The sequence below is a fragment of the Nannospalax galili genome, unplaced genomic scaffold (assembly GCF_000622305.1).
Source record: "Nannospalax galili isolate Female #2095 unplaced genomic scaffold, S.galili_v1.0 scaffold779, whole genome shotgun sequence".
NCBI classification, from domain to species: domain Eukaryota; kingdom Metazoa; phylum Chordata; class Mammalia; order Rodentia; family Spalacidae; genus Nannospalax; species Nannospalax galili.
In genome coordinates this window covers 966174-1038262 of record NW_008345224.1, presented here as the reverse complement: position 1 = coordinate 1038262, position 72089 = coordinate 966174, and positions in this window count along the sequence as shown.

Below are 72089 nucleotides of genomic sequence, written 5' to 3'. Positions count from 1 at the left end.
CAAGTTCATCCACCAGGTTTAGTCAGCCTATGTAGAGTCTCTCCCTTCAAGATCAGCTCTTCCTTTCCCAGCAGTAATCAGCTGCCAATAATCCTTTGACTAAGATTGGGGCTTGCTGTTCATTTCCACAGTTCTATATTGGGTTTTTGTCTGCCTAAGTTTGTAACGGTCTTGTGCATGCTGACACCATTGCTGCAGGTTTGTATGAGAAGGGTCCCAGGCACCTGTAAGACTATTTCTGTATGGTCACACACCTCCTCCCTGGCTCTTAAAATCTCTCAGACCCCTCTTCGGCAATGGTTCCTGAGCCTTGGGTGGGTGGACCTCAATATAGAAGCCCTGTCCAAGGACCCACACTCTGCCAACTCTTATTCTCTGCTTTTTGGCCATTTGTGGCCTTTTGTGTTCCTGACCCTATGTTGTATGAGGGAACGTCATTGATGATAATTGAAAGATGCATTAGTGATCTCTTCATCCCTTGTTCTATGTTCTGTGAGTTTTAGGTGTGGAGGTTGCATCCTAAATGTGCCACTTAGGCTTGGGCAGTTCATAGAGAATCTCTGTGTGTGACCAGTGGTGTAACTCTGAATAATCTCTGTTCAAAAAGAAGCTACTTTGATGGGTGGAGACTGGGATATGTGTCTGTAAATTTAAGGATCCATATTTTGCACATAGTAAGAAATAACATTAGTCTAGTGGTATGAGAGCCTTGGGGTTTTCTCTACGATCTGTGATCTCTTCAGCTATATGTATTTGGCTAGGTTTACAGTACCAGACATGAGTTTCCCCCCATTGAGTGGGCTTGAAGTCCAATTAAGTAGCTGTTGATTACTCCCAAGATAAAAGTGCCACTGCTGCACCAATGTCGTTTGCTGTGCTAGCAACTGATATGGATTTTAGGTCATGAAGCTGGGGTTGGACCACTGATTGATGTTTTCCCTTAGCAACTTGCAAAGTGCTCTCCAAAGCTATGAGAGCTAGCCTTCAGGTGAGGTGGCTTCCAGGTCAGTTCCAGTTCCATTTCTCCAAATCCTGAGTCCAAAATATGTCCTGTCTTCAACAATAGGGTCTTATCTTCAGGGTCTGGGAGGCAATCAAGAACTGTAGCCTGTGTAATTTTTGAAGTCTTGTGGACTGCCCTGGCCAACAACTCAAAGGAAGGTTTCTCCTGTCTGGCACTGTTTCTTATTATGTAGTCTTCAGCTATCCTCACGGACTCAGGTAGGGATAATGTATGTGTAATTTTTCAGTAGGTTTTTGGACTAATACGATTCCCTCTGGTTTTTTATACTAGCTAGACACTATTTATCTCTCCTCTCTCTCTCCCTGTCTTATCCTCCCTCCCTATCCTTCCCATTTAAAGTGTCCCCATTGTCCCCATTTCTCTCTTGATAATTTTTGTGTACTATGGTCCAACTTCTTTTGCGATCCTTCTTCCCCTTTATTACCATGGTTCTTTGTATAGCCCTCCTCTCCCTCTCCCTTTTACACACTTTTTGCACATTTCTCTCTTAGTAACACCTTTCTCCTAGTCTTCCCTCCAGGGTTCCTTCTTTCCCTTTACCTCCCTGGTTTCCTTCCATTTCCCATGCTTGCTACAAGCATTCCTCATTTATTTTTCCAAGATTTGATTTTTAAGTATGTTTTGTGTGTTTCTGTAGGTGGACATGTACACATGAGTCCAGACTTCTGAGGAAGTTAGAAAATGGTATTGGGTCCCCTGGAGCAGAGTTATAGGCAGTTGTGAGCCACCTGAAGAAAGTGGGTGCTGGGAACCAAACTAGGATCCTCCGCAAGCGCAGCAAGGCTCTTCTCTAGGCCCGAAACACCTCATTTGTATCCCTTCTCTTTTCAGTGCCACTAACAGAGCTATATGCAGCATTTTAGGTCTAGATTCAGCCCTGGCTCAGGGCACAGAAAAGGAAATATATTTTCCTTGTTGTATCTGTGTCTTCGTGGAAATGCAACACAACTGGAAAATGACATTCTTTTTGTTGATTTGTGGCCTTTACTTGCTGAAAGAGGTAGAGACCTACTGACGTCAGGAAGGGAAAGGGAAAAGAAAGTATCATGGACTATTGTCAGCATTTCATTTAGAGCCAGGAACAGCATGAGGATGCCCCACCATCATCCTGTCTTACATGGGTATGTCAATGGGAAAAAAAAACATAAGAAAAAGAAAAATTGGTATAAGATTTCTCCTTCTGGCTTGTGCATGTGTATTCACAGTGAATTGCCCAGATCAGTGGGTAAAGTGCTTGCTGCAGAAGCATCAGGACCTCATTGTGATCTTCAGAACCTGCGTTTAAAAAAAAAAAAAACAGTAGGGTGTGGTGGTGCACACTTACACTCGTGGTGCTGAGGAGTAGAGATGGGAGATACCTGGACTTCACTGGCCAGTTTGGCTGAATCAATGATTTCCGGGACAGCAGAGACCCTGCCTCAAGAAAAAATGGACTGTTCCTAAGGACCAACAGCTGATGTTGTCCTCTGTCCTCCAAATGCACACACATGCAGTCTTTCTCTCTGTGTCTGTGTCTGTCTCTGTCTCTTTTTCTTTCTCTCTCACATACACACACACACACACACACACACACACACACACACACACACACACGCAAATGTACCCATATGTGCATGATAGACACAAATCAGAAGAAATCTTATTCTCATTTTTTTCTTGTGTTTTTTTCCCATTGACAATACCCACAGATAGGATGATGGTGGGGCATCCTTATGCTGCTCCTAGCTCTAAATGAACTATTGTCAATGATCTATAATTTTCTTTTGCCCTTCCCTTCCCTTCCTTTTCTTTTTCTTTTTCTCCCTGCCATCCTTGCTAGCACCATCCATGTGATAAAGTCTAAGACTTAAAAGATCTAGACTTAAGTCTAGATTTCTTAACGGTTTCTTTAAAAAATTATATTTTATTCATTGTGTGTGTGTGTGTGTGTGTGTGTGTGTGTGTGTACAGACAATGGCACACATGTGAAGGTCAGAGGACAACTTGTAGGAGCCAGTTCTCTCCTTCCACCATGTAGATCCAAGGGCTTGAACATTGGGTCATTGGTGGCACATATCTTTACCCACTGAGCCATCTTGCTGACGGTCTAACAATTTCTTCTGAAAATCAGGAATGAACATTGAAATTCATATCTACAATTTGGTTTCATTTCAAGAAAGATATATAATTTATTCTTCTGTTGGTTAAATGATATAATATGTATATGTATTTCCCGATGTTTAATATCCTTTCATTTTAAACACAAACATTATTAATCTTTTTAAAAATTATTTATTTTTATTTTACGCATATGAGTGTATTGCCTGCATGTATGTAAGTACATCCATGTCATGCAGTGCCCAAGAAGGCCAGAAGAGGGTGTTGGATCCCCTGGAACTGGAATTATGAACAGTTGTTACCTGCCATGTGGGTGCTCGGATTTGAACCTAGGTCTTCTGCAAGAGCAGCCAGTGCTCCTAACTGCTGAGCCATCTCTTCAGTCTCCTAAATATTATCAATCATAAAACAATTATCTGTATTTATTTATGTGTGTATTTGCCACATAAGTGCTGGTGCTCAAGGAGGCTAGAAGGCATCAGATGCCCTGGAGCTGGAGCTACAAGAGGTTATAAGCTGCTTGAAGTGGGCACTGGGAACAAAATTCGGGTCTTTTTCAAGAGCAGCAGGAACTCTTAGCCACTGAGCCATCTCGCCAACCCCTTGAAACATTTTTTGTTCTTAGAATTATGAATGTTATGCTAGGGTGGAATGTAGGGCCCCTCTGTGTGAGTGTTCATAAACTATAAGAGAGATTGACCAATATTATTTCTCATCCATGTTTGGTGTTACCTCTTTAAGAATGTTGGGACACTTAACCTGCCTTTGAGATCCTCTGGAAGCATTTGTAAATACAGTTTATCTGTTCCTGGAAGATTTTTAAAACCTCACTTGAAAATCATCTATTGTTATATTTTAGGGGTAAAATATATTATTACAGATTCAATTATATTAGTGATGAGTCATTTAGCTTTTCTATTTTCTCTTTAGTACATTTTTATAGTTCATATTTTCCAGACAGTTGACCATTCTAAGTTTTTAAGATTTATTTGAAGAATAGATTTTTTAGTTACATTTGAAAATGAAGTAGCTGGGAAGATGGCTCAGTGGATAAGTTGCTTGCCACGAAAATGTGAGAACCATAGTTTAGATCCTGAGAACCCACAACAGTGCTGGGTGGGTATGGCTGCCAGCGTGCTATCCCGGTGCTCAGGGGGCAGAGATGGAGAATCCCCAAGGGGAAGGTGGCTAGCTTTGGGTTCAGCGAGAGACCCTGTCTCAGCATGTAGGATAGAGAAATATCAAGGAAGACATTTGATATCAACCTGGGACCTTCTTACACCTGCACATGTATATGCATATATTTATACATGTAGACATGAATACATATGTGAACACATATACAAACGCAGAGAAAGAGAATATAAATTCACATGATTTTATATGAATATGTAAATATGAATATGTAAATGTGTAAGTATGAAAATGTAAATAAATATGAATATACATGCAGAGAGAGTATGCATTCATATGTACATATATACGTGTGTGGAGCAATCTTCCTTGTGCCTATAGTTTTGTCTTATTCATAATTCCCAATATTGCTTTCTTGTATTTCCTACTATTCACTTGACTGAGCCTGATAGTCATTTGCATTTAAGAGAAAGAGCTTTGACTTTGCTGATGACTGATTGATTATTGCCTCTTTTAGTCCCTTCAGGTCCACTCATAGCACCATCAATTCCTTCATTCACTTTAGTTATGATTTTGCTTCTTTTCTATGTTTCTGAACTGAACACTGCGCATTTTTTTCTTGTTTTTTAAAGATTTGTTTTTAATTGTATGTATTCATGTATATCTGTGTGTGGGCTTATGAACATGAGTGCAGGGACCCACAGAGGCCAGAAAAAGGTGTCAGATCCCCTAGAACTGGAGTTATAGGCTGTCGTGAGCCTCTCAATGTGGGTGCTGGGAACTGAACTCAGATCCTCTTCGAAAGTAGCAAACAGCTGAATCATTTCTCCAGCCCCACTTTGCATTTTTCAATACATGCATCTGAAGGTATGCATTTTCCTGTAAGGGCAGCTTTGGCTTCCCTTCACAACTTTGGATGTCTTTATCTTCTAGTACTGAATATAGGTTAAGACTTCAAAACTACCCATCATTTCAGTTTGCCCCTTGTATTGAATCTACAGTTTATCCTAAATATTATATATTTTAATGACTACACTTCTGAGATTTCTAATTGATTTTCATTTTTTAATCTTAGCTGTAATAAATATTGTTTGTTTTTTTTGTTCTTTTGTTGTTGTTGTTCTGAGACAGGGTCTCCCTGTAGCCCCAGCTGTCCCGGAACTCACTATGTAGACCAGGCTGGCCTTGAACTCATAGAGATCTGCCTGCCTCTGCCTCCCAAGTGCTGGGATTAAAGAGTTTTTTTAAACAAATATTTTTGGTGGGAAGAAAATTCTAGGATATTTTTCCCTAAGCATTAAAAAATTATTCTTTGGAAATGTCATACACACATGCAAACAAATAATATATTTTGGTCACTTTCATGTCCCTCATTACCCCCCCAATTCCCCCCCTAGTTCCACTGAACTCCTTCTTCCCAACAAGTCTCTCTCTTACTTTCATGTCTTTGTTTTGTGACCCAATGAATTATGTTTAATTAGTGTTGATGGCATGAACATGGATGGGAGGTTATTCAAAGGGGCAGGGCAACTTACCAGTGGCTACACCATTGAAGAAAATTACTCCAACTCCTTCCCTGGCATTTTGAATGTGCTGTTTTTATTGTTTTCTACCTTTTGTGGTTTCTGTTGCAGTCAGCCTTCAGTCTTATTGCTGATTGTTGGGAGCAGCAAGCCCTGCCCCTTATGCATGCCTTGATGTCTTTCCCTCCTTTTTTGCTATTTAGCTCCTTGACTATGACAAGCCTAAGTATGATTTTCTTTGAGTCTATATTACTGAGAGCGTCTGGACTTGTGCATTGGTATCTTCATTAGCTTTACAAAATTTTCTCCACGAATACTCTCTATTCTCTCTCTCCTGTTTGTGGAACTCCAGGTATAGAGACCCCAGGCCTTTACATCATCTCCCCCACTCTTCTGTGGTACTGACGATCCCTTACAACTCCTGTCTCTGCTCCAGTTTGAATATTTTCTTTTCACCTAGTTTCAGATTCCTAAAACTCTTACTTTTCAATTTATGTTTTGTTCATAAATTCAGGGATATCCATTTGATTCATTTTATAGGCTCACACATTTAGTAATTTTTAATCATATACCAGACATTTTACTAAAAGGAATTGTAGAGGCTCCAGATAATATCTTCCACTGGCAAGAGCTCCATCTCTCACGTCAGCTGGATCAGTAAGGGGCTGAAGACCTCGATCTAATCAGAGCTGAGCTGCATTCAGCTTGGGTTGCATATATAGCCAGGCTCATTCTTCTCACCTCTGTTTCCTCTCCATTCTAAGGCTAATCTCTCCTGGACCTTTGATCGACAGGCAGGCAGCATTTTTTTTATCATCTCGATCTTAAAACATTGGTGGGGAATTTGGTCTCAGACTTCACAGGTTTGGAGTTTTGCCCCTTCCAGATTTGGAGAATGTTTTGGGGAGAACAGGCATGTGTTTGAGGCAGCCACATTCTCTAAGTAGAAAAATGTCTTCTAAAGATTGTGAGGTCAACAGAGACATCATTGCATTTCACTGCATTTCCATAGCCTTTTATACAGTCTTAGCATTTTTGCCCATAGGGAAGGCCTGCTGTGTGTTAATGGCTCCTGAGGTTTCCAGATTTTCATGTTAGCCCTACAGTCTCCAAAAGCTTTGCTTATTTCTCTTCCTTCTACTAAACCCTGTGTTGTTAGCTAGACCAAATCCTCAACCAGATTTGAAACCAGCCAACAAATTCAGAGGGAACACAGCCGTAGACTGATGACTCTTACCTGATCACTGTCTTCTCTGGAATTTTACCCCATTTAGTTTTTTTCATTTCTATACTACTCTATTATTTCTAAAACACAATTTTTTGCTATTTATCTGTAGCTTTATGCTGAAGTGAAATTGGTGATCTGCAGCTGACTTCTACTACCTTGCCAGACCCCTAATCATCTTTGAAAGTCACTGTCAGGCTGGAGGGATGTCTCATTTAGTAAAGCACTTGCCTTGCAAATATAAGGTCCCAAGTTTTATGCCTAGAACCCATGTAAAAATGCCAGGTGTGGCAGCACATGCTTGTAATCTGGGTACTTGGGAGGTAGGGACAGGAGGATCCCTGCTGCTCTCTTGCTCAGCAGTTAGCTTAGTCTAATTAGTGAGCTCTGTGCCAGCGATTAACACTGTCAAAAAAAAAAAAAAAAAAAAAAAAACTGAGGTGGATGATCTGACGATAATCTGAGGATCCGCACCCAAGGTCATTCTCTGGCCTCGCCACTTACACATGCACCTGTGTAAGTGCGGGGGGATTCTTTTGGAGACAGGGTCTCCCTGTAGTCCCAGCTGGCCTTGAACTCACTATGTAGACCAGGCTGGCCTTGATCTCACAGAGATCCTTCTGCCTCTGTCTCTCATGTGCTGGGATTAAAGATACACATCACCATACCCTGCTATTCCTGTTTTTTATTTGTTTACCAGGTAGGTGTTATGTATCTTCTATGTTATGCATCTTCTGTGTTACGTTCTGGGCAAGGTGCTAGTGTTCTGAATAAACAAGAAGACCCTGTTCATGTCCTTAAGGAAACCACATTCCTAGGAAGGACAAACTAATAAATGAGGAATAAGACTGGGGACACTTGGAATACCCCCATAGGAGGAGAGTGTAATGGTGATGCCGAGAAGCCCTTATGGTGATCCACTGATTTCTCAGCAGGGACTCAGAGATTGCTATTTCCTCATGACTTCCCTAAAGACAGATGAACACTTTCTATGAGCTTAGTGTTGTCTTTTGGGGATGCTTTCACACAGAACTTTTACATTTAGTATTTATAGAAGTCCTCTATGCCAGGGATTGGCTCAGGGCATGAAGCATAGCTCTTGTCTCTCACAAGATCATGGAGTGGCCAGAGAAGCAGGCATCTGGGCAGTTCTATTTCTTGGTAGCAAGCAGGGCTGAGACCACAGGCTTAGGTTTCCTTTAGAAATCCAGTTCTTCCAGCCTTTTCTCCTGGAGCTCTCACTTCACCAGAAGGAGAGAAGATGAGCAAGTGTGAGGCACAGGTAACCTGTACAAACTTGAACTTGGATGTTGGTAGCATTGCCCCAGATGTGTAACACCTTGGACTGGCTCCTTAGAAACTCAGACAAAGCTGTTCATACCAGCTAGAAGGATCCAGAAAGAAAGCATGAACTAAAACCACCCACCACCATTATCAGGAGTGTAGATTATGAGCAGCACATACTTGGCTCCCCATGAGTTAAGAGCATGGCTAACAGATAAAATATATTTATGCCTGCAATGTCAAGTATGAGTGTTCACACATAGCCTGAGCTGGTGACCTGAAGAGCAGCATCAACTGCCATTTCTGGAGGTGGAAGTCAGCACCAAAGAAGGTGGCAGGTGTTCCATAGGAATAAGCTCACTGGATCCTTTCTTTTCATATCATCTTTGTTACATATATTAGGAAACTGGGATTCAAATGCGTATTCTCAAGTTGTCAAAAGTCACACAATTTGGACATCATATACCCTGTATTCAAATCTGAATTTTTTTCCCCTCAGTGCACTCTCTCCCTTTTAAAAGAGCTAGACATTTTGCTGAATATGTTTTCATAGATGGGTAATACATTCTCTTAAATATTCTTTTTTTAAAAAAAATGGTTTTCCTGGGTTGGGGAGATAGTTCAGTCAGTAAAGTACTTGCCATGAAAGCATGAGGACTTGCATTCAACACCTAGAACCCATGTGAAAACAGAAGCTGAGCATGATGCTGCCTACTTGTAATCCAGGGCTGAGGAGGTGGAGACAAGCAGAGATCCCTGGGGCTTGGTGGCCAGCCAACTTAGTTTGATCACTGAGTTCCAGGCCAGTGAGAGACCCTATCCCCCCAGAAAACCAAAGTGGATAGAATCTGAGGAACAACATCTGGGGTTGGCCTTTGCTCTTCACATGTACCTGTACACCTGAACACACATAAACATGCACACATGGACATGCACACACACACACACAGATGGTTTACCTGAATATCATTGACCTTGGTTGTTTTCCATGTTTAGGAACACTCTACAGGGATAGCAATTCCAATGTACTGCAAGTCATGGTGTATCCCTGTTCTGGCTTTGTGGATCACATGCAGCAAGCACAGGGCTGAGTCTACTCTAGGTGCTCACAGTGGCTGTAGTGCTGTGGAGTAAAATGTTCACCACTGAAGAAAGACCCACTCAGTTTAGTATGGTGCCCCATTCACTCAGAATCCTCCCTCCTCTGTCTTTTGGGGCAGGCTGGAGCCCTTATTCAATTATTTATTTAATTTTTTTTTTTTTTGGTCTTTTTGAGACAGGGTCTCCCTGTAGTCCCAGCTGTCCTGGAACTCACTATGTAGATCAGGCTGGCCTTGAACTCACAGAGATCTGCCTGCCTCTGCCTCCCAAATACTGGGATTGAAGGCATGTGCCACCACGTCTGGCAGGCTTCTACCTTTTTACAAGGGCATGGGGCAGTTGGAGAAGCAGACATCTAAGCAATTCCAACAGAAAGTATATCCCAAAAGCTGGATTGAGGTTGTGCCAGGCTTCTGTGAGATCCTGGAGGCAGATTCATGTCACTGCATATGGTGGGGACAGAAGAGGTGTCTCCAAATAGATGGACATCTTGGAGATAGCAGTGACAGATAGCTTCTTGCAGCAAATCCAGAATCATGCTTTAGCCTTTAGAAAGGAGCTCTACTTTCGTTTATGTTGCTATGACAATATACCCTTTTCCTTAAGAGAGAAAGGATTTATTTTTGCTCATAATTCCAGGACCATCATTGCAGAGAAAGCAAGTCAGGAGCTTGAGATGGCTGGCTCACTGACTTGCTTGTGCTCATCTCCATTTCCCTCTCCTCTACAATTGAGGTGGGTGCTGCCTAGGGAATGGTGCTTACAGTGGGCTGGTTCTTCCCCCATCAATTAACTTAATTAAAACAATTCCCCACAGACATGCCCAGGGGTGAAGCCAATGTAAAGAATCCCTCATTAAGATTCTCTTTGCAGGTGATTCTAGTTTGTGTCAAGTTGACAATTAAGGCTATCAGATGTGGGAGTACGTGGCAGCTCCTGAGTGAAGGAAATTGTGACCCTTGTGTGCTCTAAAAGGTGCTTATACAGAGGTAAGACTAGGGGGTTAGGAGGGCATACCCTATGAAGGGCAAAATTGGTGATTTCTGGGTAGTCAGCAAAGAACTAATGAAACTGAGGACTTCTGGTCTCCAAATGGCCCTAGCCAACAGGAAGTGCGGCACCACCACTGCTTTCCTACCCTCAAAGTTCCCAAATTTTCTTTCTTGGGAACCCTCCCCATGATTTGTCTCCATGTGCCTACCACATAAACACAGCCCCTCCTCACTATGGCCTGGTCTATCACCATGTAGGAGGAAGCCATGGGGAGCTGCAGCCTGGAGCTTCCCCAAGCTGGGCTAGGTAGGAGAGGCAGCCACCAGTCTCGGCCTCCAGCGTGGGTTCCGGCAGGATCACCCCGCAAATGGTTTTCTCCAAGCCTAATTAAGGATGACTTGATGTCTGTAAGCCTACACTTAAGTCTTTGTTGGCCTGCCATTGTTTCCACTGAGCGTGACAAGGTTGGGGAACTTTATTGTAGACGTCTCAGCCAAGTGCCAAAGGCAAAATTAAAAAAAACAAAACAAAACCCTCTACTTTCATTTGCTAAACATGCCCATTTACTTGTTTTTCTATTTTATAGTATTAGTCATTGCTATAAACCCAGCTAGTCTACTCTTTCTTTCTTTTTATGATTGTAATATTCCAAAGTCAGGTAAGGATTCAAACCATGAGACAGATCTGTAGGCATAACACAAGGTCACAAATTAAAACTTCGCGAACAGGACAGAGAGATGGCTCAGAGGGTAGAGGCACTTGCTGCCAAGCCTGACAACTTGAGTTCCATCCGTGGAACCTACATGATGGAAGAAGAGAACCGACTCCCTCAAGTAGTCTTCTGACTTCCACAAGCACACAGTGGCATGCACACCACACACACACACACACACACACACACACACACACACACATACACACACATACACACATACACACACACAAATGCAAAAAAGAAATCCTCCACAAAGCGTTCCCTCCACATCCAGCCTCTGAGGCTTCAGGTCTGAGAAACCCTAATCACTTAACTCTTGAGAGTCCCTCTGAGAGAAAGGCATGCTTGACAGTCAATCATCATTTTATTGTTCGTTCCTGATCATATCAGCTCTTTATTTCAACAACTTGATATGCCAGATTTAGTACATCAAAATACATGACACTCGGTTAAATAAGTATTTATTGCCTATATGATTTCAGGACCAGATAAATATTACTGTACTGACAAATCTACCACAGACTCAGTGTTACAAACAAATGTAGATGCCTCCTCAGTTGTGTGCATGGTGGAGAAGCTAAGTGTGGATCACATAACTTTTGCCCTAAAAGGATCAAAGGCAGTGAAAAGTGGATATTGACAATGAACTACTAAATATACAACTTCATACTGACCACAGCTCAACTGTGCCCACTCACTCTAATACATATACATAGATAAAACTACAGATGAAAAGCGATAATAAGGTATATAGAAAAATGTGACTCAAAAATATTAACATGGTGTTGGGCTGATGAGATGGCTCTGTGGGTAAAAGTGCTTGCCATGCAAGCTTGACCACTTGAGTCAGATCCCCAGAACCCATGGCAAGAGGAGAGAACTGACTTCAGAAAGCTGTTCTCCGACCTTCACATGTGCACCATGACACATGTGTGTGCAAACATATTCATGCACACACATACATTAATAATAAAATTTTAAAATAAAAATATTAACATCAAAAAGGATTGAGACTACCAAAAAATAGAATGAGTTTCAGTCAGTCAGGATTTACTTAGGAAGGCAAGAGAGAATTCAAATTTTGATTATCCATTCAATATCTGCATCATACTGCCACATCAACAAAAACTTGATAACCTCAACGTGTATTGTAAGAAGCCCCGACCAAGTAAATATTCATTCCTGATTTAAAAAAAAAATCAACACTTTGCAAAGTCAGGAACATGTAGACAATTTTGACTGTGGTAAGACATAGATGTAACATTCATTTCTAATTATGAGAGTAGCAAAAAAGTCTTAAACAGAAATAGATAAATACCACTCACACAAAAAATTAGACTCATACTTGGTGGCAAATAATAAAAATATTTTCCTAACAGCCAGGAATGAAATAAGGATGGCTACCACAATTATTATTTAATATTATAATAGAAGTCTTAACCATTAAAATCACATGAAAGAAGACAACACGTTTGCTATTTAAGTGGTATAATTATGTAATTAGAAAATGTAAAACTGTTAGAAAAAAAAGGGAGGGGGATCCAGAAGAATTTTGGTTAATAAATGAATGTGCAAAAAACCAGGAAGATCATTTTCTGAGGCAAAGCAAGAATTAGAAACAGAATAGGAATTCCACTAATAATTTCAATTGGGGACATCTTATGTACATGTAAACTTAACTAATAGATGTATAGGTCCTAAATAAAGATAACCTGTGAGTCACAGAACTAATTACCTCTCAGCACTGTCAGAACTAAGACAGAAAGCCTGGATTTCACAAAGCTATCTCTGCTCAGATTCTCTACATACAACTTAAAGTACCAAGAGAGGCGTTTTATTCTTGTTTTGTTTTTGGAATTTGAGCATATTAGGCAAAATTCATCTGAAAAATAAAAAGCAGCTGAGACTGGGGAGATGGCCGAGTCAGTAGAGGGCTTATAGTGCAAACATGAGGCCTGAGTTCAGATCTCCAGCACAGAGAGAAACCCCACACTGGGAAGGGAGAGACAAGAAGGTTCCTGGCTCTCCCTTGCTGGCCAGCCTAATTTAATCAGTGAGCTTTGGGTTCAGTGAGAGACCCTGTCTCAAAAAATAACATGGAGAATGATTCCATGTTAAACTATGGCCTCCTCACGCACGTACACATGCATGTACACATACATCTGTACACATACTCCATGCACACACAAATTTAAAAATCACCCACAACTTCTGAAACAGAAGAAAAGTGAGTAGAGAATTCTTTTACAAGATATTAAAATGTACTGTGCAATCGCTTCTCAGCCTTTTGGCTAAGATCAAGTGTAAAATGTACTGTGCGGTTACAATAGATAAAATACATTGGACATGCAGAAAATAAATACAGAAAGAAAATCAATGAAATAGAAGAGAGAGAACAGAAATAGACACATATTATGTAGGTACTAGATATAAGATAAAGCAAGATTTAAAATTGTGACAGAATGGGAGATTGTTTTACTTTATTTGTTTATTGATTTATTCCTTTCTTTATGAGACAGGGTTTTATATGGCCCAAGGTGGCCTTAAATTTGCTATGTAGCCAAGGCTGGCCTTGAACTCCTGATCTTCCTGCCTTCACCTCCCAAGTACGGTGACTATAGGCATGATCCAGCACTCCTGTCTTTGGGAGATTATTATTTGAATGGTTTGGAGAGAATCTTGGAAAAAGTAAGGTGTATTATTTCTTTTAGTAAAAGATATTGCAATTAGAGTAATGATTTAAGTATTTAAAAAACAAAGCTAAAGCTGCCCACTGACCAGTGGACAGCCCAGCCCTCTGCACATACTGTCAGCACTAAGTGGATTCAGTGGGTTTAAAAAGAGAACACAGGAAATTGTGAGAGAAAAGTGATGGAAGGGATATGGGAGTAGTTGGAGGGGATGGAGTGGGGATGGATTTGATGCATTTGTGAAATTCTCAACAAAATTTTTAAAGAATTATTATATACATATTTAAATTTTTATTAAGCTTTTGTAATTCCATACAACAGTTCTTATATTTAGACACCCCCCCATCCATGACCCCCTTCCCCCCACTGGACCTCATGTATTCCACCATACATGTTAAATCCTATCCAGTCAAGCATTTTTTATTGAGACAGAGTCTCTCTGTAGCCCTAGCTGGCCTGGAACTCACTCTATAGCAGGCTGGCCTTGAACTCGCAGAAATCTGCCTGCCTCTGCCTCTCAAGTGCTGGGATTAAAGACCTGTGCCACCATGCATGGCCCAGTCAAGCATTTGTACTCAGATGTCCTTCAGTGTAAATTTTGTCTACTGAAGTCTTAATCTAGAGATTAAGCATAAAGCGTACTCTCCCTCACCTAATAGCAATAAGTCTCCAATAATTCTTGGTCTAGGGCTGGCCTGCCACCAATTTCTTTCCTCCCCTCTGGGCCCTTGTTTAGTTGAGTTGGCATGGGTCCTGTCCTCAATGCCACCATTGCCACAAGTTCACATGTGCAAGCTTCCAGTGGTGAGGAAGTCTGCTTCCCTGTGTTCATGAACCAGCCCTGGCTCTTACAATCTTTCTTCCCCTTCTTCTGCAATGGTCCCCGAGCCATGGGTGGGTGAGGTTCAGTATTTTGCAACATATGGAGGCTACTGCAGAATTCCACAGCTGGCCAGACGCAGAGAACATATATCTGAGAGATGCCCAGTACTAGGTGACACAGCTACAGTTGAACCTCTACACCTAAGGCTCATGGAACATAGTGGAACAAGGGGTAGAGGGAAAACTAATGCACCCTTCAATTCTCACCAGTAAAGTTTCCTTAGATAATGGAGAGCGATACACACAGAAAACCACAAATGGCCAGGTTTAAAGAATAAGAGACTACAGAGTGCATACCCTTGGGTAGGACTCCTCCATGACCTGTGCTCCAGCTCTTGCCTCCAGGTTCCTGTCCTGAGTTCCTACCTTGGGTTTCCTGGTGAATTGTGACCAGGGTGATGGTCTCTTGCTGAACTTGAAGCTTGCCAATTTGGGCTGGTCTTGCTCTGGGAATCCACTTTTGCTCTGTCTTGAGTTCTGGGATTACAAGTAGTTGCTGCCTCTGCCTGGCTTTTATAAAAATCTAACACATTGGAGAGTGACAATGTAAAACAGCAGACTTGGAATTTCCGTTTTTTTCTTTTCCCTTTTCTGTCCAGCCTGCCAGTCTTTGTGGACAGAGACCCTACAGGAAAAGGCTGCAATGTCTGAAACTATGGGAGAAAGACAAATGATCTTGGCATCCACAGCCCTGAGTATTGTAGGAAAACTCAGGAACAACAAGCAATGGAGGAGAGCTTGCCACAAAATTCACAAGGGCTACATTAATTTTGTGAATGAAAGGTCTTAGAAAGAGCTACAGTTTCATCAAATTGTCTACAAGGCTGATTAACTGATAAGAATTTAACCATCTGAAGAGAGGTTGTTTCTATGTGCTCTCCTGCCATGTGTATTTGGTTGTGTTTATAGTGCCGCCCGTGAGTTCAGTCCCATTAAGGGCTTTAAGTCCAATTAGATAGCTGTTGATTGTCCCTAGACAGCAGTGCCACTACTGCACCAATAGTGGTAGTTTGCCAGGCCCGTCGTTATGGTTATTAGGCTTTAGGGCTGGATTGGACCATTGATTGTTTTTCTCCCTTGGCAGTTTGTATATTATCGTCTAGCAAATATCTTAAGAAATAAAAATACAAAGCAAAAACAAAACAGACATAAATAAATACATATATACAATAGGACAAAAATACATAAATATACTTCAAAGAACAAAATGTTTAACAAGCTTTTACAAAGTAGATAACAGGATTCGGAAACCACAAACAAATACAATGACCATGTTGGTGATTTTCAGATTGAATATATTTGTAAGAAAACTTCTATACAAAAAGACAAAACAAAACAAACAAAAAACCCAAATAAAAACCCCAAAAGTATTTGTTAGATATAGCACAAAGGAAAAATGTTTTAAACTAACAAGCTCATAAAAAGAATAAGAAATTCCAGGTATGGTGATGCACACCTTAATCCTAGCACTCAGGAGGCAGAGGCAGATAGATCTCTGTGAGTTCAAGGCCAGCCTGATCTACATATCCAGTTTCAAGCCCACCAGGGCTACATAGTGATATTTTGTCTCAAAGAAACAGACAAATCAATAAGAAAAAAAGAGTAATGATCCAGAAAAAAAGTAGTAAAGTAGGCCCTTTGAGATGCCTCAACATGTAAAAGGCACTTGGCTCATAAGCCTGTACATGTGAATTTGATCCCTAGAACCTGAGATGGAAGGCAAGAACCAACTCTCAAAAATTAATGTCTTAGTTACTTTTCCATTGCTGTGATAGAATACCCAGACACAAGCAACTTAAGGGAGAAAGACTTATTTTGATATATAGTTCTAGAAAGATAGGGTCCATCATAGTGGGGAACACATGGCAGTAGAAACATGAGGCTGCCCAGGAGCCAGGAAACAGAACAGAAGTGACATGCTATAGCCCACCCCCAGTGACTTACTTTTCCTAGCAAGGCTCTACCTTCTAAAGGTTCCATAAACCCTCCAAACAGAGCCACCAACTGGGACCAATGTTCAGATACATGAGCCTGTGGGGGATATTTCTCACTCAAATCACACCAGCATTCTTATGATCTACACATGCACATCATGCATGAGGGCCCCTGAGCACACATCATACGCACAACAATAACAAATTGTTTTTTAACTGTAAAGCTTCTGAATAGGCAACTAATTAATTAATTTATAGTTTTCTTTTTAAAGTAGCAGTAATTTTTATAGTTTATCAAATGGGTAAAAATTAAAAAGCTGATATCTGATGTTGCTGATTGGCTGGGCAAATGGGCTTCCAGTCCTTGGCTAGGTGTGCAGGTTAGTGGAACCTTTCAAAAGGCCAATTAGAAACGCATGCTTGTTTTTCAGCTGCTAAGAGCACTTACTGGGATTTCTTTGGGGAACACACGTATATTCTGTAAACAATTTTAGACTAGACATTTGAGTTAATCCACGGTACTACTGCTTGTCACTGTAATAATCAGATATATACAGATTAGAGATGCATGCGCCAACATCTAAGTGTTGTTAGCAAAAACAATGAGTCTTTTTGTAAGAAACAGTATATTCTAAAATGAAATGGAGATCTTTTTTAAAGGTTAAAAACTCATTCAATTTTATGTCTTACAGGGTTTATACTGAGTTCAATATTGTATAACTGTATTAATTCAACTGTGAACCTAAAAATTTTATAGCCACTTTTGAAAGAGATCTATCTTTGCTCTGGAAATTGTTATTGAGCATGTTAAAGCTGTAATGAAATGCTTCTTCTAAAAAATAAAAAAAAAATGGGAACAAAATGGCCATTAGTAGAGGACTCACTACAACTTTCAAAACATAGACTGGGGGTGTGGCTCAGTTAGTACACAGCTTGCCTAGCATGCAAAGTACTAGGTTCTACCCTCAACACTGCAAAAACTGGGTGTGGTGATGCAGGCCTCTGATCCCAGCACTTGGGAGGTGGAGGTGGGAGGATGAAATGTTCAAGGTCATCTTTGGCTACATAGGGAGTCTGAGACCAACCTGGGATATGTGAGACCCTATCTAAAAACAATAATGATAAAATAAAGCTTTATAATAAACTCAGAGGTGTGCACTGATGTGGAAAATGAATGAAAAGAAAACATCACTTAGAGGTGAATGTATGTTACCATCTCTTGTGCAATACAGATAAACATGCTTTATATGCACATAATATGTAAATATATTGTGCAAAATATACAGAATACGCATATATGTACATAGAGAGAGGATCATAAAAGCTGATACTTGCTTACATTCCTGTTAGAACAGGAACTGTTCATGGTGCCCCTACCAAGGACTGCGACTGAGCTAGGGGAGGTTCACAGGGGTCCATTTCCTGCCTTTTTCTGAACTTTGAAATTTTAAAGCCTGCACTGGATTGCTTTTCATTTTTCCCTATGACTATCAAAGTTATTAGGGGCTGTGGGTTGGAAGGGATTTTGTTGTTCTCTTTTTAAAAAATATGATCTCTAGTTTACAAAGTCAGTGAAATTGTGTTTAAAACATGGTGCGGGGGATGTGATACTCTCGGGAGTTAACTGTTCTGGTTTTCAGCTGTTTTGCTTTGGGTTTTCTTGAGGCCAGGTCTCAAGTATCCCAGGCTGGCTCCCAAGTTGCTGTGTACTGGAGGATGAACTTGAACGTCTCATCCCCCTGCCTCCATCTTCCAAGTGCTGGGATTCCAGGTGTGTGCCACCATGCCTGGTTTATGCCATGCTGGGGATGGAACCCAGGGCTTTGTGCACATTAGGAAAGAAACACACTCCCATCTGAGCTGCATCCCCAGCCTCCTGGACACCCTTTTTGGAGGAGAGGTCTAACGTACAGTCTGGTTCCAGCTGCTGTCCTCTAAGCCTGCTCTTTGCTAGGAAGTTCCTCCATGCCTCTATCTTCTGAGGCAGCCAGCTTAGTGACTCAGAAGTCAGGGAGGCCTCTGGGTCTGCTAGGAGCTGCCCTTTGTCTAATGGCCCCATTTCATTTCTCTAGGCCTCAGTAGTTTCAACTGTAAAATGGGCTTATCATCTTTCTCCTAGTCTTGCTTGAATATTTGAAGGTATTAAATGAAATGACATAGTCTTAGCTGACCAAAGGATGCTGATTTTCTTTATTTTTCTTTTCTAGTTTTGTTTATTGTGTGTGTGTGCACGTGTATGTGAGGGTACATGTAGTGTCTATGAGTGGATGAGGGTACATATGGCTGTGTGTGCATGTGTATGTGAGATGTGAGGATACATGTAGTATCTGTGGATGGATGAGGGTGCATGTGGCTGTGTATGTGTACGTGTATGTGAGGGTACATATTGTGTGTGTGTGTGTGTGTGTGTGTGTGTGTGTGTGTTGGGGCAAGAGGTCAGTCTTGGGTGTTATTCATCAGGTGCTCATACCCTTTGGTCTTTGTGAGACAGTATCTCTCACTGGGACTTGGGGCACTTTGATTAGGTTAGGCTGGATGGTTGGTGTGCCCCAAAGATCCAGTCTGTCTCCACTTCTCCAGTACACCAGTGTCCAACTTTACACATGGGCCGGGGCCGGAACTCAGGTCTTCTTATTTACCCTGCAAGCACTTTACTCACTGAGCCATTTCCCAGCCTTTATTTTCATTTATAGCTTTATTTTCTTTTCCCTTATGGTAGTGGGGAGAGGGAAAGGAAGCTACTTCTGTGTTAACTCCTCTGCCGTACCTTAGCCTCCTCCCCTCCCAGCTGCCGAGGAGTCAGTCCTCACATCATTGCCCTCCGTGGCCAGCACCCAATCTCAGGGAGCTCCACCCAATGTCTGATGGGCCCCTGAAGCTGTCCCAGGGTGAGCCTGCTCTTGGGCAATCCTTGTTTCTTCATCATTGATTTACAAGACACACGCCTATGACCTGGGGGTCTCTGGGTGTGGGCCTCCAAACAGAAAAGAGCCCTTGAAGTCCAATCAAACCTGTGGGTAGGCTTTCAACTCTGCCCTGAGCCAGGAGTCTGGAAACCTAAGCTCTCTATTAAAAGCACTACCCACCCAGCCTCCTAGGGGGAAGCCTGCCCATGGTCTCTGTTTTGATTCTCCTGGAATTGTTTGGCAACTTCTATGGCTCTTATTCAAACTCAAGGTGACTTAGCTCGCTCTCTTTCCCGTGGAGCTTTATGGTTCTCCTCTTAGATGACTGGAGTACAGCTTGTGGTTTTACAGCTAGCCTTTATTTTTAGAGGTCTTCTTTAAACATTTTTTAATTTCAAAAGATTTTGACCGCTTCATACATATATATAATGTTTGTGATCTGATCTATTCCCTCCATTACCTCTTCTCATCCCCCTCCTACGCCTGATGGCCTCCTTCCTCTTCCCAACCTGTTCCCTTCCTACTCCCCACTCTCTCCTCCACCTCTGTGTGTGTGCATGCACGTATTCTTGCAGGTCTTATGCAGCTGTTGCCTGTTCATGACTGCATTACATACATATATACAAAAGACAGCGTTCCACAACACATCCCACCATCCCTCAGCTTCTTCATTCTTCCACCCTTTTCCCCACAGTGTTCCCTGAAGCCTGGAGATGCTCCTTTTAGGCTAGCAGTCAACAGTCACTTGTTCTCAATACTTTGACTATTTAGGAGTCTCTGCATTAACAGCTGCCCACTGCAAAAAGACCACGATAAGGCTGGGTATAAATGTCAATATTTACAGAGCAATTTGACTACATGTCCATTTAGCAAAACATCAGTAGTAAATTCCCCGTAGGGTCTGTGATCTTCCCGGTCATCAACTTTTGACCCGGTTTGTAGTACCAGGTATGGAGAAAGGTTTAAATCCACATAGAAAGTGCCTGGTTGCTCAAAACAGTCACGCAACTTTGTACCAGTGATCATATCCCGCCCGGCAAGGTGGTATTGTAAAATGCAGGGTCCACAGCTGGTTAAGACTGCTAATAACTTTTCTTCCCTAGTTGTGAACCCCAGAGGTTCACAAACAACATAGGTTATTGCCATTGTTCTTGGGTGAGCATTAGAACTAGATGGTAAGACCCTATTGCTGAGACACAACACAGTTGGAACTGCATTTTACAGCTATTCTAAAAGATACAAAGAAAGGTAACTTGAAGGATGTATGTGGGCAGTCACTTGAGTAGACACCTACCTCCTTTCATTTCCCATCCTTCCTTCCTCCATATAGAAAAGAAAAGAGGCCAAGACTCCAATCCACATCTTCTGCTTCCTTGTGGCATATGCTAGGATAATAATATTATCCATAGTGGGATTGAATGAGGCCAACCACTTAGCAAGGACCAGGTGCACAGCATACAAGAGATGGTAGCTATTACTATCACAGGTTGGGACCACGAGGAGTGATTTAACATGGATTCTCACATCTAGACTTCTGTTTGTGAGCTGGTTGAACAGTTCTGTCCCAGTGTATTCAGCTGGGTAGTAGAAAGGTGATAGCACCAAGTTTAGACAGTTGCTGTGAGAAGTGAGTGAATAGCCTTGTATATTAAGAGCTTCTACACTCTGGGATCTAACTAATCATGGGTTGTGGATGATGTAGATAGGCCTGATAGCTGGGTCTGTACTGAACAGGTGTAGATATTTTTTCTTGTCATTGTTCTCTAAATAATACAATAGACAAGTATTTAAATATTATTTACATTGCATTAGGTATTGTAAATAATCTAGAGATAATTAAAGTATGTGGGAGGATGCACATAGGTCATATGCAAATGCTGTGTTATTTTATGGGCTGGGGAGATGGCTCAGCTAGTAAAACACTTGCTGTACAAGGATGACGACCTGATTTCAGATCCTCAACACCCACATTAAAAGCTAAGCATGGTGCCAGATGCTTGTAACCCCAGCACTAGGTGACAGAGACCAGGGGATCTCTGGAGCTCTTTGGCCAACCAGTCTAGTCAAAATGGCAAGCTCCAGGTTTAGTGAGAGATCTTGTCTCAAAAAATAATGTGGAGAGTGATAGAAAAAGACACCTGATATCTATCTACCTGACACACACACACACACACACACACACACACACACACACACACCTGTGCTATGCATCATAAGAGATTTGGGCACCCATGGATTTTAGTGTTTCAAGGAGTTGTGAGAATAACCAAGGGAAATGGTAGTTCAGTGTTATTTCAGGGTTGGCATATTAAGCAACCTAAACTATTAAGCAAATACTTTTAGAAGTATTATTAGTGGGGCTGGAGAGATGGCTCAGCAGTTAAGAATACTGGTTGTTCTTGCCGAAGACCCAGGTTCAAATCCCAGCATCCACATGGCAGCTAACAACTGTCCGTAACTCCAGTCCCAGGGAATCCAGCGGCCTCTTCCGTACATGGGTGCACTTACCTATATTCAGGCAATGCACTCATACACATAAAATAAAAATAATAAAACTTTTTTTTAAAAAGAAGTATTATTAGTAACAAAAGTGTACTTGAAAGATTTTTACAAAACAAAATAAAACAATACAATAACAATAATAAAGTAGTAAATAGAATAACAAAATTAAAAAAAAAAAACATCAGGTACACACAGCCAACTTGGGGAAAGGAGGCAGAAGACAATGAAGAGAGAAAATCAGTGCTGGGGAAATGCTTAGCAGGTAAATTGCTGTCTGTACATAAGCACCCGAGTTTGGATCCCCAGTAGGACATGGTAACACATGTCTGTAATCCCAGCTCTCCTGCATGGAGAGGTGAAGACAGGAGAATCCCCCAAAGCTTTTAGTTCAGCTGGCTCACCTGGTGTATACACCAGCAGAACAACAGACCCTGTCTTAAACAAGGTGGAAGTCAGCACCAACAGAAAGAGAGAGAGAGAGAGAGAGAGAGAGAGAGAGAGAGAGTTCTTATCTTGACTATTATTGCTCAACTTTCCTCAGAGACGCTTCTTTCTGTATTAGAATTACCCAGAGACACCTCCCCCCCATTGGTCAATGTGCAGAGAATAAGAGACTTGTGTGCTCAGCTCTAAATGGGACACCTATGTCACATTTTCCACCTCTAAGGCTTAAGGATCATCACATAAAAGGGGTCAGAAAGACGGTAAGAGCCAGAAGTAGTACACATCTGTAGTAAACAGCATTTGGCAGACATGGCAGAGCTGTTTCTCACATGAACTCACAGCAGCTGTGGTTCCCTGTGTAAGAGCTGCACAACATCAAGCCAGCTGAAATTCCAGCCTGGATGAGGGAGGGGCTCACAAAGTACCATCCCTAGCTGAGAAGCTATTGGCGATTGATGGCTTCTGGGGAGGGAATCAGTTTCGCTCAAGGATGCTGCTCCTGAGGGCTTCCCATAGTCCAGTCGATGGTCTAGACCCATGCACATGCTGACAACAGTAAGTGGGCTCAGTGGGTTTTATAAAAGAGCACATGAAGTTGGGAGGGAAATATGTTAGAGGGTAAGGGAGGAAGGAGTTGAAGAGGAGGGGGGGTGTGGGTTTGATTAAAACACATATGAGTGTACGAAATTCTCCAACAATAAAAAATAACAATAATAAAGAGAAAGTCAAAACTTTTCAAAACAGAAAGGTAGAATTGGCAAACACATCGAAATGAAACATGTACAAACAGGCAAGCTTCTGGTGAGCACCGAAATGATTGCAGACACTTAAAATCAGCGATTATGAGCTTGGGCTCCTCAAAACGGAGGCTAGAAATCCCTGTGGCTAGAGGTGAGCCCAGCACAGCCAGTGTCTGATGGCGTCTTTGCCAGAAACAAGCAGTCCATCCGTGCCTGGAGTTGCTTCCACCTCTCCCAGCCTAGCTCTCCAGGTTGGTTCCAGCAGTGCTGCCTGAGGCAGGAACTTTCTTTGTCATTACCCATCTCTCCCTGGGCCTCTGAGAAGAGACTGGTGTTGGCACCATCTCCTTTGGGAGATCTGACTCAGAGCTCCTCCTTCCCTCCCTAACAGGTCCCAGACACCCAGCTTTTCAGCCAGCTTGCCACCCACCAGCCCATCAGCCCATTCATAGGCTATTTTAGGACTTGAAACTTGGGCTAGGGAGATAACTGAGTTGTGAAATTATTTGTCCTGAAAGCACAAAGATCTGAGTTCAATCTCCAGGACCCACATTACAAAAAAGCTGGGTGTGGTGATACATGCTGTTAATCCCAGGGATGGGGAAGACAGAGACAGGCATATCTCTGGAACTGGCTGACCAGCCAGCCTAACCTACTTGAAGCATTCCAGGCTGATGCTGACAAACAGCATCTCAAAAAAAGGTCACTGGTTCCTAAAGATCCACACAGGAGGTTGCCCTCTCACCCTCCATGTGCACATATATGCACTGGCACGTGGATGCACCCTGACACACATATCGACACTTGCACACACATGGATACACTTACATATACACGAGACGAGATTTGATTGGAGAGATGATAAAGGATATGTCTCACCCTCCTTGAATACTGTGTTTTCTGGGTCCCCTCTGCACCAAAGATCTTGGGGAATGGAAGCTGATCCAGAGCATGGATTCATGCTGGCATCTGTGCTATTGGGTTGACCTACTGCTATGTTTTGAGGGTTTCAAAATAATCAACTTTCTTTTGCTTTCCAGTCAAAGGGCAAAAAGGCCTTACTCTCGTGACAACTGAGAGTTAGTCAAGAGAGCCGAACATCTGCAACATCTCACCACTTGACCCTGGCATAAACAGACAGGGAAAAGGAGAGATGGCCTTACTATATAGTCAACGATGTTGTATTAGTTACTTTCTCATTGCTGTGACAAAATGTCTGACTTAAGGAAGGAGGGGTTTATTTTGAATCACAGTTTGCAGGTCAGTCCCTCATGGCAAGGAAGACATGGTACCAGAAACTTGAGGCAGCTGGTCACATTGTATCCCCAGTCAGGAAGCAGAGAGAGATGAATGCTGGTGCTCAGCACGCTTTCTTTTTCATACAGTCCAGAATTCCAGCCCATGGGATCAGTGATATCCCTCATTTAGGTTGGATCTTCCCACTTCTGTGAACCCAGTCAGTCTAGAAACTCCCTCACAGACAGACATTCCAAGAAGCTTATCTCCAAGGTGATTCTAGATCTTATCAAGCTGACAGTATTGAGATGTAAGCCATGATGTGAGGCAAGCCAGGTGAGAAGCGTGCTGAGTGTCCAGGAGAACGACCACTGATACCACTACACACACTGTGTTGCCAACTTAATAAGCGGTTTGCTTCGTCTCTACAACATTCCTGGGTGGAAGCTACCACTATTGTGATCATTTCATAGAAAGTAAGACATAAGGAAGTTAATGGGAATAATAATACCTGTTAAGTCTTCTCATAAATACAGATTTATTTTTCTTACAATTTTGGAGGTTGATAGCTTCTAGTTTTTGCTTCAATTTTTGCTTTTGTCTTTGCAGTATTAGAAACCCAACTCAGGGCTTCATGAAAGCTATACAAACACTCTATTACTAAGCTACACCCACAATACAAGGTTGATGATTTAAATAAAGCATCACAATTGGTTTGATCTCTAGTGAGGGACCCTTTGGCTACCTCACAACATGGTAGGAGTTCATAGCGGAAGGAAAGATCAGTTATACAGTGAGAAAGGAAACCAAAGGGACTCTGGGGCCAAGCTTGCTCCTCTTTAAAGTTTATTATTTTATTTATTTTATGTGTATGAGTATTTTTGTCTGCATGTATGTAAGTGTACTGGTGTTGTATAATGCCTGCTAAAGTCAGAAGAGGGAATCAGATCCTCTGGAACTGGAGTTAGCTGCCACATGGGTGGCTGGGAATTGAACCCAGGTCCTCTGCAAGAGCAGCCAGTGCTCTTAACCGTTGAGCCATCTCTACAGCCCCCAAGCTTACTCTTTTAAAATAACTTATTATTGAGAAACCCATAGGGATCCTGTAATAATTGCATTAATCTCTTCCTTGGGCAGTACACCCAATGACCACAGGGTTATTATCAACCACAGGGTTCTGTGTCTTAAAGGCTGCATTGTTTCAACATCACTATACCCAGGATCAAGCTTCCAGCACACACACCTTTCAGAGATTCACTCAAACCATATCTAAGCCTCTATGTGTCAGTGTTTCTGTTGTGTATCCTCTAGGTGTCTCATAAGACAGTTACCATTGAACCTTGTTTATCTTCTCTCCTGAATGAGAGACTAGGGTAAAAATATTCCGGAACCCTTTGTTTTCACCACAGTGTTGAGCACAGGGGCTGGATGGTATAAGTGCTCAGAACTCCCAAGGCTGAGGGACCATTGCAGAAAAGGGGGCACCAAGATTGTAATAGTCAGAGGTCAGGGAGGACAGCTGTGAAACAGTGTCTTCTGGGCATGACAGGACAGCTGCACCCCTGAACTCACAGCAGCTGTGACTGCCTGCATAAGATCTGCACAAGATCAAGTTAGACAACATTCCAGCATGGATTGGCAAGGCAATCAGGACCAGGAGGCTCTGCCCCTAGCTGAGGAACTATTGACAGGTGAGGGCTGCTGCAGGAATGAGTCAGTTTTCTTTGAGCATGTGGCCCCTGGTAGGTCAACCATGCTCCAGTGGATGGTTCACACCCATGAATATATGAGCAGCACCAATGCACTCTGTGGGTTATAAAAAAAGAGAAAGGACAAGAAGTTGGGAGGGGTGGAAGTGGGCAGTGGTGAATCTGGAAGAAGTTAGGAAGGAGCGGAGGGAATATGATCAAAATACATTGTATATATACGTGCAATTCTCAAAGAATTAACAAAAATATTGTATTTTAAAAAATAAGTGGAATGAAGTAAACAAATTTGCAGCTAGAGAAAACACAACAAGGAGGCTGATGCATGTTCAAGAAATGAGGTGCTGACACCTGCGGTAAGCTGTGTGCTCACAGCCTGCAGCGCTTCATGGGAAGGCAGCAGCGAGGTCAGAAGGAGCACCCTGGAATGCTCTCTGGACCCATGGCCTGGCGTTCTGGCCGGGTCCAAGTCCAATGTCATAACATTTGGTTCATCAGCAAAAGCAGAGATTCTAGAAGCCCTGTCCACTCTTGGGAATGCTAAGAACACGTCTGCAGAACACATTCCCCATGGCTGCAAGGATGGGGTCTCTAAATGCTCTGTGTCCTTGCCTCACCATGTGTCCAGGGAGGCTCTCAAAAAGTAACATGTAAGTGAATGAAGTGTTGAGAAGTTGCTTCAGGAGGGTGAAAAAATGATGTGGGTTATTGAAGAGGAAAAAGAAAAACTATTTCAGGTAGACAGAGACAAAAAACACTAGGAGAGAAGAGGTAGCAAAAGCTTAGCTAGCAAAATCTAGGGAAGAAATTATGTACCTAAGAAGCAGAGAATATGTTAAATATGATCTTCTGCTCAATATATTCATTCATCACCATTGAAAATCAGGTTACAAGGAAAAATGCTTTTGTCTTATTTTTAGTGAAAAAAAATGATGATGAAAGATTCCATAAACCCTAAGATTATCTATTTAAGCCTCATCTAAAGGCCAGGAACAAATATACCAGACTGTTAATGTAGCTTTCTCTAAGCACTGGATTTGTGAAAAATTGTTTTCTTTTTTCTTTGTTCTTTCATTTCGAAATTTTCATGACTGGGCTGGGGAGCTGGCTCAGTGGGTGGGTAAAGCACTTGCTGGGCAAGTGTGAGGACCTGAGCTTGAACACCAAGAACCCACATAAACTGGGAACAGTAGCATATGTCTGTAATCCCAGTGTGTCTACAGCAAGATGGGAAGTAGAGGCAGGAGAATCCCCATTGCTTGGCCTGCACCACGGTGACCAACAAGGGACTGTGTCTTACCAAGGTAGAAGGCGAGGACCACCACCTGAAGTTCTCCTCTGGCCTCTGCACTTGTAAGATGGCATATGCACACCTGCATTCACATAAATGAACACACACACTTACATGCACACACATTATACATACATATACCATATATACACACGTAAACAAAGTCCATGACCATAAGCAACCTTTATCCTGGAAAAAAAAAAAAAGAATGAATTTTCAGATTATAGGACATGCTTGCCTTTAGGAAAGTATTTTCTAGAAGCACACAATGACTTCTGGAGTTTATGTGCTCTAGTGAATGAGCTATGATTGATTCTCTTTTCTCCTTCTTCTGATAATTTAAAAATATTAAATAGCTGGGCATGATGGTGCACGCCTTTAATCCCAGCACTCAAGACCAGTCTGGTCAAGTTCCAGGCCAGCTGGGGTCACAGGGAGAACTTCTCTGAAAAACAAAACAAAACAACACAAAAAGAAGTATTGAATATATATATTCAATATATATATATATACATTCCTTTAAATTTGTCAGAACATATTAGGGGTCTGCCACATTTTATATATATGGGGATTTATATATGTGAATCTCTACAAATACTGTTTAATATGTGCTATGAACTATATAGGCATTTATTGGATAAGAATAGGGTTAGATGGAGAGGGGTGGACTGAGGGGGAGAAAAATGTGGTAGACCTCTAATATGTTCTGACAAATGCAAAGGAATGTTGTAGACAGAGAGAAGCCAGGGCAGTCTAGGCAAAATAAATCAGTTTTCTAAAATTAACTAAGGGACAACGTTGAGAAATGGGACAACGGAGAACGCTTGTGAGTTCCCTTCTTGTACTTCCTCCCACATACATGCATATCCATATACACACGCACACACTTTTTATTCACTGTCACCTCCTCTCTGACTGGCATATGAGCTGTCTGGCCCCAGGGGCTGCTGCATCAGAACACCATCCCTGGGTGTGTTACTGGCTGGAAAGAGGCACTCAAGACTTTGGCCAAATTGGTTAAAATAAGATGAATATTTTTGAGAAGAAATGCCTATTTTTAGACCTGGTCCATCAGGGCTATGTTTTGAAAACAGGTATTTAAGATTGCATGTAATTCATTTAATGTGCAAGGAAGTCACTAATTTCATGGGGAAATAAAGACCCTCAGAACCCAGATTCCTCTGAACTCTACCTCAGCCTTAGCCTGGGGTGATTACTAACTCCTTTGGTGAGAAGATAATTTTATTTTAATTCTCATGCAATAGCTGAATAACTTCTACACAAATGCCAAGTATCAATCTTTATGAGTAAATTACTGTTCTCACTATTAGGGTGTGGCACAGGAGAGGAGACATACTTTAAGAGCTATAAAGCTTCTTCCATGTAATTTCCTTCCTAGGCCATTATGAACATAATAACCCATCTTTTTTAATAGCTCAAGTGCACATCATGTTGGAAGAGTAAAAATAAAAGACTTCAACAATGCAGACTGGGCTTTAATAAAATAGGATCAGATATTGACTGTTCTTCCCCCCTTTTTTTTTGCATTTTAACCCACTGAGTCCAGTTAGTGCTGTCCATATACCCATGGGTGTAGGGCCATCCACTGGAGCATGGGCTGCCCATCAAGAGCCACATGCCAAAAGAAAAATGTCTCTCCCTCCCCTCCCTAGTCACACCAACTATCAATAGCTCCTCAGCTACAGGTGAGGTCTCATGAGCCCCTCCCCCATCCACGCTGATATTTGGACTGCTTGGAGGATCTTCACGCAATCACAGCTACTGTGAGATCATGAGCGAAATGGCTTTGCCATGTCCAGAAAATACTGATTCACAGCAATCCTCTCCAACCTCTGGCTCTTAAGCTCTTTACTACTTCTTTGGTGATGTTCCTTGAACCTTGGTGGGGAATAATACAGATATCCATTTAAGTCTGAGTACTCCACAGTCACTTGCTCTCTGCACTTTGACCACATGGGAGTCTCTCTGTTAACTGCCATCCACTGGAAAAAGAAGCTTCCCTAATGAGGGCTAAGGGTTGCACTAATCTACTGTATAAAGATAAAATACTTAGAGAGGACCTTTTAATCCAGCCACTGAAACAAATATCTGATGTAATCAAATGATAAGAGAAAAGGCTAATTTTAGTTCAGTTTGAGAGGTTTTAGTTCATGATTGTTTTAAGCCTATAGCAGCCCATCCTAGGGAGGGGTAATATGGTAGAGGAAGTCCCTTCACCTTATGTACAAGTATGCAAGGGAAAGATAGGGCTTCCATAATCCCCTCTGAGGACACCTCCTCAATGACTAGCAGACTTCTCATGGTCTCCTAAAGCTTCCACCAACTCCCAGCACTGCCAAATGTAGCGCCAAGCCTTTAACACATGGGCCTTTAATGGGGAGTCAACTGCAGCACTGAGCTGTCTGATTTTCAGTACAAGTTCCCTGCTGTGCTAGCCATCTCATTCTTAGCTTTTTGCAACTGTATCACTCAGAACAGGAGCAGTTTCTGTTGTAGGTTCTTTTGTTTAACCTTTGAAAGAAAATTAAAGGCAGGAAGGCAAAGAGAATAACTGCATGGCCTGTTACTCAGGACAAATACTTGGAACAAAGGCTATCCTGCTTTTTGCTTTTGTGTTCTTGTGTGCATGCGCATCTGTACGTGTGCACATGAAGGCCAGAGGTCAATGTCCAGTGTCTTCCTATCTCCCCCTCCTTCTTGCTGGGATTACAGGCATACACCATTATGCTTGCTTTTTTAATTTTTATTTATTCATTTATTTTAGGTGTATTGGTGTTTTGCTTGTATGTATATAACTGCATCCATGTCATACAGTGCCTTTTGAGGTCAGAAGAGGGCATCAGATTCCCTCGACCAGGAGTTAAGACAGTTGGTAGCCACCATGTGGGTGCTGGGAACTAAACCTGGGCCATCTGTTAAGAACAGCCAGTGCTCTTAATCCTTGAGCCATCTTTCCAGCCCCTATGCCTGGGTTTTTTATGAGTTCTGAGGGACTGAACTTGGGTCATGCTTGGGTAGCAATACTTTACTGATTGAGTCATCTCTCTAGGCCTAATTTTTGCTTTTTAATAGACACCTTCATGAGTTAACTCAGGCTCATTTCCTATCATGATGGTTTTTACTCTACCTGCTACAGCTTTGGGATACCCTTTTGTTTTTCTTTAAGGGGAAGAGGATGCAAATACATATAATCAAATATTATTTGCATTGAATACCTTGTATAGGCAGGCTCACTTCTGTTTTTTTCAGGAATCAGCACTAACTCATTAAAATCAGAGAAGGCACTAGAGTTCAGAGGTAGAAAAAGACTTACCCAAAAAGAGACAACTGGATGATGAACACCCAGAGATTTTTTTTTTACTCCAAAGTTTTTGAACTTTTCCGATACTGGCCACACCCTCGTGTAACAGACTTACCCAAAAAGAAACAACTGGATGATGAACACCCAGAGATTTTTTTTTACTCCAAAGTTATTGTACTTTTCCGATACTGGCCACACCCTAGTGTAACAGTCTAGAGAATTAGTCGACTAAGTTCTAGGTCCCTATCCTGTTATTTCCCAAGTCTTACCATCCACATTGAGACAAACTAGAATTCCAGCTAGGAAAGCTCATTTCAAACGATTTGTGCTCAGCTCTAAGGATTGAAGTCTGTCCTTGTGGGTCTTTGACTGATTAGTCCTCTGAGAATGTATTAGTTACCTTTCTCTATACTGTAACAAAGTACCTGACTGAAGCAACTTAAGTAAGGAAGGATTTGTCCTGGCTCACAGTTCAAGGGTAGAGTTCATCATTGTGGGAGAATCACAGAGGCAAGAGGCAGCTTGTTCCCTCCGTAAGAACATAGAGGAAGAAGAATCCTGGTGCTCAGCTCAATTTCTCCTCTTTATTCAGTCTGTACCCACCCTGCCATGGAATGGTGCCATCCACATTCAGCGTGGGTCTTCCTACCTCACTTAACCTGCCCTAGAAACCCCCTCACATACATGCCCAGAAGTTTGTCTCCTAGGTGATTATAAATCCTGCCAGGTTGACAATCAGTATTAACCATCACGTAAGTGTTGACGTTGATCTCTACTAGTTTGATACAATGACAGATGGGAATTTAGAGGCAGAAATTCTGGGGCTGTGATGCTCCCTCTGATGTTTTGGGAGCACCCAGGGTTCTGCTTCTGACCACTTTTTGTGCCTTAAGTTGTGAATTAATTAATTTGGCTTTGAAATTCTCTTGGCACTCCTTGAGGTAGCTGGAAACACATGTGATAAAGTTGGGTTTGACAAGCAGATTTTTTTAAAGCCATTCTTCCTTCCTTTCTTTCTTCTCTCTGCCCTTCCCTTCCCCTCTTTCCCTTATTCCTTTCCTCTGTCCCTCCCCCTCCCTCCCTCCCTCCTTCTCACTTTTCCTTCTATTCTCCCCTCCCTTTCTCTCCCTCTTTTTCCTCCTTCCCTCCCTCCTTCTTCCCCCCTTCCCTCCCTCCCTTTCTCTCTTGGCAGACTAGCTTGTAAGGAGGTCCCCCCACCCCAGTCATGAAAGCATACTTCAACAGATTAGCTAGTTAAACCTCAAATCCAGATTGAGACTAAGAAACAAACACTTTACTTTTTCAAGACTCTTGGCTTTAGGTCCCATGAAAGCAATAACTGAACTGTACAAATCAGATGCTTCCTGTCTTTTATTTATCTGGTGAGAAAATAAAAATCAAGGGACTGAAATGTCCTTCTAGAATCCCCAGTTATTAGTCACAGAGCTGAGAGGAGAACCTAGGGCTCTGGAATGGAGCCTCAGGCTTCGATGTGAGCACTATCACTCCTTCAGTGGACAAAGAAAGCCAATGGGAGGAGCTGGGGAGCCAACTCCAAAGTGTTGTTTACCCCAAGGGTTGTTCTTTGAGAGTAAGGGAGCCCATGCATGCAGTGGTAGGAATAGCACCTGGGTTGTTCTCTGGACTCCTGCTCCTTCAATTCACGATTTCTCCAATGAGTGCTACACAGGGTAGGGAATGAGGCAGTGAGGATTTTCTTCATGGGTTGCCAATGCCAGGACGTGATACCAATATTGGAATCTGTACAGAAAAGCAAATCTCTCATCCTTTTTCTAGATTCTCAGCAGTCATTTCTGCCAGCAGTCTGAAGGCAAGGCTTTGGGATGAGTACTGTCTGCTTGGCAAATATTTGTTTCAACATGAATCGATGACATATGTTATTATCCATCAGCCCACCAGGCCAGGCACATTGATCTTTGTAAGGATGAGCTTAACTACCTCAGTAGAGGTGTTTAGGCAGTAGAGTCCCATGTGGTGCTGGGGAGAGTTTCGCTGTCCATACACAAAGGCCAACTGCATCCCCAGACCTGAGTGGACCTGTCAGTCTCCCTACAAACTTCCCTCTATATTGAAAGAGTATAACTGTCCCTCCTATTAGAGTAGCCCCTGAGCTCAGAGACATTTTCTCTTTACAGATCTGATACAGGAAGATCAGAACCCTGGTTACAACCATCATGAGAAAGTAGTTCTTCCTGCACAAAAGTGTGACTTAAAGAGCTCTTAGGAACCTTGTGGGTCAGGGGGCTGGAGCCATGATCCAGCCATTAAGAGTAGGTACTCCCCCACAGAGAACCTGGGTATAGTTCCCAGAACCCATGTAGGGAGCTCATAACCACATGGAAGAATCAGATGCCTCGCCCCTCTGTGGACACCTACACTGACTTATACTTATTTACATTCACATGCACATAATTTAAAATAAAAATAGATATAAAATAATCTTTTTTGGTCCAGGAGAAACCACATATTACAATGGACAGTTATTTTAGAGTCTTCTGTAAAGCTGCACCTGTATCAGCTTATATTTTTCTTAAAAAGGACATGTGGACACATCTTTGTTTCCTGTACATGTTGTATAGTACTATAGTATGTTTCGTTACTTTATTTTGCTGTGTATATGTGTTCACATGCATGTGTGTATACGTGTGCTTGTGTGTGCATGCGAGTGTGTGTGTGTGTATGCCATGGGCCAACCTCAGCAGTCCTCCACCTTGGTTTTTTTTTTTTTTTGAGACTGGGTCTCTCACTTACCCAGAACTCACCAACTCAGCTAAGCTGGATGTCCAGAGAGCCCCTGGGACCACATGTCTCTGCCTCCTCAGCACTGGGACTGCAAGTACACAACATGATGCCCAGCTTCTTTATGTGGGTTCTGGGGGATAAAACTCACATCCTCATGGTTGCACAGAAGCACTTTACCAACTGAGCCACCTCCTTAGCCCAAGAAAACTCTTTATGGTTTAGAAGAATGCTCTTTATAGAAAAGAGAGTCCTGCCTACTTCCCTTTCTGACTACCTCTTCAAAACCTTGCCTGTTAAACCGGCTCTTGGAAAGTTGTCAGGTACACTACCCCCACTCTCAATCCCACCCACTAGGCCCTGGCTATGCCAGCAGGCAAGGACTTCCAGCAAGGACTGAAAGGAGCTGCAAGCTGCAGGGACTACTCTAATGGGGAGGACAGAATTGCACTTCTTCTGTTTAGAGAGAAGTTTAGAGGGAGACAAAAAGGTCCTCCCAGGTCTGGGGAATGCAGTTGACCTTTGTGTATGGGGAGCGAGAGTCTCCCCAGCACGGCAACTCCACTGGTTTTCCTCTATTGGGTTAGTTAAGCTCATTCTTGGCAAAGGCCATGTGCCTGGCCTGCCAGGATGATGGATAATCACCACTGTCCTTGTGCAGGTTTACTTTGTGCTACCAGCATGTTAAATGCTCCACACACAGGATCTCTTTTAATCCTCTGAAGCAACTCTTTAGAGAGGCTCTTGTCCTCGCCTAGACTTATGTCTCAGTAGGTGAACCACTCTGCCCTAGTTTTCATCTACATCAAGGGACAGAACTGGACCCTAGTCTGAGAGCTCCCAATTCCCCACAAGACTCAACACCATAAAGCCAGCCTCATTCCCTACATCTTTGTCCTTTGTGAGAGTGACAAGCTACATGTGAACACTGGCCTCGGACAATGAGCCAGTCCCGGCCTTGGACATCTCCCTGTAAGACTTGAACAAGATGCAAGGTTATCCTGTTAGATTCACAAGGCTACTTGATCTTATCTTGGTGAGTTCTGTCTAACATGTTCCCTGTTTCTGTGACAGCCTCAGAGTTAAATATAGAGTGCTTTGGTCTGAGTCATTGCTTTTCTACTTGGGTTTTCCTGGGGTTTGCCACAAATGGAGGATTTGATAAAATGAAGCTATTTTTTTCTTCACATCCACTGGATTACATTTAGGCAGAATGAAAATATGCAAATTCTCTCCCTTTAGGCTTGCCCTTATTTCCAAATCAGGAGATAAGGAAAAAGGTTTGAAAGGTTTAGAATTAGGAGGAAGTAATCTCTCCTTCACATCCCTGGGGTAGTAAGCCCCCTCTGGCTATTTTCAACAAACCACTGGGAGTGAGGGATGGGTTTGCCACTGATGTTGTGAAATCTCCCATGACTTCTGTCCCATAAATACACTGCATGTAACTTTCTTTTATGGATGCCTCATTCTCTCTTACCAAGAGTTTGTTTTTTTTTGGGGGGGGGGCATAACTTAGAAATAATTTTTTAAATAAATCGTTGAATTTTGGTTGTTGACCCCTTTCCCAATTGTCACAACCAGCTCCTGTCTTCAGCTTCTTCAATGGAGTTCACTCCCAATCCATTCCCTGTGGGTGGAATTTCCAGTTTAAACATTGTTTTGATTTCAACTATTTTTTAAGATTTATTATTTATTTTTAATTATTTATATATGTGGTAAGGTACGTGCACAGGAATTCAGGTGCTTGTGGAGTCCAGAAGAGGGTGTCAGAGCTCCTGGGGCTGGAGTGACAGGTAGTTGTGAGTCACCTAATGTGAGTACTGGGAACTGAACTCCCATCCTGTACAAAAGCAGTACATACACTTAATTCCTGAGTCACCTCTCCAACCCCCTCAAATTTTGTTTTTAAAGACACTTGTCCCTCCTTCCTTTCCCCATAAAATCAATGCAATAGAAGGGACTAAGGGTGTTGCCTGTTGTTTATGGAAAACATCTAACAAATTTGATTATACTGACTTATTTTTATCAAGGGCAAAATAACTCTTAGTAGACAGAACTCAGTGTAATCATGGTTCCTCTTGGGGGAAGGTTCTGACACTTTGGGTGTTTGAATAAGGATGTTTCCAGTACTCCAACCTAAATACTATGTAAGTCCCAACTCTGTCTTCCCCATGATACATCTTTTCCAACCCATATCCTAAAGGGAGCAAATAGCTAATCTGCCTCCTCATTTTCTAAATGCAGTTAGGTTATTACTTTTGACTTAATGACGAAGATAGTTGGTGGCAATGAACCATGCTCTGGCACATACCGAAGAAAAGAGTTGAGAACTCTGAGGACGGAGGGAAAAAAAGAAAAAAAGGGGCAAAGAATCAAATATGTGCAACTAAGCACTTTTCATATTTCATATTAAACAGTTTGATACCATTTTTTGAAAGAAGAAAAAAACATTTTCGATATTCTAAGCGTACTGCTTAAACCACAAATTCTGTAAAAAATGAACAGCACAAGCTATTAGCAGCCTTACGCGTCATAAACACCTAAGGCGAGACGATGGGATACTAATGCAAAGAGTACCTCCGAGCCATCAGTCAGCACAGGGCTCGGCTCCTGCAATTTCATAAGATAAATGCCTCTGCTGTTGTAAGATGATGAAACTACAGCTGAGACGAATCTCTGTGTTTTTCAGCAGTGATTTAATAAAGGGCCAGCTCAGGATAAATATGGAACGGCTACTCCGGAAGCTTTTTTAGTTTTGTGCTAAAATGCGTTGGAACTTGCTTCTGCAAATTGATTGTATCCAACGTTCCGATTTGCCCACGCACGGAAGGAAGGTGTTTACTAAGTCATGGATTGTAAATGCCCCATGTAACGTACTGTAGCTTCAGAGGGAAGTTAGGCAAAGGTGCTTCCTTGGATAGAGCCAGGAATTGGGATTCTCCATGTTGACTCCACTTTTCAGGTCTAGAATGGTTGCTGAGAGACAGAGGGTAAGAAGAGTCTGTGCTCTGGTTTCTGCTGTCCCTGATTTTAAGTTTCTCATAAACACTGCTCTGTCCATCAGAAATCCCGCAAGCACTTGGTTTTATTGTTTTGTCTTAAGAGGTTTAAAACACTCATCTAATCAATAAGTAGCTAGGGGGCTGGGGAGATGGCTCAGTGGGTAAAAGGCCTCCCGTGCAAGGATGAGGGCCTGAGTTTAGATACCCAGCTTCCATTTAAAAGAAAAAACACCCAGGCCTAGCAGTGTACACATGTAATCCCAGCACTGGGGAAGCAGATACTGGAGGATCCCTGGGGCTCCCTGGCTAGCCAGTTTTACTGAATTGGTGAGCTCCAGTTTCAATGAGAGACTGTGTGTCAAAACATAAAGTGAGCACGATAAAGGAAGGCACTGGATGGACCTGTGTCCTCCATATGCTCAGAGAGACACACACATGCTTTCATATACGCATTAACTATCTAGACAGTAAGATGAGTATATACACAGACAGAGGGCTGGACAGCTAGATAAACACATTCAACATATTACAGGCAACTCCTTCCAAAGTTTTTAAAATCCTAAGGGATAAGACTCACTATAATTTTAGTGGATCTTTTCAAATCCTTAATTCCTGAGAGAAAAATCTGTGCCCTTTGTTTTTTGATGAAGAGTGAGCCAGCAAGAGAGCAAGGGAAGAAGAAGTCACTTACTACTATTTCTTTGGAACGCATACTCTTTTTGTGTGTGTGCATGCATGTGTGTATATGCATGTGTGCATGCATGTGTAAGCCTGAGTCAACCTCGGGTGTTGTTCCTCATAAGCCATCCATCATATTTTCTGAAACAGGATCTCTCACTGGTACCTGGGGTTTGCTGGGTCCAGTGACTTACAAGGATCCTCCTGCCTCTGCCTCTCCAGCTCTGGGATTACAAATGTGTACCACCATGTCTGGCTTTTTATACATGCATGCTGGGGATGAAACTCAGGTCCTCATGCTTTCAAGACAAGTACTTTACTGACTGAGCAGCTCCCCAGCCTCCTGGGGCCCACAGTAGACTCTGAGTAGTTAAAAAAAACAAAAACAAAACTCTTTCCAAGGAGTGATTAGGCTTCTGTGCGTGTGTGTGTGTGTGTGTGTGTGTGTGTGTGTGTGTGAATGTGCATATGATATGTGTATGAGTGATTGTTATTGATTGGTTCACCAGCCTAGTTTGCTGAGTGTCAAGAGCCTGTCAGTAAGGAGCAGTGGCCCACATGCAGGTTTTTTTCTGGGGTCTGACCCAGTTGCCTCCTAAGGTTGTAGAAGCCAAGTCTTCCACCACTGCAGCTGGGGTCTGTATGAGCCTGAAGCCTGCCTGCCTACCCTCTGAGCAGGGGCCCTTCTGACTTTAATTACGTCCTCCTTGGCTGAATTCACAGGTGGCCTTCCTTGGAGGAAGCGGACCCCCTTTCCCCACAGCCCAGCCGCTCATTTCCTCGGTGGCTTAGCAGGGCCAAGATGAAACAGAAGCTGGTGACTTCTCCGTTCTTTACACAACCTGGTGTTAGAGGTTGACCTTTCACCCCTGGAGATTCGGAGGATTAAGGCTGCTTTTAAGTCCCGCTGTGGTGACTAATCCACCACTTTCGCTGGGTGTTATGTAAGCACTTCCTGACTTACCCTTTAAATCCTGTAAACATAATAAAACAGAGTATAACCTTTACCTTTGGATTTCACTACTGTCTTTTGCGCCATCGAATCAACCATGAAGGATCCAAGAACAGAAAGCTAATAAGTGATAGCCTCATTTTTTTCTTTTTTGCCCTGGGACATGTAACAAAACATTACAATATTTAATATATTCGGGTCAAACAGTTGTGGGGGACACCAAAAGCTTCCGACTGGGCAAATAACGCTCCCCCTCCCCTTTAACTGCATATATTTCCCCACAAAACAATGAAGCAGATGGCATCGGGTGTATCCTCATCTCCTCCTTTTAAACAAATTAGAATCAATAAGATCCAAAATCTAGCTGAGAAAATAGGTTTAGAGTAATACAGACTTTGACTCTTGCTGTCTCTGTTCCATATTGTCTTGATTCTAACCCAAAGAACAAATCCAAAATTAAACTTTCCTGTTTTTGGTCCACCCTTCAGCTGGTCAGGTATCTCTCTTGAATGCTCTTTCTTTAGGACAGAGTTATGGGATTTCCATAAACACTTCTGACAGCCCCCATTGCGTAGTAGGTCATCACCAACTTCCTGGTTAGCAAGCAGATCTTTGGTACACAGCTGTTCTCATTGTAAGGTTAGCTTTACCTCCAGAGCTCCTGAGCTGGTTACTTTGAAATATACATACAAGAGAGGATTGTGGGCCCTGGGGAAGATAGCTAGGTTGACAACATGCTTGTAGCAAAAGCATCAGTACCTGAGTTGATTCTCACACAGGTACAGCATCCCAGCACTGGGGAAGTAGAGACAGGGAGTCACTAGCCAGACAGCCTAGCCTACTTGTTGAATTCCAGGCCAGTGAGGGACACTGTAGAAAGAAAGAAAGGGGAGAAAGAGGAAGGGAAAGAAGAAGAGGGAGGGAGGGAGGGAGGAAGATTGTTGTGTACATAAGAGAATCTATCAAGCGACACTTGGTAGCAGGTGTCAGGCAAGGAGAGGCAGCTTAGTGGTTCATCTACCCAACTGTAGGCCAAGACCAAGGACAGCTCCACATTTAGCTGTGCCCTCCCTGGTGGGTGTCACTGCCTTTGATTCTCACTTTATCTTGAAATAGTGCTCTCTCTCTCTCTCTCTCTGGATTACTGAAGAAAACTTAGTACTAGGGCTGGAGAGATGGATAGTTCAGCAGTTATGAACACCTACTATTCCTTTGAGAACCTGAGTTTGGTTCCCAGCACCCACATCAAGAGGCTTAGAATTGCCTGTGACTCCTGCTCTGGGGAATTTGACACCTTCTTCTAGACTCCGAGGGCGCACGCACACATGTACATACTCACACATAGACACACATATATATACATAATTTTTAAAAATAATGTAAAAAAGCCTAGTGTAGTAAAAAAAAACAATTGAATGTTCCAGGAAAAAATTTTTAAGTGAATCATTTAAAATCACTTTAAAAGTGAATATTGACTGGGCCAGTGAGATGGCTCAGCAGGTAAAGGCACCTGCCATGAACCTGATGACCTGAGTTCGATGCCCAGGACCCACATGGTGGAAAGAGAAAACTGACTCCAGCAAGTTGCCTTCTAGCCTCACACATGCTCCCTTCCAATAAATAAAGAAACATGATTTTTAAAAATTAAAGAACAATTATTTGAACCAGGTGTGGTGGAGCACACATTTAATCCCAGCACTCGGGAGGCAGAGACAGGTGGATCTCTGTGAGTTCAAGGCCAGCCTGGTCTACATAGTGAGTTCCAGGCTAGCTGGCCAGTTGGGACTACAAGGAGACCCTGTCTCAAAAAGACCAAAAAAAAAGAACAATTATTTGAAAATGAATATTTGTTACCCACAAACACTGAAGTAATAATGTAATTAATTAAACAATGGAGACCATTGCCTTTTCATATGTCCCATGTGCTACATTTTTTGGTGTGTGTGTAGTATAAGAATGTAAATTGATTTGTCATGTGTGTGCATATATGCATATGGATGTGTGAGATTGATGTAGTGTGTGTTTCTCCATAATTCTCCACCTTATTTTTTATGACAGGGTCTCTCACTGAACCTGGTATTCACGGTTTGAGTAGGCTAGCTGGCTAGCAAACCCCGGAAATCCACCTATCTCTGCTTCCCCAGCACTGACATTATAGGCATGCACTCTCACACTTGACTTGTTACATGGGCACTGGAGATGGAACTCAGGTCCTTGTGAGCAAGCCCTTCATTGACTGACCCATATCCCTGTCTTCTTTCTAGCCCCTGTGGTCTGTTATAACACCGGAGTTCTGAAATTTATAAATATCTCTAGTTCAGATCTTCTAGAGCACTTACCATGGTCTGGAACCCATGTTAGAGAATCCATGCATTATATTAATTTAATCCTATGTACAGGGATGCAGGGATTATTAGTAGATAGACATCTTTATCCATTTTCCAGGCATGGAAATTTCCATTCAGAACTGAGGGGCAAATCTGGCTCTGGTGGGCCTGACTCAGCACAGGAAATGCCCCACTTGGGGTAGAGACACAGCACATGACACGCTTTTGCAACTGTTTCTCACTGTGACACCATCAATCTTCACAGCCTCCTACACAAGCAGCAGCGTCACTCCCATTGAGCGTTAAGACCACAAAGAGTCATAAAATGAAATTTTATTTGGTTTCAGGCAAATATAAAATTTAGAGTCTTAAAAGCATGAAGTACTGTGGTAGGGAGGGAAACAGCAGTCAAACTGTGGACCTAAACAAGTGAGAAGCCATGGTTTCTTTGTGGAGATTGCCCTGGGCTTCTGCCTCAGTCCCTGGGAACATTTTCTCTGTGTGTGTGTGTGTGCGCGCGCGCGCGTGTGTGTGTGTGCGTGCACGCTCACCCAAGAAGGCTAGAGGTCAACCTGGAGTGTCCTTCCTCAGGAGCCTTCCTTATTATTTGATACAGAGTGTCTCAACCTCCATCTGTCTCTACCTCCCCAGTGTGCTGGGGAAGTTCTAGCGATTCTACTCAGGTTCCCATTTTTGCAAATATTTATCAACTGAGTCATCGTCCCAGCCCCTCTGAGGACATCTTGAAGGAAGGGATTTCTGCTCTCTTGACTTTCTAGGGAAACTCCTTCCCAGTGCCCTTACGGGAGAGGAATGATCTGGAAGCCCAAAGCCAAAGAAATATAGCCAGGACAATCAGCAGCTTCCCAAATACCCTCTTGGGGAATTCAAGGGCATCTGAACACAGAGAAAATGATTCTGACAGGAGACATATGTCATTCATGTCTGATGGCAAGTACTTCTTCAGTGAGTCTCTGCAGAGGTGTAATAATGGCCTTTTGTGACAAGCATGTCATTTCTTGTAGGTAGACATGTCATCACTTTGTTTTATGTCAAGCCTACATGCAGGTGGAGGCAGACACTGCCTTATGAAAGTGCTCTTGCATCCACCCTACATGATAGGTGCTGTAACTGAGGGAGGAAGTCACTCCCACGCTCAGCTGAACCCTCTTTGGTGCTCTGCACAGATTCCTATGCAGAGGAGAAGCTGATAGAAAAGGACACAGAAGAAAAAGAGATGCTCCAAAACTGATCTACATCCAGATCAAACCGAGATCCTCAGCAACACAGTTCAGAGACCCCACACATACTCAGACCTGGGCTCACAACTGGGCACAGTCCAGCAAAAACTCAGGTCTTTTGTCTCTCTTGAGAAAGCTTACTAAATCCGCTCCTTCCCTAGTCCTGATGGTCAGAAAAGAAAATTCAAATAACTCTTTGAGACAAGGTCTCATTTATCCTAAGCTGACCTTCCTATATAGCTGAGAATGCCTTTGAACTTCTGATCCTCCTACCTCTGCCTCCCAAGCTCTGGAATTACAAGTGTGGGCCACCATGCTAGGTTTATGTGGTACTGGGGGTTAAACCCAGGCCTTCATGTGTACTAGATAAGCACTTTACCGAGTACATCCTACATCCATGTAATTCTTTTCATGAAGGCAAAGACCTGCCCCGCCCACTTCTAGGGAAACATGTGATGATGAACATTAGAAACTGCAAGTGTTTTTAAATTGCAGTGCTATAGGAAATGGAGACAATTATAAATTCTATGAAGAGACTTGCTTTTGTTCACTTTAATATTCATAGGTCCTACAAAAGTAATTGACACTGAGTAGGTATTGCATTGATACATGATTAATCAGGGAATCAATTGTGAGCAATATTAAAAAATGTACTTAGCACAAAATCATGACCCTGAGCATTCTTACAATGGGGTACTATATAAACGAGCTTGCAGGTGTTATGTGAGATTTTTTTCCTGGGGTGACATGAACATACATCTACGCACTCCAGATAGAGCACTGATGACCATAAGAAATGACTCCATCAAATTCTAACTTGGCCCAGCAGTGAGTTTACTGAGGTAACTTCGAGGAACATGGGTGAAGGGTTACTTACAGAAGCATGTGTTAAGAGTCCAGGTCTGCAGACAACCCTCTCCCAGTGTAAAAAGCCTCACAAAACAGGCCATGAGAGTCCCCTTGCAAAACAGGAACTGGCCAGACAGCTACATTTAGAGCTGTCTCAACACAAAGCTGTTCCCGGGATAGTTTTGAAAGATAAACAGGTCCCTGCACCCAGACCCCCTGATGTAAGAGCTGTCTCAGTTCAAGCTACTTCCCTTGAAACTGTAAAGGTTATTTTTGCCACCTTCCACATCCCCCAACCCCCTATAAGAACTTCCTCAGCAGTCAGAAGGCTGCTGGTTGCCTTTCTCTCCCCAGATGAGCTGCCAGCCACCAGCAATCCTAAGAAATAAACTTTGCTTTACTGGAGTCCTCCTATGTTTCCTGTGGCTATTCCCTGCCCGGCTTTTATCTAACAATATGGATGACACAAAGGCAGTTGCATCACCAGAAAGTAAACCTCAGCGGGGATGGCTACTCAGGAAAGCTGCACCCCTAGATCCCTCCGCATGACTGGCAGGCAGCTGGACAGAACAGGCAGTCTCTCCTGTCCATAACGGTCCTCACTACCTGGAGGAGCTTGGGGAGGGAGAGGCCTTGTGACTCTTGTGAGTTTCAGGAATTTCCTGAGACCTTTTAATTACTTCCTGCATCTGAATGAGCTGATTCCATGATGGAATACTTCAGTTTGGAACTTCCAAGTCTTAATGAGCCTCTCTCCAGGATACAGGTATCAAATGAGAAGAACCAGATAACAAGAACAAGTTGTTTTTTGCTAACCAACATTTCTTCAAACCATTTATAGACATGTAAGAAGGACTCTTGTAGTTGAAACGACAAAATTCACTGTAATTACAGAGAAACTGCCTTAGCGCAAAGTCAGTTAGGCTAAAATTTAGGTGGGGACACAATAGGAAATAAGTTGAGTGGTGGCCGTGGATGCCCTAGTGCAGGACAGGAGCTCTCAGTTGTCCCTGCCTAACTCTATGATCTCTAACTTTCTAGCTAATCATCCTAACCTGCGATGCATTTTCCAAAACTTGAAGTGAGAAGAGAAAATAAGAGGATAGATCAAAAAAGTGCTGAAAATACAAAGACAGGCACAGCAATACCTACCTTAGTACTGATGTAGAGATAGGCTTCTCTGCTAGTTCCTGCAGCCCGTGTTTGCGTTTTAATCTGTAAATGACTTGAAATTCTTAATGAGAGTCCATAGTTACCAAAGACTGCTTAAATTATGTTCTGAATGTGCTCTTAGAAGAAAAGAATGTAGAATTTTAGGCCGAAAAAAAAAAAAAAAAGCATGAAGAGATAGCTAGTCCAGGAGAGTAACAGAATGTGGACCTTGGAGTCACACAGAGCCAGAACCAAACCCAGGTCCTTCCCAGCTGTGAGTCACTGGACTTGCAGCTAAACACAGCAAAGCCTCAGTTTATTCAGTTATGTTGAAAGAGGTTGGAAGTCTAACTCCCTTGGGAGAGTGCTTGCCTAGCAGGCATAAGGCCCAGGGCACCACATAAAATCAAGGTGTGGTGGTACACACCTACAATTCCAACAACCCGGGAGCTGGGCACTCAAGGCCAGCCTGAGCTACATAAGACTCTGTCTCAAAAACAAACAAACAAATTAAAAATTAGCAAAAGATAAAAGAAAAAGAAATAAATGGAGTAGATCATATGGAATTACTTAAAAGGTATTATGTTAGGAATGTATTTGGCATATGAAAGGAATTTAGTGCAGCACTCTACTATTTTTACCCCAAAATTCAGTTATGTCCAGTGTCCCAATCTCAAGATTGATACAACAATATATTAACAATCCAAATTGCAATAATGGCAAATAATCACATTTGCATCATCTTGGAGATGACCTCAGTACAAGCATCTTACCCGCAAATTCCACATTCGGTGTTATTTTTTTTTTCTGAACTTTTTTTTTTTGAGTGCATGTATACACGTGTGTGTGGTGTGTGTACATGTTTATGTGTGCAAATTTTTATGCCAGTCTGCCTGCACATGAATGTGGAGGCCAGAGGTTGGCATTGGGTGTCTTTCTATATCTTCATCCACTGTATTCTTTGATACTGGGTCTCTTGTGGAGCCGGGAGCTCACCAATCAAGCTGGGCTTGGTGGCCACCAGCTCCAGGGAGCCATCTCTTCTCCCTCCGCTCCTGGCACTAGGGTTCAGAAGCAGGCAGCCTCTGCCCACCTTTTCATTTAGGTTCTAGAGATCCAGTTTCAGATCCTCAGACTCACATAAGCAAGCATTTTACCCACTGAGCCATCTCCACAGCCCTTTTTCTGGAAATGTTTTAAGTTATGTAGTTCTAACAGCAGATACATTTGCTAAAAACTTTCACACCGTAAATAACCATAAGCACTTAGAATTGTAGTTACACATGGCCTCCTTGTAGCTCTCACTTATCAGCCAGTAGAGGTGGTGAAGGCCAAACAGTTCCCAAATAAAATGGCAATGAAGGAAAGCACCAGGGTGGAAGTGTTTTATGGTACAAAAGTCTTTTCAAACTGAAGTGTGAAAAGCATCAATTCATCCAGGTGCTACAATGTCCCAAGAGTCCAGGTAGAGCAATTACTGAAATAACAAAACAAAACAAAACAAAAATGGCTGCAAATGAGAAAAAAGGAAAAGAGCCTCACTCTGAAAGCAATTTTGGGAAGGAGTTTAGCACCCCGTAAACCTTCTGTTTGCACAGATTCCCAGAACACAATAGCTTTTGAGTCACGGAAAAACTGTACAATATGTGATCAAAACACTCAGCATGAAGGTGACTTTTCTCCAAAGAAATGTGGCTGAGTTGGGGGCTTTGGTGGCTAGATAATTCCCTTTGTGTAAAAGCCATTTAATATGATTGCAGGTAAGAAATGGACCTCGTTTTACAATTCATCTTGCTTTCTATGCATCAAGAGAGATAAATTAGCGTTTGTTAAATTACTTTTACTGAGGACCACCTGATTCAGTATATAAAAAATAAACAGAAGTCAGTCTTGTTAGGTCTGGAAGACAGGGTGCTGGTTCCCCTCATTTGCAGTGGCGAGACCATATGGAAACTCACAGGAACTCCTGAAAAGCAAATAGACATTTAGATGACTGTTCTGTGCAGGTCTGATGGTCCACAGTTCATTCTCACATTCAGTGCCATCCTCTTCAGTTAGAAACGTTCCTGTTTGCAGACCTGTCTGTGGAGTGTGGACCACAAGGGGCTATCTGAAGTATAAAGAAGAGGGAAATCAGCTTCAACTGACACTGGAGCTAACAACAGGTCTAATGGTAGAGAAGTGAGAGCATCTTAGCCAACTGGCTCTTCAGGTGCAAGGGCTGGTCCTCACTCTGGTATATGGTCAGTGCCCATCTCTTAGACTCAGTCTGGAGGTTTGTAAAATAGTGAGGGTGAAGAGACACTCCATGACACACATCTAGGTCAGGATCAGAACTCCATTTCAGTCCTAGAATATTCTGTTAGTAATAATAGAATCATACTTGGGAAAAGTTCACAAGTGCATCCTCTATATCCAGGTAGTTTGGTGCTATTGTATTTAGATTTCCAGGGAAGAACTTCCGTGCCCCTCCCCAGTCACCAGTGTGTGAAGCCTTGCAAACTCTCTGAGGAACCTTTCTTGACAGCTAACATAAACACAAATGTGGCAATGGGTGTCTGTGGTTTGTCTCTGCAGAGGCAATGAAGGATGGCTGATGGCTGTGCTCAACGCCTTTGAGCTTTCTCAAGTCCGGTACCGGTACCGTAGCTTTATTTTTGCCTCGGTGTGGAAATTGCAAGTGACTTCAGCTCTAGACATTGTGAATTAATTTCCTATGCCTGCCCCAGGGATCCTGGGAGGAAACGGGTACACCTGCCCCAAATCAAATGAATAATTCATACCTCAGCTGGTCTAAAGGTGATAGGCAGCATAGCAATGCAGAAACAGCTGGAAATGGGATCGGGACCCCACCCCCCAAAGGCAACCATTTGGCTCACTTTGCTCATGCTTCCAACGTTGATCAGCTCAGGGCTCCGTCACATATACTTCTCAGAAAGTTCCAGACAGGGTCTCAGATGATGAAGGGGTAAAAAGAACTTAGACATCCATGAACAAGTATTTCTTCCTTCTAAAATGGAGCTGTGTGAAGAGAAAGTGCTCTGTCACAGCCTTTCCGAGAACGAGGCCCTAATTTTCTCCTTGACAGTTGTGTCCCTATAGGAGAACTTTTGTTTCCATAAAGCATGTCCAATGCTTCCTCTATCTCATGACCCCATTCACTCTTCTTTTGTGTACATGAGGAGGGAAAGAGGAGTACACACGGGTAGTGTGTGCATGGAGGCACTTATAAAAGCCAAGATCAACCTTGGGTGTCTTTCACCCGGTGTCAACCACTTTGGTTTTAGAGGCAGGGTCTCTGGCCTGAAGTTCACCAGGTAGGCTAGGCCACTAGGCTTATTGGCCAGTGAGCTTTGAGGATCTGACTGTCTCCATTTCCCAGTCCTGGGATTCCAAGCACCTACCACTGTGTCTGGAATTTTTTACATGAGTTTTGGGGCTGGAACTCAGGTTTCCCAGGTCTGCCTGGAAAGCACTGTACTGACCTAGCTACCTCTCCAGCTCCCACTTGTTCTTCAATGTGTCATGAACACAGATCTTTGAGGGATGGATCTCTTTGCTTTCTTCCCTTGAATCTGGATGGATGGTCTTTGTTATCGAAAGTGATACAGCATGGTGGACTGAGGGCTGCACCACCCCTGAGGGAATCCCATGACAGGTGTTCTATTTTTTTCTCTCTCTCTGAATCTGGCCACCACGTTGTATGAGACACCACAGCTATATATTCCAATCAAGAATTGGAACTAAGGGTTAAGGAGATAGTCAACATCAACTTCCTTCCCAACATATGACTGAGGAGTCTGCAGATGATTCGGCTGCCTACCTCCAAATTCAACAACTGAGGTTCTAGACACTGAGAGAGAGAGAGAGACAAACCACTTCTCTACCATGGCTGGATGCCTGAGCCAAAGAGATTGTCAGAGACAGTAAGGGACCATTAGTATTTAAACGTACTAAGTCTTGGGGACCTAGGGATGTAGGTCAGTTGGGTGAGTGCTCGCTTGGATTTTTAACATGGGTTCTAGGGATTGAATGCAGGTCCTTGTGTTTTGTTTGGCAAGGACTTTAGCAACTGACCCTCAACCCCTTGGATTTGTTTATCTTTTTATTGTGGGTACTTTCTTTTTTCTCTCTCTCATTTTTTATTGAGATTTTAAAATTTCATACATTTCCCACTCAAACCCAGTCCCCCTCCCCAATCCATGCCTTCCCCCACCCCACCCCCCGCTGAGCCTTATGCACCCTGCCATACATGCTGAGTCCTATTCATTCGGGTGTTTGTACCCAAATGTCCTTCAGTGTAAATGTGTCTACTGGAGTCTAGTCAGTTCATCCAGTGTTCGAATGTGAGTCATGATCTCCCACACCCAGCAGCGATCAGTCTCAAATAGTTTTCAATCTAGTGGTAACCGGCCACCCATTCCTCACCTCCCCTTTGGGACTTTGTTCAATTGAGCTGCCATGGGTCCCATGCTCGAGGCCACCACCGCCACAGGCTCACACGAGCAAGCCTTTAGTGGCCTGGAGGTCTCCACCTCCCTGAGTTCATGAACCAGCCCTGGCTTTTACAATCTTTCCACCTCTTCTTCCATAATGATCCCTGAGCTGTAGGTGGGTGAGGTTCCATACAGGAGCTCCATCCTACACTCTACAGTCTCTTATTCTCCAAAACTTGGCCAGTTGTGCCTTTCTGTGTGCATCATACTCTGATGTACATGGCAGCCTCACTGGTGACAGTCGAGGGGTGCATTAGCCCTCTCTCTCCCCCTTATTCCACTATGTGCCATAAGCCTTAGTTGTAGAGATTTGACTGCAGATACGTCACCTAGTCCTGAGCATCTCCCAAGCATATGTTCTCTGTGTCTGACCAGGTGTGCAACTCTACAGTAGCCTCCATCTGTTGCAAAAAGAAGCTTCTTTGATGAGTGCTGTATGGCATGCTTGTCACTCTAAGGGAGATCTCTTCTATCTGGCACTGCATTCCCCGCCAAGCAGCTCCCAGGTATACATATGCATTAATATTCAGACACTCTATGTGCATTTCTCATAGGGTGTCTAGGGCATCACTTTTCCCTCTAGGTATGGACAAATGTGGATCCCTGAGATTCACTCATGTCCACTCTTTTTTAATCCCATTGGACTTCCCTCCTCCTTCTCTCCCTAGTCACAGTGCCCCCATTATCCCCACCATCCCCCCAATACTTCCTGACTCCCACAATCTTTCCTCTCCTGACTTCCCTCCATCCCCCACACCATAGTCCCTTGCATGTCCCTCCCTCCTATTCTCCCTGCCAAATACTCCCACTTTTTCCACCTCTCTCAGGTAACATCTGTTCCCTACTATATCCATTTCAGGTTGTTTCTTGTCCTTTACCTCCATGTGTTACATCAGAATTTATATACTCACATATAAGGGACTGGTCCTATAATCTGCAAATGAAGGAGAACATATGTCACTTGCTTTTCTGCATTTGTGGTATTTCACTTAGTATAACATGCTCTGGCTCCATCCATTTACCTGCAAATTTCATAATTTCATCTTTTCTTGCTGCTGAGTAGAACTCCATTGAGTAGATGTACCACATTTTCATTAACCATTTGTCAGTTGAGGGACAATTTAGGTTGTTTCCATTTCTTAGCTATTGTGAAGAGAGCAGCAACAAACATGGAGGTACAGGTATCTCTACAGTATGATGAATCCTTTTGGTATATGCCAAGGAGTGGTATCACTGGATTGCATGGTAGACTCATTTTTAGTTTTTTGAGGATTCTCTGCACTGCTTTCCACAGTGGTTGCATGATTTTGCATTTCCACCAGCAGTGAATGAACTTTTCTTTTTTTCCACATCCTCTCCAGCATTTGGAGTCTTGTTCTCTTGGTCTTTGCCAATCTGACTGGAGTAAGATGGAATCTTAAAGTGGTTTTATTCTGCATTTCTCTAATTACTAAGGATGTTAAACACTTTTTAAGATGCTTCTTAGCCATTTTTATTTCTTTGTTTGAGAACTCTGTTTAGGTCTATTGCCCACCTTTATATTGGGTCGTTTATTTTCTTGTTTCTTTCTCCTTTGAGTTCTCTGTATATTCTGGATATTAATGCTCTGTCAAATGCGTAGCTAATAAAGATTTTCTTCCACTCAGTGGTTTGTTTGTTTGTTTGTTTGCTGTACAGAAGCTCTGTAATTTAATGAGGTCCCACTTATTGATTGTTGATCTTGGTGCCTGAGCAGCTGATGTCTGGTTTAGAAAGTCCTTTCCTGCACCCATGTCTTGGAGGTCGCTGCCTATGTTTTCCTCTAGCAGTCACCTTTATCCTCCAGTCTTGATACTCTGTTTTCCATTTCATTCCTTCTGCTTGTGATACTTTCTCCTGTTCTTTCTAGTTGGTTTATTGAGTTTTTCGGTCCTGTGTTCATTTCCATTTGGATTTTCTTCACTATTTCTATCTCTTTAATGAATTTGCTTTTCAAGTTATGAATTGTTTTTGATATTTCATTAAGCCACATATTTATATATTCTTGAGTTTCTGTAAAAAATTTATGCCTTTCCTCTTTGAGTTCTTTGTGTTTTCTTGAAGTTCTTTTCTCGTATTTATGATTGTTCTTTTAAATTCTGCATCCTGGGGTTCTGCAGAGTGGTTCTCAATGCTGTGCTCTTTGGTAGGAGTCGTGAGTTTTGTTGTGGACATATTTTTTCTGGTTTTTCATATCCTTTGTGTGTTTGCATTGCCGTTTGGACATGTGGATATTTCTTGTTGGTTATGTATCCAAGAGGAACTTCTACTCTGTTTTTGTTTAATTTAATTTTGGTTCTTTTAATATTGTTTATGTTGCTTAGTTACTTCTTCTGACTGAGCATGTCTGCCAGCTTAATAGGGACTCTAGGAAGCTGGCAGTGAGGGGACGACCTGGGGGGCAGCCAGGGAAGAAGGCTGGTCTTAGGTATGCAAAGGAAAGTTGCAGGTAGGAGCAGGCTGTGAGGTCTCTAGGGAAGTAGGCTGAAGAATTAGGTTGGTCTGGGTGCAAAGGATCAGGAAGCAGTGGGGGCATTTGGGCCAAGAGGGTAGTCCAGAGGTCTGGGGTGCCAAGAGAAGAAGTGGGCCTGTGCCCAGGGCTAGAATGAGAATGGGATCTGTACTTTCTTTAGAATATTAAATTAAATCATCTATATTTATGACATTATGTGAAGCTCTGAAATATGTATAAAACTCATAGAAACAGAGTTAACTGATAGTTGGTAGGGCCTAAAGGTGGGAAGATGAGAAGGATGCTGATCAAAACTAAGACAATTTCAGTTAGTAAGAGGAGGAAGTTCAAAACCTCTATTGTATATCACAGTGAGTAACTACACCTAATGACACAGTGATGCTTCCAAATTATTAAGGCAGTAAATTTTATTTTAGTTTTTAGTTTTTGAGGTGGAGTCTCATATATCCTAGGCTGCTATCAAACTCACTATGTAGCCAAAGGATGATCTTGAACTTCTGTTCCCCCTGCCTCCACCTCCAAAGAGCTGGGTTGTTCGCCTGTTCTAGGGATCAGACTCAGGGCTTCCTGCATGCTAAGCAAGCACTCTATCAACTGAGATGCATTCCCAGCCAAGAGAGTAGATTTTCGTGTTCTAAACACACAGACAGACACATGCACATGATAAGGAGACACAGTCCCCCATTTATAATGGTTTAATTTATGATGCTTTAGTTATATTGGCATGAAAGTGGCAGGCATTGAATAGAAATCACACTTGTTTTTAAAAACTATACACATACATATTTATTTACTTTTGAAAAATTTGTGCATATGGTTACATATTTTCCCATTACTCTCTCAAGCCTCCCCCTCCCACTCCTACAGACCCCCTTTTTCTTCCCGACTAGTCCCTTCCTACTTTCCTGTCTTACTTTTATGCATGTCTTACACAGGTGGCTATATCTGGTGTTTGTTCTCAATTATGCTGGCTATGTCATATCCAGAAGACAGCACAGTTTTTTTTTTAACCTTTACAAAAACTTTATTGAGAATTTCATACATCCATATAAAGGTGTTTTGATCAAATCCATGCCCACTCCCTCCCCTCCAACACCTCCCATATCTCCCCATCACTTTTTTCTTTTTCTTTTTTTCTTCTTTCATTTATTTATTTTTATGGGGCTTTTGGCTACTCTAATATTCCCGGCCCCCCCCGAAGATTTTTTGTTGATTTTTTGTTTTTTGAGTTCTTTATATATCCTGGATGTTAAATCTCTGTCAGATGCATCACTGGTAAAGATTTTCTCTCATTCTGTGGGTTTTCTCTTCACTTCCTTGGTTGCTTCTTTTGATGTACAGAAGCTTTTTAGTTTATTGAGGTCCCATTTGTTGATTCTTTTTTTTCTTCTTTGATTTATTCATTTTTATGTGCTTTTGGCTACTCTGACAGTCCCCCTTCTGAAGAGGTAACCCTAAAATCTTTTAAGGATTAGATAAAAGCTCCCAAATATTTTAGACATTTTTGGCCTTTGGAACAGAGTAGGTTGCTAAGAGGCCCAAGGACTTTGTGAATTTTAGCCAAGAAACTGGCTACTTTTCTTTGGGGTCTTTTTACCCTAACTGACTAGCGAATTCCTACTTCCTATTCTTATCACACCATCCTCTGAAGAGGTTACCCAAATTGCCAGTAGGGAATCAGGACGCAGACCACGCTGGCTTCCATGCTGAACAGAGACTTGGGGTACCTCTTCAGTGGGCCTAGCTAAAAGACTCCCAAATTGCATAACTCTTATCTGTAGGGAGGAAAGAAAGTCTTTGACTGGTGAATAGGAGATGTGAAGGAGAAGTAAAGGCAAGGTTAGTTATCATTACAAGTTCTAGACAGGAAACCAGAAAAAGATGAGAACAGGGTAAATTTCAAGTGTTCATATCAGAGTCCATTGGAATTTCTTGTCGAGAGCTTCCAAAAGCATCCCTCTATTGGGTTCTTCCTCATTTTTCTTTTGTTTGCCAAGGCTGGACTCTAGAGTGATGGATTCAGGATTTTCTTTCAGGTGTTTTGATAGCTGTTAGAGTAGTTAGAATCAGTGCCAGTTCCCTCTCAAAGGCTTCTAGATAGGGGAGAAAACAAATTTATCCATCATTTTAGAACAATAGCTGGTTGTCTCCCTTAGCTACAGGTGGGCACTACAGTATTGCAGACCAAGATTTGAAGTCTTACATCTGAGCAGCACTTTCTGGTTAGGAACAAAATCATCAATGAGAAATAACTGCCTAAATAACTTCTTATATAGACTTAAGCCTAATGTCTGGGAAGTGTAATCCCTTGAACTCTTAAAGAAATATAATCATGACTTTAATCTTTGGTTATACTTTCCTATTGGGTGTTTAAGACTGTCTTAGTTTGTTCTTCATTGCTGTGACAAAACACTCTGACCAGTACCAACTTGGGGAGGAAAGGGTTTATTTGTCTTACATCTCCCAGGTTGCACGCATTCATCAGGGAGCCCAAGGTAGGAACTCAGGGCAGGAACCTGGAGGCAGGAGCTGGAGCACAGGCCATGGAGGAATGCTGCTTACAGGCTTGCTCCCTGGGCTCCTGCTCAGCCTGCTTTCTTACGCAACACAGGCCCACCCACAGTGGGCTGGGCCCTCCCACATCACTCATCAAGAAGATGCCCTTCAGACATGGCCACAGGCCAGTCCAATAGAGGCAATTCCCCAATTGAGGCTCCCTCAACCCAGGTGTGTCAAGTTGACACTAAAGCTATCCAGCACAAAGACCATATAGTTAGCCCAAGTAAATCAATTTATTTTTACACTTAAGGCCATTTGAGGACCTGTTCCTCAGGGATCACATGGGCTTGGGCTCCTTGCTCCTTTCTTTTACCAGTTCCATCTATGTGAAGATATGTCAAAGGTCCTGCTTGACCGTGTCTGGATTCACTTGGAAGCATGAATGTGATGTTTCTTCTGAGTTGACCCTCCTCTTTGTAGACTGGACACTGGTTCAAGTCCATCTCGTGGGGTCTCCATGTCCTCCCTGAACAAGAGGACAGGTGACTCACCACAGTTACAGAACATTTTGAGAAATGTTCCATAGTCTCCTGGCACTTGGTCAACCATGGAGGGCAAGGGGCAAAAAACTATTCAAGTCCCCCTGACCACAGTAGTATAGGCCTTAAAGTATGGCTGTTAAACATCCAATAAGGTTAGTTCCACCAGTCTGGTACTTTTAATTATCATGTGCTATGAAGATAAGGCTTGGGTAAAGAACCAAATACTCTCAGATAAACCTTGACTAGATATGTATTTTGTTCCTTAAACTAGTTGACCAAACTATGACCATAGAAAATTTAAGATTATATATATTATTTTTATCTCATCCTTTATACATAACAAACCTAAACAGACCTTCATCAGTTAAGACAGCGTAGTTTTAAAATTTGGGTCTTTTTCTGAGTTAGTGATACAGGATGTGATACTCTTTGGCAACACTGGGCAACTGCAAACCTCAGCTCCAAGATCGTGAGGGGGAAACAACAGTTCACACTCTACAGCATTCTGGTTCAATAAATGGCAGGAAATGTACTTTGTTAATATTTTTAAAGATATATTTGTTATGTGTCTGTGTGTCTATGTATGTGTATTTGCCCATGAGTATAGATGCCCTCAGAGGCCAGAAAAGGGTCTCAGATCCCCAGGAGCTGGAGTGGCTAGCAGCTGTGACCACCTGATAGGGATGTTGGTAACAGAACTCTGGTTCTTTGTAAAAGCAGTAAACGCTTTGAACTACTGAATCATTTCTCCAGTCCCTTTATTATTTTTAAAAGGGGTTTATAGTGGGTGATTTTGCCCAACTGCAAGCTTATATAAATGACAGGAGAACATTTAATGAAGGCAGGCCAAGCTATAAGCCTCCATGGATTAGGTGCATTTAATGCATTTTTACTTAACAGTATTCTCAATTTACAATGGGCAATCCCATCACACATAAATCAAGAAGAATTTGTATATAAGATAGTATATATGTTAATTAGACAGTCGTGTCAATGGGCTGAGGTCTTCAGCCTTATGCCATAGAGGAAGTCTGTCTGATCACTCTATGTGACACATGTTTTTTCTATCATTCTCCCTGCCTTGGCCATGCTCTTTGGCCCTCTAGCAATGCTCTGAAGGTGTGTAGCCCAAACACCAGGACCCACCGTAGCCATGCCCATCATCTTGACACTAGCCTCTGGAATTCAAAGGTAAGGAACCAGAGCCAGGAAAAGCATCTCCACAGACCATGTAACAGGAAAGTCTCCAAAGAACAGATCAGAAGAGTGGAACTGAGAGCTGGTCATTCTTTCCCTCCCTCTTCTCCCCACATATTAGCATGGCAATTATTAAGGATTTGGAAGCAATCCATGCATTAGCCTCGGGGCCTTTCTGCTTTGACACCACAAGGGTTTTGACATTAACCTGGGGGAATTCTTATTAATGTGGAGTCTGCAGGACCAGGTGTTTCTCCTTGTTCTAGAGAGATGTCATGGACTTCAGGGGGCCTTCACAAAGCAGGAGTGATATCTGCCACAGGTTGAGGCTGAGGAATGAAGCTCTTCTCTCTTCCCTCCAGGTGCAGTTAGAGTCCATTAAACCAAATTGTTGGAAGACAGTCTTAACCTTTAGGCCCCCATACTCTGAATCCAGCATATTCCTCCAGATCCTGGCCAATCTAGCATTGTCTTGGGTGTCTCTTCTGAGTACACTTCTTTTTATCCTTCCTTTTCTGAGCAACGTTTGGCAGCATCATATCACACCATCAGATGCCCCACCCTCACCCCCACCCTACCCCACCCCACCCCACCTCCAAGCATATGTAAGGGTAAAAGAATACTGAGATCTAGACAGAGCTACCTGGAAGAGATGGAGTCCAGCCCAGACACTCTCTGACCTGTTGTGAGTTGTGCAGAAGTTTCAGTTTTCCTGAGCCATCACCTATGCTGGGGTGAGCTGTTGGTGATATACAGCTCGTGTGGAATAACCAGTACTCCTCTAGGTAACTGTAATAAACTCAACCAGTTCACCAAGTTAAACTTTGGTGGTGGCATCCTTGCTTTGGTCTGTTGTGGATCCCCTATCTGGGGTGAATAGACATCTGTTCCCATCTCCCCAGGAATAGTGTCACACAACACCTGGAGCTTGCCAAGTAGGCTAGGCTGGGCCAGCAAGCCTCTGGGATCTGCTCGTCTCTACTTACGCAGCACTGGGTTTACAAGGGAGCACCACCAAGCCTACCATTTTTACGTGGGTTCTAGGGATTGAACTCACTTCGTCATGCTTGCAGAGCACACATTTTACCAACTGGGCCATCCCCAGTCCTCCAATTTTTAATGATACTATCCTTATTTCTTTGGGGGCTCTTGACTTTGCTCATCCCTAAACATGAACTATAGTGTCTGGTGGGATTTCAGGGCTGGTATTGATGGCAAGGCAGAGGAGAAGACAAGAAAAAGGAAAAAAGAAGCACAGTTCAGAAGAAGAGGGATCACTGCCTGCCCTCTGTCTCAGTCCTGGAAAGTAGTTTAGACTGTGAGAGTAAATGAGAGAAAGCAGGTGGGAGCTCCTTTATTGTGATGCCGCCAACTGAAGACATAGAAAAGGGCACTCACTTGTTTGGGGCTAATTAGGATTGCACTCAAGCACTCTCAAATTCCCAAGCTTTACAAATGGCAACTGTTCTTACAACTTACAACAATAAGGAAGAGGGGTGGAAATTACATTACTTGTCAGTCAGGAATTATGACTGGTGCTGGCAAAAGAGACTATTGTCAGAAAGAGCCTGGGTGCAGTCTAAGTCCCTGGGTAAGTTTGGAACAAACATCCCATTGTACAGAAGATCTGCAGAGGTAAATGGTGTTTACAAACTCAGCTCTCATTGGGTAGATACATGTTCAGTGTTGTTCAAAGGTTCATCTGTAGACATATCTGAGATCTGAATGACAGTGGTCTCCCTAAATAATGCCACACCACTTTTATCTTTCAGCTTTGCAAGAGGAAACAGCACAAGAACTTGGAAGGAGCACTGGGGAGATGGCTCAATGAGTGGCTGAGAGTGCTTGCTACGCAAGCATGAGGATCTGAGTTTTAATCTCCAGCATCCACATACAAAATCAAGCATGTCCGGTGTGCTTGTAACCCCAGCACTGAGCGGAGGCAGCTGGAGCCTGCCTAAATAGCTAGCCTATCCCAAAAAGGAAGTTTCTGCTTCAACACGAGACCCTCCCACAAAGCAATACGCCACATACAAAATCAAGCATGTCCGGTGTGCTTGTAACCCCAGCACTGAGCAGAGGCAGCTGGAGCCTGCCTAAATAGCTAGCCTAGCCCAAAAAGGAAGTTTCTGCTTCAACACGAGACTCTCCCACAAAGCAATACAGTGAAAAGTGATAGAGGGAGACGGCTGATGATGTCCCACTCTGGCTTCCACTTGCATGTTCATGGGTGTATATGCTCACACGCATGCAACACACACACACACACACACACACACACACACACACACAAAGCTACGCAGAGAGAGGAAGCACTGGTAGGCTCTCATCTTCTACTGTTCCTCAGTGAATACTTGGCAGCTATTTGGAGAAGGGCAGAGGGACATCATAGTGAGTCACAGTTTCTGTCTCTTGGCTCTCAGCAAAGCCCGGTGATGGCACAAAAGGAAGCAGTCATTTTTCTCAAAACAGGTAACTACATTTCTGCCTTTCAGGGTCTGAAACAACTTCTATAAGATTTTCCTGGCCTAGGAAGCCACTAATGAAGATTTAAAATATCTGACAGGGAAAGGCCTATAAATGTTTGAGGCTCTTGTGGGGAGGAGCAGAAAAGGGACTCCAGAAGGCATTGTAGGAATTCCTTGCAAAACACCACCTTCTACTTAAAGGCAAAACCTGAGGTGTGGAAGGGGGTGGGCCTTTAGGAAGGAAATTCTAGACCTGAATTTCTTAGCTATTAAAATTGCTTTTTAGGGTTGGGGAGGTGGCTCATTGAGTAAAGCACTTGCTGTGCAAACATAAGGACTTGCATTTTTATCTCCAGCACCCACCTAAAAGCTGGGCATGGTGACATATGTCTGTAATCCCAGCACTAGGGAGTGGACACAGGCAGATCCCAGGGGCTTACTGGCCAGCAAGCCTAGTCTAATCAGTGAGCTCTAGGTTCAACAATAGATCATGTCTCAAAAAAAATTAGATGGACAGCAGTAGAGGAAGACACCTAACATGCGTGTGCACATGTACACACATATACACAGACATACATAGGATGCACACTCATATATACCACAGACCACATGCAAAAGAAATTGCATAAGAACTATTTATACATGCTACAGCAGCAACGCTCTCACAGCAACGAATAATCAAATAAGCAATGCACATAGTCTGCAAAGAAAGAAATGAAGAACCTTGTCTGGAGAAGATGGAGTTAAAGGAACAGAAGATTTGCACAAGGCCGTATGTTTTGAAAGAGCTTAATAAAAACACCAGTTCACTAAAAACAAGAGAACAAAAGGAATATTACATCTTACAAACCTTTTGCAACATTTTGTTTTGTTTTTAATAATGGATCCCCAAACATAAGAACATATAGTCACATGTGTGCCTGTCCTAAGGATCTAAATTCTGTATAATTATTTCTAGGGAAGAATATTCTCCCATGTGCTCCTCCCTTTTCAAATCCAAACATATGCCTTAGAACAGTTTACAGACTGCTGTACAACACAGTTCTCTGAGCAAAATACCCACCATGTTCATCAGATCAGCTGTGTCTGCTTGCAAGAGTCCATCATGATAGGGCCTGTAGACTATTGTTATTCCCTCATAGAAATAGAGGGTGCAGATGGTAATTGGACCCTCACTGGAGATGCCAGCTGCTCATCCCAGTTGTTTCCATGCAGTTCTGCCCTGATTGCATGGAGCCTGAGGGTCTTGGGAGGTGTTGGAGTATATAGGAGTCTCATTGAGAAGGGGCTCCATCTATTTGGCTGAGGGGAAGCCATCATCCGTGCTGGGAAGACTTTCCAGTGCAGATGCCTTGGGGGCCCCCATGCTCCTGCCACTAATCCCTCACCCATCCTCTGTAAGTGACCCCAATAAGCTCATTGGTTCCTGAGGGTGAACTTAAGTGGGATTGTGTGTTGGTTTGTCATTGGGACATTATGAGGAGGAGATATGTGTTGTTTATATCTCTAGAGAAGAAATTCTCTCAGCATATGCTTGATTTCATTGGGTACTGGTTGCAAAAACCCCTCAGACATAAATATCCTCAGATGCTCAAATCTAAATGATATAATATGGTATTTATATGTAATCTACCAGCGTTTTCCTGCATACTTCAAATCATCTCTACATTACTTACAATTCCAATACAAGTTAAATGCTATGTAAATAGTTGTCATACTGTGTTGTCAGGGGAATAATGGCTAGGGATAATGTCTGTACTTGTTCAGCAAACATGGTTTTCAAATATATTTCCCATCCTTGGCTGTCTGAATATACAGAAGCAGAACCCAAAGATATGTAGGTCCAACTGTATACATCAAACTTATTTATAACCTTTAAAAATTTTTATTTTAAAAATTATTTGTGTATGTTTATCTATGAAGCAGAACCCAAAGATATGTAGGTCCAACTGTATACATCAAACTTATTTGTAACCTTTAAAAATTTTGTGTAGGTATGTGCATGTAAGTGTAGGTGCCCTCAGAGGCCAGACAATGTCTCTGAGCTCATTAGCACTCTCTGGAATCTGAGTACTCATGGCCACTGATGACTCACAGCGGATTACTCGTGGAAATACGGCAGATCCCAAGGCCACACAACCAAAGGCCCAATTACTGTGCACTGCCCATTTATTCTTAGTGTGGTTTCTAGGGATCAAATTCAGATCCTTCTGCCTGCGCGGCAAGCATTTTATAGACTGAGCTATCTCCCCAGCCCAATAAAACATTTCTTGTCTCTATTTCTGGATTTGGTGAATACTTATTGAAGAGCAGTCACTTGTTCTAGAAAGTATGACAGGCCACTGCTGCTCATGAGAACACAGCAGGAAAGAAGACAACTCTAAACCAACATTGTGCTCTGAGTTACAGGTCACACTCAGGGCAACAAGCAGTGACAGACACAGCGCCTGTGGTATGTCCATTGTCACAGCAAACCCTGAGAATGAGTTTGGCATCAGAGCTCTAGCTGCTCAGGTAAAAGGTGTAGGAATTTCAATATCACCCTGGGGAAGGGGAAGGAGATCCAGAGGGTGAGGAGGAATGGAAAAAATTTAGAAACAGGCTGGAATGAAATTGGCCACATGTAAATCATAAGCAAGAATATCCTCTTCTGACACACACACCAACAGGGCCAAACCAGTCAGGACCTGCTGCTGCAGGTCATAAACACAGATGGAGTCAAGGTTCCTGTACTAGGCCTTTTGCACACGGACATCTCACATCCATCTTACCACAGGGGCATGAAACCGCTCAGAAGAGCCGTCACAGGTGTTCATATCCATCCTTTAGTCTCTGAAATGGAAAGTGTGCTTAAAAACAAGGTGCTGCTGTACCTCATGGCTGATCCAAAGGACACCGTTCTTAATGCTTTTTACTCCGGTGGGAGCTAAGAATGACCAGTCTGACCTCCCAGCGAGCTGGATGCGTGGCATTTCCTTCACTGTCAGGGTGCCCATGTATAGGAAATATCCTTGAGTTAAAGCTAATACGGTAGGTCCTAAGTGGCTGCCTTTCAGCTTTTGCCTGGATTAATAACTGAACATGGAGGTATCAAATATCCTGGGAGATTTTAAATATCACCCATTACTGAGCCCACTCTAGATCAAATGAACCCCTATCTCTGAGATCTCTAAGTCATTCTAATATACAGGGGGGCTGAGAACTGATTAATAAGGATGCTCTTTAGTTAATTTCAGCTGTTTTCTAAAAGGGTTCCCACGTCTCGATTCCAAATCCTGTTAGCGGCCAGCTCACTTGTCAGGTCAGGTTCCAGCTCTCCCATTGCTGGGTGAGCAGGTTGCCAAGCATGTATTTGTGATGGGTACCTCCAGCTTGCTGGAGTTCCCGCTCCTGAACGGGAAGTGGCATACGAGACATATACCTCCCTGTCACTGCACGGGTGATCAGAGTCACCACTGTGCCTCATCTCTGTCCTGTGAACTTAGTTACCACACTTAATGTCTCAGGAAACTGCGGTCCAGAGAGATAAAGAGTTGAAGGTTGCTGATCAAGCCATCTCTTCAGCCTCATCTGTATCTGACAGACTGATAACTAGGTCTTAACAATTAGCTGTGGTGCTTACTTCTTTTAAGTCTGCCCTCACCCTACAAGAGACACAGCCTCAGAATCATAATAGCCCTCAAGGCAACATTGGTTCTCTGAGCCTTGTCTCTGCTAGGCACGCCCAATGCATTTCAAGACACGTTATTAATTTACTTCATCCTCACTAACCAGCAGCAAGTACATTGTGTTATGATCCCATTTTACAGATGAGGCATCAAAGCACAATGAGATCAAATAACAGCACCAAGATTTATAAGTTAATAAGTAGCTTATTCATAGAGGTTAACACAATGCCTGATGACTAGTGGATGCTGGAGAAATTTTATGAGACAGAAATTTTTGTTATGGCCAAACAACCCTAAATTTAGTTTACCTGGGGACCAAGCAATTCTGTATTGATGTAGTTTCTTCACTTGAGGGTTAATGGTTTGTGTCAGTCCCTGACTGAAACTGAGGCCACATGGTGTGGGACTCCAGTGAGAGCTCCATCACATGCACCCCCTCCAGGCTTTCAGGTTAGTTGTTCTGTGAATTCATAGCACACAAATATTTTATGACTGCATTTATTCTTCATAACAATATGAATGAGCAACTGAATACAAGCCAAATCCCTTATGAAACCAGAGGAAGAGTGATTAAATTATAATCATCCTGGATTAATTAATCTATAATATTTGCTCTTTATATGAAAGAAGAAAATCAGCCTTCAACATAAAGGTTATGTACTCTTGAGGTCTGTGTCTTAATAAAGAAAAGGCTTAGGGAAAAAGCTTGACAAGCCCCCAAGATACGACATGTTGTAAATGTAGACAGAAGGTTATTACTGATATAAAATATATTCAATGTAATTATCAGCCACAACAAATAATCAGAGTGGCGATAATGAATAATTAACATTTTTATACTCCTATAGTCATGTGTCTAACAGATAAATGCACAACATTGAATTAATTTATTATGCTATAGTGTTTTAAGGAATGAAAATTGCCTAATCAAAACATCTCTTCCACGGTGTTGCCAGATACAGGCAGAAATCACTGATAAGGTTTTCTTCTTTGTTTCCTGATCTAATTGTAGTACAGATGCTGTAAAAATATGCGGAAAAAAACTAAGTAGAGAAATTGTACTAAGAATTAAGTCAAGGTGAGCTGTTGATCTCAATTCAGAACAAAACAGATTTAAGACATTGTTTACAGTGTTTTAGGTCCCTGGAATTACGGGTTAGGAAAGATGTAGAAAGCCTGGGGCTGGGGAGATGACTCAGTGGGTTAAGTCCTTGGGGGGCAAACATGAAGACCTGAGTTTGGATCCCCAGAACCCATATAAAGGCAGGTGCAGTCGAATGCATTTAATCCCAGTGCTCCTATTGGGACGAGCAGAGGTGGAGACAAGAGACTCCCGGAAACTCTTTGGTCAGCTAGCTTAGTGTATGCGGTGGCGAACATCAGAGCCTGTTTCAAACAAGGTGGAAGGTGAGGACCAACACCCGAAATGGTCCTCCCATGTCCATATGTGCACAATAGCACGCATGTACCTGTGATCACACACACATCATACCCAAGTATACACACATCACACACGTATACACAAAGAGGATTTTGATGTTGTTATTGTAGTTGTTAAGGAATAGGAAGTAGTTATGCCTACCTCAGAAGAAAGGCTACATAAAGGGCAGGGTTTGTGAGGCAGATTCTCCATGTCTTTTTATTCTTTTCTGCAGAATGGGGAGGGGAAAGACAGTCTTTAACCACAGACTCCATATTCGGGTCAAACTCACTTCCTTCTGTTTGTTCCCTCATCATTCAGACAGGGTGCTAGACTGTGATAGTCTGTTTCTTAAATCTGCCTTCCTCACCTAGCATAACAAGGACCATTTTGTATTCATCTTTGATTCTCAGAACCCAACGCACAAATGCTCAGTAAAATAACTGGTATATAACTGAGTTGTAAACCTGCTGACTTCAACTGCTACTGGAGATCTAAATACATCTAATGTCCTCATAATCTCATCCCACTTGAATATATCACCTAAAGGGAAGCCAGAGAGAGACACTGAGGAAGAGACCACGTAAGCAAGGACTGATTCCCCTTCTTTCCCGGGTTTCCATGAAGCATGTATAGAAGTAAAGTGTCTCCACTTCCAAGTGTGGAGTGACGTGCTACCAAGCAAGGTGACAGGAGGTACTGTATCTTAGACTTCTTGTTTTTAAAGGCCCTCCACAGCAGCTGCCGTTAAAACTATGTGCATATCAACCCCTTACAGGCTTTGTTAGTGTAGATTCTGGGGACTGGGGAAGATTATTTAGTCCTTAAAGAGCTTGTTTTACAAGCCTGAGGATGAGCTGATCTCTAGAACCCAGTTTTAAAAAGCTCAACTGTGGTGGCTCTAATTTGTAATCCAAGCACTAGGGAGGTGGAGACAGTCATATCCCTGGAGCTCGCTAGCCTATTTGGCCAGTGGAAAAGGAAGGTAGAAAACGCCTAAGAAATGACACCGGAGGTTGACCTATAGCCTCCACAACCTCGCACATACACATGCACCTGCACACACATGGACACACAAATGCACACATAGAAACACAAAGATGGAGATTCTGATGCAGTTTGGGGAGGATCTCAGATTCTGCCCTTACACCAAGATCCCAAGTGATGCTGGGTGAGACAGTTTTCAACTGAGGACCACAAGTCTGCAGCACATTAGCTGCTTTTAGACATGTTTATATTTGCATAATGTGAGTGGGAACAATGTGCTAATCCTCTCTTTACCACACTCTGTTGTGATTCCAAAGAAGCTGTGAAAGAGTCAACCATTGCTCACTTGGTATCAGCCTGATCCAGCTGCAGGGACAGTGCCCAAAGAGAAACCAGAGGAAAAGCTTCACAAGTGCTCAGTGTGTATGCTAAGCACGCACCTTCAGTGTGACTGTGTCTCAATTTCTAATGTAATGGTATCATATATTGTGTGGCCTGTGACTGCAGGAACATGTCTGCCCATGTCAGGTATATATCAACTTTACACATAAAAATTAGCATTATTTTCACACTAACAGCCAGAGTTTTGCCTTCCCCAAATGGAAGTGGTAAAAAAGAATGGAATAGAGAAATAACCAAATTTGTCCTGACAGTAACAGCTATTCAGTCAACAACTGTTAGGGACCAGTTCTGTGCTGTCCTTTTTTCTTTGTAGAACCAAAGAAAGTGAGGCCCAGGGGAGTTTGACTAATGTCGTAGATTTTACATTATTCCTTTCTGTTCCATACTGGGGATCACCTAGGGCCTTGCGTGTCCTAGGAGCTATACCTTCAGTCCTTAAAGTCATAAATTATAAATGTGGCTGAGGCAAGATTTAGACCCATGCCTACAAGATGCCAAACCTTGGGCAACTGCAATGGTTACCTCCGGGCTCTGTTAAGTGACCACATGGGCTATAAATCCATCAAGCATATGATAGAGGTGTAAGTCAGGGGCTTATATTTGATAGATAACATGAAACACTGGGCCAGGGAGGTGGGTCAGTTGGTAAACTGCTCAGCTTGAAAACATAAGGACCAAAAATTGATACCCAGTATCCACATAAAAATCTTGGCATGGTAACACATATTTGTAATTGTAGTCCTGAGGGAGATGGAAACAGACAGATTCTTGGGACCCACTGACCAGCTGGCCTAGCCTACTTAGTGATATGCTGGTGAGAGACCCTGTTCAAAAAAACAAGACAGTATATTGAGGAACAACACCTGAAATTGTCCTTTGGTTTCCATCCTCGCATGCACACATATATACACACATGCAGACATATAACACACACACACACATGCCACTTGCAAAAAGGGCAACTATCATGGTTCAGCTCCAAATGAGGCAAGGGCCAAACACCAAACAGCCCTGAAAAGAGGAACCACCACAAAGAGAGGAAGCCATCCATGGCTTTGCGAAGACAGTAAGGGTCGAATTGGCTCTACAGACTAAACAGTTGGATTTAAATGAGGAAGGATCAAGCAAACAGCATGGGCAAAAATGGCTAGGATATGTCTGTATGGGTGGTGATGGAACCGTCTGCTCACATCAGAGGATTCTGTGTCCACTAGAGCAGTGACTCCTAAGGCTGTGTGATGGTTCTCTTAGGAGACAAGCTCTGAGCATATCTGTAAGGGGGTTTCTAGATTAGGTTAAATGAGATGGGAAGGCCCACCCTAATGTGGGCAACATCATTCCATGTGTTGGGGTTCTCAACTAAATGAAAAGGAAAAAACAAATTGAGCACCAACATTTGTGTCTCTCTGCTTCCTGACTGTGGGTGCAACCTGATCAGCTGACTCATACCCCTACAGCCCTACTTTCCCTACATTGATGGACTATACCCTCAGACTGTGAGCCAAAATAAAACTTCCCTTCCTTAAGTTGCTTCTTGTTGAGTATCGATCATAGCAACTGATAATAGCCCACATCAGTCTTTGCTGGGGAACAGAATCGAAACAGCAGTTCCCATCTTCCCCATCCTCTGGCCTGACAGCATCAGCATTTCCCCAGAAGAAGAGTCTGGGGATATCCAACACCTAACCTCACCAGCCTGGTCTCCAGTTGCCAGCCCAGGATTTGAACCATGAATTCTTTTTTTAGGTGTCTCCAACCTTCCTGAAGGAAGACCCTACCACTCAGTATTAGAAGCAGATGTGGAGGGAAGTGGCCTTGGAGAGGAGATTAGGAAGGCCTGCATAGGGAAACATCAGGGAAAAGTTCAATGTAGTATTTGGGCTGCTACTAATGGGAAAACTGTGTGTGTGTGTGTGTGTGTGTGTGTGTGTGTGTGTGTGTGTATGTGTATATGAGCATGCTCACTCATGCACCTGTGGAGACCAGAGGTTGACATCAGGTGTTTTTTCCCCTGTTCTTCGCCTTACTTTCTGTGAACACGGAAGCCACAGATGAATTATACTGGCTGGCCAGCAAGCCCTGGGGCCACTACTCTCTCTCTGCCTCCAGCTCTGGCTTTTCACTGGGTGCTATAGATCTGAACTCAAGTCCTTGTGCTTACACTTTACCCACTAAGCCATCTTCCCTGCACTGGGAAAGATTTTAGAAACACCTTCCTCCAGACTAGTCCCATCTCCAGCACGTGTGACCTGTGAATCTTTGGCCAGGACTAAAGCAGACTGAGCCAACACCATGCTGCTGGACCCAAGACTTCCTCCCATGGTGTCTGGGACTGAGCCAGAGCCTAGAGGTGAACTAGGCAAGGCAGGCAGGGTCTGGCTTGATGAAGCAGGAATGAACCTCTCTGTTCCTACCCCCAGGGCAGCCCTGATCTTCCTCCCAACCTCCATGAGGCTTTCTAATGGAATCTCTCTTTCTTGTTTTAAGATTTCTTGAGGGGGTCCAAAGAAATTTGAGAAAAGAGCATCCTCCATGTTTAGCCACTATTGATTGCTTTTGGTTCCAGTTGGTGGATTTTTATATAAAAACAAAGAACAGAGTAATTCTCCAGGGCTGGCCTGAGCTGAATACATTAGAACTTATTCTACCTTGTGAGTTGGGGAGGGCTAGATCTCCCTGAGTAGCAAGCCTGAGAGCAGAAAGAGGCACCCAGACCCATAGAGGAAAAGAAACAGAAGCAAATCCCTGGGCATTGTGAGGTGCGGTTCTGCCAGTTACAGAGGGATGAGCAAGTGGAAGACTCACTGCAAACAAGTCAGCCAACCACTCTACCTACGGAATGAATTAATCATTGATTTTTCTGGGTTTTGGCAGTGTAGACATACAGCTGCAGAGATGCGTCAGTTAGGAATTGCCCTTGGCTCTAAGTGACTGGAATCCAGAGGGAAGGTAAGAAAAGCAGAAATGGTTTAAGCTCAAACGTACCAGGAAGTATGTCCAGAGCTGCTTAGAAAGGCTCCTTGGTGCCATCAGGGACTAGGCTCCTTCCGCTTGCTCCACCATCATCATCGTCATCCTCATTTGCTTCGAGCCCTTAGTAGTAAAGCATTAGCTTTACCTCCCCATTGCTTCCAGGATCCAGGCAGAGGTAGAACAGAGGCAGAGGGACATGTGCAGGCTCAGGCTGCTCTGTTCAAGGAAATTGCTTTGCAGCTGCAGCTTATATCTCAGGGGCCCAAATGGTTCCCAGGTCTGTAACCAATATATAAATCATTCTTCTCAACCTGAAAATTTCCCTATGTCCACCCAAGTCAATCCCTAATTCCCATCTCAGCTAACCAGTGATCTTTGTATTCTGAAGAGGTCCAAGGAAAGGGGAAGGGAGGGAAGAAGGAAAGAAAAAGGAGGGGATGAGATGAAAGGCAAGGGAAAGGAGGAGTGAAAGAGAAGAGGACGTGAGGAGAGGAAAGGAGAGGAGAGGAGAGAGGGGAAAGAAAGAGTAAAGAGAAGGGAGACAGGAGAGAGGAGGACAGGAGGGGAGAAGAAAGCCAGAAGGATTAATTATTTGGTGAGGGAAGGTAGATTCTGGCAAAATTTCATAACAGAAAATGCCATGTGTGAGAGCCTAGATGGAACTTTCCAGATGAGTCAGGTTTTTCTAAGCCAAGGGAACTATCTAAGCAAGTGCATTGGATCTTGAAAAAGCATGAGCTATAATTCTTTCCAGCAGGAGTGACCATAAGAAAGGGGGTAAGGATTTCATACGCCGTGGTACTCTGAGAAAGGAGAGGGTCACTAGAGGAGTTAGAGAATGGGAAACTATAAATTCAAGTTTGTGGTTTGGAAATGAGACCCCGGTCAATTTCTGTAAGAAAAATTCAAAAAGAATAGAACACGGCAGAAACTGGCACAGTGACCCGGATGAGAAATCACACCAGTGGCCTAGGGATGCGGCTTAGCGTGTGGAGTTCTTTCCTGGCCTACATGGAGTTCTGGGTTTGATTCCCAGAACCCCATAATTGGGTGTGTTGTGGCATGCCTGTAAATCCGTCATTAGGCAGAGAAGGCAAGAGGATCAAGATTCAAAGTAAGTTCAAAGCTAGCCTGAGCTACATGAAGAACTACTGTCTCAAAAACAAAACAATAGAAAGTATTCATGTTCCCAAGGTTCAGTCTTCCATAATCCGAACCACTGAGGTTCTCTTGGAACTGGAGCTGAGGAATTAGCACACACACAAAAAAGGATAGCCTGGCTACTTCTGCTGTTACAAGCAATATATTGATTGTCATTTGTCTCTCCCACAGGACTCTTGTGTCCTCTGTCAGCATCCATGATGGCAGGCTAACCTGTTAGCTTCCCAGTAGGATGACTCTCAGAGCCTTCTCAGTACTTTTTTAGTTTTTTTAATTTATTTTTATTCTATGTATATGAGTGTTTTGCCTGCATGTGAGTAAGAGCACCCACGTTGTGCAGTGCCTGTGGAGGTCAGATCCCCTGGAACTGGAGTTACAGATCGTTGTTAACCATCATGTGACTGCTGGGAACTGAACCTGGGTCCTCTGGAAGAGCAGCCAGTGCTCTTGACCACTGAGTCCCCTCTTCTCAGTTCCTAACACCTACGCCATTGCCTTCAGATTATTAGGTTGCCACCAGCAAACCTCTTGACGAGCACCTGGAACGTGGCAAGCACTCTGAAAAGGGCTCTTTAGTAAGGCAATGAGGACAGACTCTTTAGAGAATGGTTTCTGGGGCTGCAGATGTAGTTCAGTTGGTAGAGTACTTGCATATCATGCAGGAATGTGGGCTCAATCCCCAGCACAGCTTGAACCAGGCCTGATGGTACAAGCCTATAATCCTAATACTTGGGAGGTGGAGGCAGGAGGATCCAAAGTTTAAGATCAGCCTCAGGTACACATCAAATTCCAAGTCAGCCTGGGCTATATAAGACCTTATCTCAAATAATCACACACACACAAAAAGAGAATGACTTCTGGATTCTGGCTGCCTGGCACAAGCCTGGTGCTGGCACTGACTGCCACAGACCTTGGGGCATTCTCCTTATCCCCCATCTCGGTTTCCTTGAGATTTTAATGCAATACACATGATGGTTATAGCAAGGCCTGTTACATACTGAGCTTCTAATAAAATGTCATTCTCTATCAAAATAAAACCCCAAATTCACCACATTTCAGGAAGTTTGAGTAGCGATACAAGTTGGACTATTTCCCTTCTATGCCTCCTCTGAACAAATATTCAAAGTCACCTTATGCAGTGCTTATTAAACCACATTAAGGAAATGCTAAATTTGTGGTAATCTTTTTTTAATATTTCTTTTAAATTTTTTAAAATTTGTTGATTTTTGTCTGTGTATCATACAGAACATCCCACACAGTCTTATTCATCTATATACCCATTTCCCAAATGGCACCCTCCTCTAGCCTCCCCCCTCCCACGTAGTGGAGCCCACATACCCTGTCATCCCTGTTACTGTCCTCTATGTTGTCGACACCCAATTTGTGGTAATCTTGATTGCCAGCTTGAACGGATCTGGAATCAACTAAGAGACACTCCTCTGGGTGAGTCTGTGAGGGCATTTTCAAGAAAGATTCATTGAAGGAGAAGTCCCACCCCGAGAGTGGGTGGCTCCTTTCTGGGGAGCTGGAACATAAAGAGGTCCAAGGGAATCTCAGTGCTGCTGCCTGCCTTCCTCGCCAGGGAGTGCCTCTATCCTGTTGTTGCTGCTGCTGCTCCATCCTTTGCTGACAGCAGAACCCAGCTTCTTCAGTGTCCCAACATGAACTGTAGACCAACAGTTTTCCAGGAACCCTCCAGGTTTTCCAGGAACCCTCCAGGTTTTCAGCACCAGATTAGGAGCCATCCAGCCTCTTGGACTGAGTAGCTATGGTTCTCAGCCTCTCTGCCATAAAGATAGCTATTATTGGACTACCCTACCTCTGTGGAGTAAGCCAATCTAATGAACCACCTTTCATGTTCTGCCAGTTTTGTTCCTCTAGAGAACATTGATTATATGAGACTTAACCTTAAGTATATATGATTCCTAATATTTTGAAGGGGATAAAACATAGCCCTTGAGCTTGTGGTGCAGCTCAGTGGCAAAGTGCTTGCCTTGCATGTGAGAGACCCTGGAATACATCCCTAACACACAAACAAACAAACAAACAAACAGGCAGACAAATAAACATTATCCTCAAACTACAAGTGACCCCATGTCATCAATGTGGTGACTTGTCTTGTGTAGATGAACTGTGTTCCAGCTTCGACCATCAAACTCATGGACAGATCCTCTAGGCCATCAAACCTGGACCACATTTTTTTCCTTTCACAAGACTCTTTGACTTCCCAGCAACTATAGGCCAAAGAGAAGAGACTACTTAAGGAATTGAAAGAACAAATGAGCTGCCTCATTTCATTCCCACAAAAGAGGGCTGATGGCGGGGAGGCTGGACAGAAGCCATCTGTTGGCTAGGGCATTTGTAGCTTACTGAATAGTGAATTTAATGGCTACTGCTACAAGGAGCCCACATGACCCATCATTAGCTGATCCTACAGTGCAGCATAGACCTGAGTTTTTGTCTCTGTCTGTTCAGTGACAGGTGGACTTCTGATAGTTAATATTGATTGTCAACTTGATAGGATAAAGCGTTACCTAGGAAATAAACCTCTGGGCATGTCTGTGAGGGAGTTTTTAGACAGTTAATTGAGGTGGGAAGACACATTCTAAATGTGGGCAATGCCATCCATGGGCTGGGGTCTTGGACTGAAGTAAAAGAAAATGAGCTGAACACCAGTATTCAACATTCATCCCTCTGTGCTTCTTGACTGTGGATGTAATGTGACCAGCTGCTTCAATCTCCTGATCCCATGCCTTCCCACCAGGATGGACTGTACTCTCAAACCGAAAGCCAAAATCAACCCTTCTCCATTAAATTACTTTTGGGAGGTGTTTTGTCATCACAACTAGAAAAGTAACTATACACCCATGCTGTCTGTGTTTATAATAAGAACCCAGCTCCTATCTCTCTTGAACCATCTTGTCTGACTCATTGCTGTTCTTCATGCCCAGGTCAATTAGGGCAAGGAATTTGACATTATAATAACAGGCTTGAACCAATCAGTAGTCATATCAGAGAATGGATGGCTTCCCATGAACCACGTATCCACTTGAATAAACGTGGAAACATGAAAGAAATTGACACACCATTAGGAAGGAGAGGGTGTTGGTTAGGCAGGCACTAGTGTTTGCTACCACTAGGAAAAAAACAGTGCTGATTCTTTAAATCCATCACGGGGAGTTAATAGAGGATATGTATGTTTCCTCATGACATTTGATTGGTATAGGTAGAGCTTTACCACGTATCCACTTGAATAAACGTGGAAACATGAAAGAAATTGACACACCATTAGGAAGGAGAGGGTGTTGGTTAGGCAGGCACTAGTGTTTGCTACCACTAGGAAAAAAACAGTGCTGATTCTTTAAATCCATCACGGGGAGTTAATAGAGGATATGTATGTTTCCTCATGACATTTGATTGGTATAGGTAGAGCTTTTTTTTTTTTTTTAATAGGTAAAGTAAGCATGCATGAAAGGAAGGGCAAGAAACCTTTCTCTTGTACCTGATGAACTACGGGCTGAAGTGTGTCTAGGAAGAGACTGTAACACTAGATGTAGGGCTGGCAAGATGGCTCAGAGGGTAAAAATGCTTGTCGCACAAGCCCAATGACCTGAGTTCAATCCCTAGAACTTACAGGAGAGAATCAAGTTCTAAAAGTTGTCCTTTGACTTCCATATGTGCACCATATGCAAGTATACACACACACACACACACACACACACACACACACATACACACACAAATTTAAAAATTCAACCTTAACCACTGCTTAGGGACTATTACAAAAGATGGGGGCAGAAAGACCGCAAGAGCCAGGGTTGGTGGATGATCATAAGGAAACAGAGTCTTCCAGGGCTCTGGGAACTTGCTCATATGAACTTACAGAATTGGTGCCAGCATGCACAAGACCCATGCAAAGTCAATCAGACAAAAACCCAGCGTAGAACTGGGGAAATGGGCAGCAGGCCCCAACCTTAGCTGAGGAACTATTGGCAATTGATTGCTGATAGGCCAGGGAGAGTTCATCTTATTTACGGGAGAGACTCTAGATAAGCTGACTAGACTCCGGTGGATG